The sequence below is a fragment of the Hippocampus zosterae genome, chromosome 1, assembly GCF_025434085.1.
Source record: "Hippocampus zosterae strain Florida chromosome 1, ASM2543408v3, whole genome shotgun sequence".
NCBI lineage: Eukaryota > Metazoa > Chordata > Actinopteri > Syngnathiformes > Syngnathidae > Hippocampus > Hippocampus zosterae.
Genome location: NC_067451.1, coordinates 11,542,527 through 11,613,766, shown reverse-complemented (window position 1 = coordinate 11,613,766; position 71,240 = coordinate 11,542,527). Strand labels below are relative to the sequence as shown.

The 71,240-nt window shown below is 43.1% G+C and overlaps 2 protein-coding genes and 1 long non-coding RNA gene across 4 annotated transcripts; 1 reads left to right on the top strand and 2 right to left on the bottom strand.

Annotated features, from left to right (window-relative positions):
* Nucleotides 1-2,958: 2,958 nt before the first annotated feature.
* On the bottom strand, nucleotides 2,959-7,848 carry hopx (HOP homeobox). The gene is made up of 2 exons (XM_052054154.1): nucleotides 7,572-7,848; nucleotides 2,959-3,251 (listed from the first exon to the last, which is right to left on the bottom strand). Exons 1-2 carry the CDS (start codon nucleotides 7,701-7,703, stop codon nucleotides 3,174-3,176), a joined length of 210 nt encoding a protein of 69 aa, XP_051910114.1. The 5' UTR covers nucleotides 7,704-7,848; the 3' UTR covers nucleotides 2,959-3,173.
* Nucleotides 7,849-7,918: 70 nt separating this feature from the next.
* On the top strand, nucleotides 7,919-13,821 carry LOC127593271 (uncharacterized). Its single transcript, XR_007960370.1, has 5 exons — nucleotides 7,919-8,107; nucleotides 9,666-11,076; nucleotides 11,185-11,267; nucleotides 11,650-13,251; nucleotides 13,391-13,821. It is a non-coding gene; the product is annotated as an uncharacterized LOC127593271 (long non-coding RNA).
* Nucleotides 13,822-21,675: 7,854 nt separating this feature from the next.
* On the bottom strand, nucleotides 21,676-38,895 carry sec24b (SEC24 homolog B, COPII coat complex component). Of its 2 annotated transcripts, none has more exons than XM_052086875.1 (25): nucleotides 38,749-38,895; nucleotides 38,504-38,621; nucleotides 36,334-36,918; nucleotides 35,361-35,501; nucleotides 31,689-31,817; nucleotides 31,076-31,159; nucleotides 30,058-30,212; nucleotides 29,780-29,964; nucleotides 29,586-29,688; nucleotides 28,821-28,947; nucleotides 28,623-28,732; nucleotides 28,236-28,348; nucleotides 28,028-28,146; nucleotides 27,343-27,398; nucleotides 27,027-27,233; nucleotides 26,781-26,904; nucleotides 26,537-26,695; nucleotides 26,290-26,463; nucleotides 25,869-25,979; nucleotides 25,608-25,783; nucleotides 25,397-25,534; nucleotides 25,212-25,316; nucleotides 23,582-23,674; nucleotides 22,950-23,053; nucleotides 21,676-22,263 (listed from the first exon to the last, which is right to left on the bottom strand). In XM_052086875.1, the coding sequence occupies exons 2-25, from the start codon at nucleotides 38,583-38,585 to the stop codon at nucleotides 22,152-22,154; spliced, it is 3,492 nt and encodes a 1,163-aa protein (XP_051942835.1). In that variant the 5' UTR covers nucleotides 38,586-38,621; nucleotides 38,749-38,895; the 3' UTR covers nucleotides 21,676-22,151. The 2 variants fall into 2 exon arrangements, with proteins under 2 accessions (XP_051942835.1, XP_051942918.1); XM_052086958.1 differs by lacking the exon at nucleotides 38,749-38,895 and adding an exon at nucleotides 38,721-38,739.
* Nucleotides 38,896-71,240: the final 32,345 nt, after the last annotated feature.

Below are 71,240 nucleotides of genomic sequence, written 5' to 3'. Positions count from 1 at the left end.
ACACACACACACAGAATGGACATGAACTAAATTTCTGTGCTTTTATTTTGGCCATCACTTCCCCTCCCCTGTCACCCTGTCACATTAAAAGCACACTCGAGCACGGTTGTAATCGGATCAAGAGCCCACACAGGAAGCGTGGCTCCTGGGAGGATCCTTCCCCACTGTAATTAAACACGACGTAATGTCATTTATTAGCAATGATAGCTGGCGGCTACGCTACGATAACACATTGTGGCTTCAAATCATGCACAGCAATAATCCAGTCACAGTGAAACACTGTTGTTCGCCTGGCGGTCGAACTGGTATTCATAGATGGATTGTGTTGTTCCTTTGAGCTGCTGTGGCAGATTCTAGTGTTTCTGATGTTGTATTTAGTCCTAGTTCGGTGAAATTCGGAGCCAAACAGCTGCAGCAGACATTGCCAAAGATTTCCTGTAACCTGTGCTTACTTTCGCAGGCTAATCCTGGCTCCTCCCCAACACATAGATCTTTGAACATTCAAGATGTCACTTCATACTTTTTTTTGACAATGATGTACTACTTTCCTACGTGATAGGGCTTTGGCGTTTGCGGGAGATGACTGTAATAAATTTAGATCAAATTGGATTTTGTATCTGTGTATAAACAAGACAAGAGTGCATGGAGAGTCCGTAGAAGAAGTCAATTAAAAAAAAACAAGTTGCTTCTAAGTGACAAATTCCTCACAGCTGCGCTCGCTCCTCTTAGCAACAAAAAAAAACAAAGCGCCATTTGTATTCGGGTTGCAAAGTACTCCGAAACATTACAAAATGCTCACTCAGACATTTGACATCGCTTTGCTTATTATGTGAAATTAGTCACCAATGTGACAAAAAATAAATAAATAAAATTTAAAAAAACAGAAAATCTTCCATTTATATTTCATTATAGGTGGAGAAACTTCTTTCATTATATTTTCTAAATAGCACATTTTACGGACAATAATCATACAAGATTTTTGGTCTTGTCGCCTATAGGACACAAATTTAAATATAGGCTACAAATTTAAATATTCAAGATGGCAATTTTTAAGACCTAAACAATTATTGTAATACATACAGTATATGACCAGATTTCGGTTGTTGTTCAAAAATATGTATTTATAAAATAATATATAGCTACATACAGGTATAATGATATTTAAAGCTTGAAAAATACAAGTATTAACCACAGTTTGGCATTTCTGAAGTAAAAGTGCATAATGAACATTGAAATGTACAACTACATAAAAAAAATGTAGGTCATTAAAAACAAGAACATTTCAAGCTGACTTTAGCATATTGCCAGTTGCTTTACAGCGTTTTGATTGATCTTTTCAAGTCCCAACCAATATTGTATTCTGTGATGATATAAGCACCAAACCTACCAAAAGAAAGAATTATCTTAAATTCTTTAGTCACAAGCAGTAAGTAATAGATTGGTTTCACCCAAAACAGGTTTCGGACCAAAAAGGAGAGCAAACATTTTTTGGGCGAAAAAACATGTCAAGCACAACAATGATTTTGCTACTAATATTGTTTTTCTTTTTTCGACACGTCAAACTTAAAACAACAAACGCAAGTCTGAGATCTCAAAGGGCTTCAAAATAGTCACAACTAAGAAATGCACTGTGAGCGACATTAACTCACTGCATGGGTCAAGTTGAACGTCCATAGCTTTTTTCCACAGCATTCGCCATTAACTCCATGAACGCGTCATCTGTTCTCACAATTATGACACACACTTTGTACCAACTGCCGCAACGCACAGTTTATGCCATAATTATGCACTCTGCTCAAGTGTTACTCCAAGTCAAAAGATTTCATTTTCAAATGAACTCGGCACAGGTTTGTGGCACTAACACAATACTGCAATATAACACACACTTGATGAGCAGCATACCAGAAGTACCTATTGGGTGGTTTCAGCCAAGCAGGTTGTGCAAGCACTTTCAGCAGGAAACCTCAACCTCCATATGACCCTGGCCCTCCTTCTTTTAAACTCACTTCACAAACTCTTTCACAATGCGCTATAGAGGAATGAACCGTAGTTACAAACATAAAGGATTGCCATTTTTCATAATTTCACGCAGTTGCTAGGTGTCTCTGTAAAATTCTGGTTGAAATCACTGTTTTGAGGGGGCGGTACTTTCTCATGCAGCTGTGTCAGGTGGTATCGGTCTCATGGTATCGTACCATTTTTATTCGTACAATTACATATGTACAATATGCCCCCTTTAGGCATTTTCAATAACCTCCAGTGTCCAAAGGAGTGCTCATTGTTGTACATTGTTTATCAACAGTACACCAAGAGAGAGTGCCAAAGCTAGCGCACGACTATGAGCTCACATCCTTTTTCCAGACAGGCGGACAATGGAATGACATCACCTGTCACATGTTTGTCCCGTGATGCCGAGCGTAGTGTCCGGCTAGTGTTTCTGTCTGTATCATGGGCCAGAGCCTTTGAGTCGGGCCCACCAGATGACAAATAATACATCAGAGGAAATGTAAAATACCAGAGGTGGAAAAAGTACTCGATACTGACGAAAAAGTAAAGATTCATGTGTAAAAGCAAGATTTTGGTAAAGTACTGATTCAACTCCTTTACCAAATTAAAAGGAAAAAGAAAAAGTTTACTCTTAAATGTACAATGCAAAAGAAATAATACTCTGTGGTACCTTATAGGATTTTTACTTAGTGGCTTCCCATCATGGGAAAAAAGTACAAGTAAAAAGTACGTATTTCAAATGAAGGGGGTTCAGGTAAAGAATGGTCAAATAAAGGACAGACACGTGAAAAATTGGCAATACAAAAAATCTTTCTTCGGTTCCTCCTGCCACTTAAAAAAAAAGCGTGTAAAGTACAGACACCCTAAAAGTACGGTAACAAAGTATTTGTACTTAGTTACTTCCCACAACTGTTGAAATGCCCCCTAAACACGACACAAAGACCAGGGTAGCCATGTTAACGCTTAATTTATTAACAATAATCTTGTCATTTCATGTAAACATATTGGTTATATAGTCAACAGCACACAAGAACCTTCACAATCCATAAATTCATAGATCAAATGAAAAGAGTCACGAGGAAGAGGAAGTTCCAGGAGAAAGGTCCAAATAGGAGTTGAGGGAGCAGGGGGGGTGGGGGGGTGGAATGATGGGTTGGGGGTGGCTCTCAATCCAACACAGAGCCCAGTTCAGCCGGAAGACCCTCGGCCTGGCGCCACTGAGACGTGCGCTGCTTGAACCATTTCTGGAGGGAACACAGAAGACGGAGGGAGGTGTTAAGACAATTGTGCTGGTTTTTCCCCCCTTTGACAACAAATTTCTCACAACCTGAAAGATGAGAAGTGATGATGTAACAGACATGAATAGTCCTGAGAACAGGTGCACTTGTGATTCCCCCAACAATGTTTTTAAACAAAACAGTGGCTCCTGTAAACATGCAGCAGGGTACTTGACAAAATAAAGACTGTGGACCTAAGCCCTTACCGGGACTAAGTGCCAAATCACTTGGTCGAGTTTTTCAGCGCTTCAATGTTGGTTTATAGCTAATTGTATGTTCCAAGACTAAAGTAGGATCTAAATCGGTTTGTCAAAATTGTCAATAACAGATTCTAAGGCATCTATGTCAGTGTCCAAACTAGAACCCAAGTCAGTTGGTCAAAAGTAATATATGTATTCTTGAAAAAGTAAAAAAAAAACAACAACAAAAAAAACCCAATATTTGTGCATAGGTTTTCTCACGAAGACTCTAAGAAAAGCCATGTTGGCATTCAGCTATTTTGGAAAACTACTCTGCTGTATACGTATGTATATAAATACCATGAGTGGAAGTACAGTAAATCTCTAGGCACTAATTCAGTAACAGTATATTCTGTGTATATTTTTCTCAGTAGTTTTTATTGTACACTTATATGTATTTTTTTTCTTGGCTCTTGGGCCTCTCGCCGTTTCATAACCGGGGCAAAGTTGACTGCTTTTACAGCTTCCACTCTTCCAACCAAACAAGAGGCTCGAAGTCGGCGTGCACAGAGGCCGCGGCACATTGTAAAAGCAGTTTATGTGAAATGGGGAGTGGCGCGCAGCCTCGTGTGTTACTTCTATATGTGTTCCTGTCTATATGTTACTCTGTGTTTGTGGAGTTAAACTTTCCCCAACGAGGGCTTTGTTAACCATCCAAAAACGCTTTGTGAGAGGAAATGAAGGCAATTCTTTTGATCAGGTGCCATATGTGAACCTTGCACACCGCCCAGACTGCACCAAGCCCTCTCACACACAATGAATAGAGGTACTTGTAAACACGTGATGTGTGTGTGCGCGCGCGTCTGTGCGCGTGTAAGCCATGTGTGACTTTTTACAATAATAACTCTCACACGTTCACCAAAACATGCAGACACATATGAAGGGAAGGTGCCATACCTTACTTTAGGGGGAGAGGGGGGGATTCACATTTTATTTATTCATTTTTTATCATCTGATATATTTGCAAGATGATTTGGTTTTGAAAAGTCCAACATTCCCCTTTTCAGATAGGACACTGGATTTCTCATGAATGTTTGGAAAAAAAGGCTTGACTCTAATTGTAGTGCTGTGGAACACCGCTTTGCTCTGATTGGTAGTAGGCATTTTGAGGTAGGCAAGCGTTCAACACCCCGTTATGTTTTGACCCTTCAAAGTAAACTTCAGGTGGAATTCACCTAGCGTTGGATTTTTCGGCACACAAATACCAAACGTGAGCTGGCTCTGGTCTCGACCATCGTGACCGTGTTGTTGCAAAAGTAATCATGGAAACCGCTGAGATACTGTATACCGTGTCATCCGGGCCATAAAACGCACTTATAACACTTTAGTTTTCTCAAAGATCCGCAACACACCTTGTAATCTGGTGAACCTTGCATATGGATGGTTGTCCACTTTTCAAATCATTCATCCATCCATCCATCCATCATCTACCGCTTATCCGGGGCCGGGTCGCGGGGGCAACAGCTTTAGCAGGGAAGCCCAGACTTCCCTCTCCCTAGCTACTTCTTCCAGCTCTCCCCGGGGGATCCCGAGTCGTTCCCAGACAAGCTGGGTGACATATTCTCTCCAGCGTGTCCTGGGTCTTCCTCGGGGTCTCCTCCCGGTGGGACCGTAACACCTCACCGGGGAGGCGCTCAGGGGGCATCCGAATCAGATGCCCAAGCCACCTCATCTGGCTCCTCTCGATGTGGAGGAGAAGCGGCTCGACTCTGAGCCCCTCCCGGATGACTGAGCTTCTCACCTTATCTCTAAGGGAGAGCCCGGACACCCTGCGGAGAAAACTCATTTCAGCCGCTTGTATCTGGGATCTCATTCTTTCGGTCACGACCCATAGCTCGTGACCATAGGTGAGGGTTGGGACGTAGATCGACCGGTAAATTGAGAGCTTCGCCCTTTGGCTCAGCTCCTTCTTCACCACGACAGACCGATACAACGTCCGCATCACAGCAGATGCTGCACCGATCCGCCTGTCGATCTCCCGTTCCCTCCTACCCCCACTCGTGAACAAGACCCCAAGATACTTGAACTCCTCCACTTGGGGTAAGATCTCCTCCCCGACCCGGAGGAATTTAATTCAATTCCTTCCAATTACGTTGGGGTCCTCATTGTAATCCGCAATTAATTGAGAGCCGGCTTCCATGTTCTCATCATAATGAAACGACAACTACTTCCTGCTTCTGTGCCTAAGAATTTTGGGAAATGTAGTTTTGCTAGCCAGATGTCTCGGGCAGATTGAACGTGAGCCAAGCTTTTCTTTTGGTCAAAGGTGCTAGTGATGCGTTGTAGTGCAATATAACTTTTCGAATGCAAAAACTTAACGGCTAGTGGGGAGAGGTGGGTAACCTACGAGACATTAAGAAGTCAGAATCTACAAAAATGTGCCTAAACACAGCAGCATCCTGGTTCTGATATACTGTACTTGGGAATTTCCCACCATATAAATTGAAGCCATTTATTTCTCGACTCATCTGAGGTTTGCAGCTGTTCCCAAATTTTAGTTTTGTACAAGATTGTTGTCATTTTTAAAGTGAATATGCAATCTTGAATTGACCTTTTTTCTGTTCCTGATATAAATCAGGGGTCGGTAAATTTGCAGGTAAATTTTCTTGGGCGAGCCTCAGTTTATTACAGTTTTTGCTAAGAATGCCAAGTGTCTGATCAATACAATACAATACATTCTGATTTATATAGCGCTTTCACAACAGCGGCAGCTGTAACAAAGCGCTTTACAAAACAGTTAACATAAAGTAAAATAATAAACACAACACACAACATAAAACACAAACAGTCGTGCAGTCCTAACCACTTTTCCGTCACACGCTTTGTTGTTTGAAGCGGTTTGAGCTAAGTTCAGGTTTATTTACGCTGCCGATTCGTGCTGGTAATGCTGTTAAGCCTGGCCTAACTGGTTTGTCGGCTTAGCATGGAAAAAAAAGATGCACAATTTGCAGAAAGATGAACCTGTTTTAAAAACATGACGTGAAAGTGAAAAACAGATATATGTTGTCTATCCAGAACAACTTTGCGAATATGTCTCTTGATTATTGATGTAGGCGGAATATGATGTTGATGATGGTGAGTGATACCGGACGTGTCCACATTACTGTGGTATCTTTACAAGGGAGGACAAATTTGTTAAAATTAAATGGTTTTAGACCTACTAGGGTGTTAAATGTTTGTTAAAACCTGTCAAAACCTTTTTTGTTTGTCCCCCCCCCCCCCCCCCCCCCGCCAGCCCGCACATATTTTTAGGCTTTGTGATACTGACAGTCCTTTTCAATGTGAAAATAGCTTTGAAATCCAAACAAATCTGTATCCCCAATTTATCAACACCCCTCTTTGGTTTTCTATTTCATACTTGCTGACTAGAATAATTCCATTCCAGTGCAATTTTTTTTTAATCCCAAACTCAATTCCAAAACTGACCACAAGAGAGCTCACAGGGGCCAAAATGGTTGCACAACATTACTTGAAATGCAGGGCACTTTTTACTTGGATAGTTGAAACAAATACTACATAGGATGCATAATTACGAAATAGAATACATGCAAATACGTTCAAAATCATATTTTCATCGTTACATTTAAGTGTGTAAAATGTGATACATATTTAATGTAAAACATATTTTTATGATTAAATTCTGTATACATCATGTTTGAACGGGATAATCATGTCTTCTCCTGAAATACAAATACAATTCACATAAAGCAACATAATAGTTGCATGAAAATCATGTATTTTAATATATATTGTCATCTACATGTATTGTGTTTTGTTATAATATTCACTGAACTAATTATAAACGATTTACTAAACTATTATCAACAAACTAAATTATAATAAAACGTGTGTTTTTATTAATCAATTTTACCTAAATTCAAGCACTAGACGATTTTTAAGAGTGCCACTTTTGCGAAAATAAAAATATATTGACAATATGAATATCATGATTAAATGAATCTAATATTTAAATTATTAAATGTTAGTATCGACATAGACATCGTCGAATTGTAATGTGCGATTCCACTCGCGCAACTGCACGACTCACCTGCGTCTCCTCCTCCGAAAGTCCACACTCGGCGGCCACCAGCGTGAGCGTCGTCGCGTCGGGAACCTTGCCAGGTTTAAAATTCTCCTCCAAAACTTTGGCCTGGTACTCGGACAACTTCATGCAATCCATGTCGTCGGTTTAGCGCAGACTGGAGGAGGGAGCAGGGGGGTTAGCTGCGGGCGGGCTGTACAATGCGGAGGCTCGGTTGTGTGTTCTTGGACGACTTGCCGTTCGCGTGTGATGGCTCCCCGCCGGCGGCCGCCGAGCGGGAGTCCCGAAAGTCGGAGCGCTCCTTTGGTGGAGGCGGAGCTCTGACGTCAGCAACGACATGACACCCGGATAGTGATGTCAACATTCCTGTGACAGCTTGGAGCGGTCGCAATGCAGAGATGTTACAAGTCATTTAACTGGAAATGAATAACACTCGATGATTCAGTTTTATTTTTAAAAGTAACTGCAACTCCCTCGTTTGAATTTCACCGGTGCTACATATACTGACTGTCATTTGGACTAACCAAGGAAGAATCTGTGACGTAAGTAGCCATTTAAGAGCACTGCATATAGACCCACAAATGACAAATTACTGAGTAGACTTAACCAATGACGATCTAGATTCGTTTTTAAGAAGCGTATGAGGTTGGTTTTGAGGAAGTTGTATGTTTGAGTATTCTACATGTTTTATGTAATTAGTTCTTGTCAACATCCTTGTCTGTTTGTGAATTGCATTGTTCAATTAAAAAAAACTACTAAAAAAGAATTCATAGCAAAGACAAAAAGGAAGTCGCCCTCTTCCCCATAAAGAACAAAACAAAAAAAAAACCATTTGCCTTTTAGTGCCCCCGCCCCCGCCTCAAAAAACAAAAACAAACCCAGGATCACGGTTTTTAGGAATAATACATGCAGATATACATTTTTAAGGTCCTTAAAAGAGTGCATCTCTAATCTTCTTCCGTACATCTCTGATTTGACAAAAAATAAATGCATTTAAAAAGTACGTATATGAACTACCAAAATAGAATACTGTCATTGTAAATTTACATAGCCTCATGTTACCATGACGACAATTTGCTTATTGACACGAGTGAAAACGTCAACTTCCTGATTTCACTCCAAGTAAAATGAGATTTTATTGTGGCGCACGTGCTAGTCTATCACACATATACTTTTGGTCACCGTGGTAACCCAGGATATAGGTGCTGATAAACTGTCAGTTTATGATGGCCAAACATTGTACAATAGCGAGGAAAGCATTAAAAAGTGTCACTGAGGTTGCAATATGAAAGGTGATCGGCTCTTACGATGTTTTTAGCACACGAAGAGCTTTACTGCGATGGCAAATATACGCTAGATAACATTTGTGATGTTAAACTGTCATAGAATAACAAACGTGCAAGGTTGTTGCCTTTTGCATTATCCTCTAGTCTAGCCTCTGAGCAGATATCAAATTAAACTCACACATTTTTCAACTACAGCTCATGAACATAGTTTGGATTAGTAGTTGACTAACAGTTTGAAAATAATGCTAAAATTTCAAAACGTTCAGTTTAAATGCATTGAAATATATTAAAAGTGAATAGATAAAATTGTAAGTCAATTAAATAGAAAAATAATATATAAAATTGAACTAAAATGAAATATTTCTAACGTATTTTTTCACTTTTTAAAATTGAAAATGTATGAAACTTCAAGTTAAACATTAAATAAAATCTGACAATAATTCAGATGAAGTGGAAAAAATAAAATACAATGAAATGTAAAAAATACATGAGAGTAAATACATTTATAAAAATAAAAGCAAAATCAAAATACTGTAAATGGGGAAAATGAAATGACAGCAATTCCAAAAGTGTATAAATGAATAAAAATGAAGATAAATGAGTGAAATCAAAGGTTACAAAAATATAATTTGTAAAAATTATAAATACTGAAATAAAAGGGAAAAATCAAGTAAAATATGCCAATTAAAATATAAGTGAAGAAATTAAAGAAAAAACTGAATCCATGAATAAAAGTAATTAAAATAAAATGCAATGACAAACGGCAAAATCTTAAAAGCCAATCCAATCACTTATTTTGAGCCTTTGTATCAAGCATACACATGGAGAGGCAGACGGCAACCAGTTGGTGTTGCTGAAGAACCTCGAAGTGGAACAAGCAAAACGTGATGATAAGAGCCCGAGTGCGAGTCCACAATGGAGAGTGCACATGACGGGCCTGCCTGAGTAAAAATAAAACAAGTCATGACCCTTCACTTCCTGTGCTGTGCGCTCACTTCATTTGGGAACAACAACAACCACCCCAGGAGATTTCTAGGTTGTTGTTGGGTTTTTTTTTTTGTGTTTTATTTATAAATTCCCTCCCAAGAATGTGGGAAACCAAAAAACATCCCAATTCATGTTCCACTGGGAATTAAAAAGTTGCTTGAGCCACGGATCTGCTTGGTGTGAAGGTTTAGTTTGTGACTAAACTTGGATGCCGCGGGAAGTTGATGAGCATGAGGATGGCATGCAGTTGGTTAAAGAGGTGTCGTTTTGTGGTAGGCAAGAGCGTGGGCGGTACAGAATCGGGATGAGGGAGATAAAGGGGGTCAAAATGCTAAAAGAAGTATGCAAAGAAATAGTTTGGATGGGAATGGAGTGGTAGTGAGAAGGAAGATGGGTAGGGAGGAAGTTAAGGTAGTACTTACATTTAAGAAGGAAGACAAAGGCATAAAATGTAGCCCTGTGGCATTGAGTAAGGAAATACAAAATGAAAATAGGAGAAGTGGATACAGTGAATTTACTAAAGAATGGAAATTTGTTGTAACGATTTTTATAAAGTGTTGACTTTGGTGTATATTGGGAGAAAAATGATAAGTGAAAAGAAGGTACTGGGGGAGAGAGGTACAAGGAGAGATTACGGGATTAGGGTGAAATAAATGGTACGGGAAATTCAAGAAATATGGCATAGAATACAAATGATGGGCTTGATAGTTGTTTTGCTTTGTGTCCCACCTCTTGTTGGTATCGAGGGAATTGGGGAAACCAGAAGATGGAGAGAATAGTGAAGTAGGCAACAGTGTAGTCTAACAAAACGTAAGTATTGGGGTAAGTACAATGGATAGTTAAACCGATATTGATGAAGAGATGTCAAACGCAGTGGAGTACTGAAATTAAAGGAAGATGGATTCACAGAATTAAGAGCAGTGTGGGAAGAAATAGGTGGAAGGAAGGTGAGAAAATGCAAGTCGTAACATACGGCATACTCCTTACCAATAGGTGGCGGTAATGCGCCTGAACGTTTCTTTCCAACTGCCATAAAATTCTTAAGAAGAGGAAGAAGAAAAGGAGTTTTGGTTGCTACCATTTCGGTTAGCAACAGATGCTGACCCAGAGCGCTGCGTAGAATATTGGCTCGCTGTTTTAGACTTTGTCAGGAATGAATTACTTTGTAAGTCGCTGACGCGATATTCGTCGTCGTGGGTTCCTGAGCCCATTAACGACCACCCCGGAACTCCACAAAGGTATATGGGTTTATTGGTCATTTAAATACTGTAGTTGTCCGTCTTCAAATTGTGACCCCGACGTGATGGGAAAGGAATACTAAACACGCCTCGTTTGTGATCACCCAGGTTGGTTGGGACACCACCTTCTGAGTCGCGAGAGACGCCTTGATTGTTCTACACTTTTCCACGTCGGCGGCCGCTAAAATAAGGTAAGCAAATAAGGCATTATAACGCTGTACGTTCAACACAATGAATGAAGGTGTGGATGGAAGTATTACGGCCCTCTAAAAACCGATTGCATTCCATTTTCGATCTAACTCACTGAATTGACTATGGCTACTGTTGAGCAGTTCGAAGAAATTTTGTTTCAAGTTTTAAGTAATCTGGAAGCCCTCCCTGTTGCATTCCTGCACATTTGACCAGCCACCAATCGCAGCACAGGGTAAACCCCATTAAAATTGCTGACGGGGAGACAAATGTTGATGCCACCACAATTACCACAAGTCTCATCTCCAGTGACACACACAAGGGGCTACAAACCACAGTGAGACCTGTTAGTAGCATGCTGAAGCTAACAGTTTGTCTCTCCAGGTGGCGGAAGGTGAACCAGAGTTGCCACAAACATCCGCCTACTTGAGAGTCCTCAGCAGAAAGTGGAAAACACCAAGATGGACGAGGTCAAGGAAGGTGGTCCACCTGGAGAAGTTAGGGTCACAATGGTATCACATGTAGATGGTCAGACCGGCACGCGACAGTACAAAAACATTCAATTAAGTATAATGGTGATTGCGTGCCTTATGTTGGCTATTTCAGTAATACAAACAGCGACAAAAGTGGACAGACACACAAGAGGAGTTGCTAGACACACTTCTGAATGTGGGTTACCCCACCAACTAACAATACATCATGTTAATGGGACAAACAAGGGGTACATATTTGATTTGTGTGACGTGATTGAGTGTGGAGGATATAACGGTTCTTATCGGGAAAAGGATGTTTACCTGTGTTTTGATCAGACTCTACAGAACCTGTGTTCAACTCATAAGAGTTACACTGGACCGTGGTGTCAGACGTGGGGACAAGTGACCCATTACACTGGGTTATGGGTCCCGAGCAAACAGGTAAACCGTGGTCTGCTAGCACAGAAAAATCAGAATGAGATTATGGATCGGATAAGTTTCGAGCGCATTTACAGCCGGTCTCAAAACCCGGTGATGTTAAGTATAATGGGAGAAGCTATAGGGGGGTCCAAGTCAACATTTGTCATCGTGGGGGTGGACATAGCAGGGAGGGATCCCCTGGGAGTTGTTCAAATTATCGTATAAACAAATATCCCCCACTTATCCACAGGGAAACAGTAATAAGGCCACCTTCAGCGAGAGAAGCTATTGGTGTATGCGAAATAATCCACCCTATAGAATTGTACCACCCTGGTGTTGGTGTTTTCTCCAGTGGACAATTAAACAAATCTAGCATTGCAGCGATTTGAAAAATGACTGCACTTGTTTCAGCTTAAGCAGGGATGTGGGATCGTGGGACGCATCCTGGTGTGCCTCCTTTTGGGAATGCCTCACAGATCGGGCCCTGTGCCGGATCTGGTTTGTTTTAGTTATTGCGGAGAGTGCTGTGTCTCGCAGCTCCTGTGTCCCTTGCTCGGTCATTAAAATAGTCGAATGCAACAAACCACACCCATCACATGAAATACTCGGCGACGCAGAAACATTTTGGCAAAAATATCTTCCGGAAGTATCGGCGGACGTATATTTGACCCCATGGTGAATTCACCCACATACATGGATAGATGCCATTGGTCTACACAGGAGGGTTCCAAATGAATTCAAATTGGTGGACCACGGTAGTGCATGTTTTGAAAACATGCCAATCATTTCAGCATTGTAGACCGCATCAATCCCGTTCGTTCCAAAGTGCAAAGGTTGGCTGATTTGACTACAAACGCCGTTGAGGGAACTAGGCCCGTCTTCCTTAATGGCGATCCAAAGGAAAAAGCTGCTAGATATGCTGCTGGCTAAGGAGAATGGAGTCTGCTCCATGTTTGGGGACTCGTGTTGTCCATACATTCCTAAGAACTCTGCCCCTGATGCCTACAAGGCCTGACATCCCTCTCGGTCGAATTCAAAGAAGCCTCTGGCATCAATAACCCTATTGATGATTGGTCTCCCAACATGTTTGGAAGTTGGAAGGGACTCAAAATGTCTTTCTCGGCTTCCTTTCTAGTTTTCTCGGCAATTTCAATCACTTTTGGATGTTGCTGCATTCCTACGTGCTGTTCTCTTTGCACCAAGTATATTCTAACTACCATAGAAGGGGCCAGCAAAGAGGGTCCCCCAACCCATCATGCCTTTGTTATTCACAATATACTTGCTTTAGTATTCAGTTTTGCCTCTTGTAATCCTAGTTATTTCAGGTCAAAGTTTCAAATGTATGACTGCAAATTTGTTTCTGAGAACAAAAGAGGGACTGTTTGTGGTGGGTGTGTATGAGAAGTGAGAGAGAGGGCAGATGCTGTGCCTGGAACAGACGACAGGGGGTGAAACCACAGGGCTGACTGAACACACACACACACACACCCTCTTTGGAGAATTGTATTAAAGCCTGGGTCAAAGGAATGATGTCTGCGTCACTCTGCTTCGCTACCTTCGCAGTTATTAACAGCTGCTGACCCAGAGCTCTGCCTAGAATATTGTCTTGCTGTATTCGATTATTTGTGAGGAATAAACACTTTGCTGTGTTGTTGATGCAATAGTTGTATGTGTTTTTGTGTGTTCATTCCTGAGCTCATCAACGACAACCCCGGAATTCCACCAATTTATATACCGTAGGTTTATTGGTCATTAAAATAGTGTGGCGTCAGCGTCAATTAAATAACATTCAACATCTACTTTGTAATTTGTTACACTGCAGTGACTGCATGACATCAACTGTTTATTTTGCATGAAACAAATCCACTACACTCCGACAAATTTTGATCATAAATCTTTTTTTTTATCTCTCAAATGTAATAAATGAATGCTTTAACAAACTAAATGTTTACTGTACAATATACAATATTAAAATAAGTCATAAAATGACAAAACTAAAGTGAAAAAATAAAAATAAATACCCCCCAAAAAGAAAAAAAATGCAAATGAAAAGTGTGGGGGGGGGGATGCCCCACTTTATTTTTTCTTTATTCAACTAACCCTCGGTGTCTAAAACAAATAAGAAAAGCCTATTATTTTTGTACAAAAAAAGTAATGCAAACTTGGTCGAAATTTGACTTTTTGGGGTCATTTTCTTGAAAAGGCTTTTAAAAAATATTTTTCCTCCTCCAAAGGTTAAAATCTAAACAAATATAAGTAGACCACTCCGGAAAAAAGACAAGAGTACTTGACAAATTACTGTCATTTGCTTTTTTCCCCTCTCTCTGTTTCAAACACAGCTAAAGGCAAATTGTTGTCGAAGATAAGACAAGCGCATTCATTTGCAACTGCGACATCCTCGCTCATCAGCGCGGCAAGCAGATAAGAAACCATGCGTGCAGTGAACTCGCTCTTATCTCCTCTGATTCACTCGCACATCTTGCGGGGGCGATCATTTTTACATGGAAATCAGACGTTTGTCGCACTTGGCTCCTCAAACGCTTCCGTTCATTCACGACGTACAGTAGCATTTCAGTTTAACTTCAGCACCACAGCGTTCACCCGCAATTCGTAGAGAAACTGCAATTCTCCGGTTTGATGGTTTGTTTCCCGCGAGGAAAAGTAAAACACCCCGCGTGAGGCAGTGACGAAGCCCGACTGAGTCCCAATGCTGCTGCAAGCCAGACATCCCCGCAAAGCACGGCTTGTTTGGCGGGACAAGGGTCAAGTTCCTCACAGCCATTGCAAGCGACCTGATGTAAGCCGTTATGCTTCTGCAAGAGTTTTCGAGTGTTGATTAAAAAAACAGACAGGCGATACAGCTTCAAGTCCACGACTGGCTTTGAAAAAATGTACTTGACTGCTTTTGATAGTTAAAAAAAAACACTACATTTCAGTGTCACATGCACATCCGGTCCACCAAAATGTATTTGAATTGAGAAAGCAAATGTATTGATTTAAATGCTTGTATTCAAAATGTTATTACTTAACAGTGGCCCTATTATAAATTCACCTCATGACTTTTTTTTAAAATCATGCTTGTCAACAGGCAAAATCTACTCCTAATTTGCATACAAGTGAACCTGGCAAACAGAAGCCAGTCGAACAAGGCTGGCGGATGTTAAGCAGCCGGCTGCTGAGCAGACAGAAACGACGACTCAATCCAGGACAAACAGTCGATGTGCTCATTGAAGATTTACTCATAAAGAATCCGATACAAGCGCAACAGTCCGTGGTTGCTGTGGGGAATAGGGGAAGCCGTTGGGAGACCACCCACCCCCACCCCACCTCCTTTTTGGTTCTCACCCCGGTGACACATGCTCCAAGAAGGAGTGCAGCACATGGTCATTACATAACGCGCAAATCCTGGTCCTCCCTTGTCTCCGTTCCACCTCGCCCACCCTCTCACGCACGTAAAAGAACATCTGGGAGTGAAAAAGCAGATTCCAGAGGCGGCAACTTCTGTGAGCTCAGAATTAGCAACAAACTTGGACTGATTTGGATCTATAGTACAGCGTTGCCATGACTTTGGAGATCTTAAATTACGCTGGTCAACAATTAATTTTAATAAGTCCCTTAACATATTTGTTGACACAGATTAAAAAAAAAGTCTTTATTCCATCGCTACTAGTTTTTAGTTTTTTTTATGCACCATATAACAAAGACAGAGCATTTCACCATTAATGAAGTAAAGATGTTAGACTTCCTATTTGCTAATTTTTCAGAGATCGTGTTCTTGGGCTGCAGGATGTTCACTTGGCCTCTGAGGAAGCTCTAAAAATGTATGGACCAGCCTGAGAAGGAAGCAAAGACTTCCTGAGCATATAGTCCAGATTCCAAAACAAAACAGAGGAAGCTATCACGAAGTCACTGTACAAAAAACAGACTGTAAAAACCTGGGTGGATTTCAAATGTTCCACATGAAAAAAGGTGGCGTGGTCCCCTCGCGAGGTCACTTGTACAAGCCAAGTTCCAATCCTTGCTTTGAGTGCCTGCAAATTGTGACCACATTGGGACTGCTGGAGCTCATTTTAATATTTATTTATTTTTACTCCTTATTTGGATCGATCTCACCCCCATGCTTCACATTATTACGTCCACTTTTTCTTTTTGAAAGCCCAACGTTAGCCCATCCAAAATTGCACCAACATTTCCGGGGAAACTATGGTTGCCCATAGTCATCATGTTAGCAAATCTTCTGAGATTTCAGCTTGGTGGTGTTGTCAAACTTTTTCCAACATGTACCACCTACAAATAATAATAAATAAGAGAAAAAAGAACTGAAATATGGATTCATTGAAGCTACATTGCACATAAGTTCAATTTTAAAAAAATGTGGCTCAACAAATGTTTGAAAAAACAAAACAAAACAGTTTCTAACGATTAAATCCCAATGTATTGTCCTTGAATTAAATTCACCGGAACTGTACTTGACCTGTTATTCTTTTGCCAACGACTGTGATTCGCAAATGTCCGAAAAGAGGCGGATCTTAGTGTTATCACAAATCTACAAGACTTTTGTAAACACTGAACAATGACCAAGAGTGTTTACAAAAGTTATCAGTGCTGACTGTCTTTTCGCTCAATCAACTTAGTGTGCCAGAGAAATTAAATCCGGATAATGTGCCCGACTTGTTTTGTGGGGAAACGGTAGTCGTATTAAAAAAAAAAAAAAAAAAGTAAAATGTTTCTACTTATTAGTAATGCAGTAAAAATGAGAGTAAATGACTACAGTGATCCCTCGCTATTTCGCGGTTCGTTTATCACGGCTTCGGTGCATCGCGGATTTTTTGAAACATATTCATAAAAGAAATAAAATAAAAATAAAAGTCAGTGAGAAGCAGTGAAAGTCAGCAAAACAACAGTGAGTCACATAGAGCAACATATACAGTCCATGCTGGGTGAGGGGGGCTGAGAAGATGTAAAGCCATGTTGATTGGCTGTGCATCTTCTTTGCGTCTTATCACGGTGGGTTACTCTTTGATCTTTAATCAGTGTCTAAGGATGCTGCGAGTGTGTGCGTGTGTGTGTGTGTGTGTGGCTGAGAGAGAGAGAGAGAGAGAAGAGTACAAGAACAAAAGCAGGTCTCATCTATCCTTAATTGTCTAATCATCCTTAATTTACTAATCATAAGCACGGCTGCTGCTCGCAGTGGGATCGCTGGCCTGTGTGTGTGTGTGTGTGTGTGTGTGTGTTAGTGCGCTCTGCTCAGGCGCAAAGGCCCACGTCGCTACTTCGCGGATTTTCGTTTATCGAGGGTGGTTTTGGTCCCCATTAAGCGCGATAAACGAGGGATTACTCTATTTATTTTAATAGACGTCCTCATTCCATTTTTTTGCACCCAAGTGAAAGTCACTTTTTTTGAGTACGTATTTGCCAGTACTGAGTTTTGAGCCCATGCCTGGGCAGTGCATTACAAAGAAGAAAACAAAAGAGCACATCAAATGATCGCACATCAAATTATTTTCAATTAGAATAAAAGTTTCCCAACAAAACATTTTAGATGGCTCTAAGTCAGTGGTTCAAATCCAGTAAGCATTTTTTTTTCTTGACTTGAGAAATAAAAACAATTCAAATAGGTGATCTTTTCCAGCCGATAGTAATCGGCTGAAAATATGGGATTGGCCTTGATTTCCGATTACGTGATCGAATCTAGACAAATATTTTTCCAGTAAATTTGCAGGGTGTGCCACTGATGTGCCACACTACCAGGCCCGCCTCTTAAAGGAACATGCATATACAGACACTGTAATATTTACTACATTTCCTATTAATTTTATGCTTTCAGATTATAAAGAGTATTTTAATAAGTTTAAAAGGGTTTCAAGCAGATGAATTGACCTAAGATTACTGCCTATGGGCCACTTTATCTTAAAATAAGAACAACTTGGAAGTCAACCGGCATGTTCTACAGTAACACACAACAATCTGTTTTTAGTTTGACATGCTTCTGAAGTGAGGACATGACTGGTGATTTAGTCGGCATGAACGCTCTGTGGTGGAAGCCCAAGCAGATGAGAGGAGAAAAGCGGCAATGAAAACCTCCGCTAGGGGTTCTGAGGTCTCCACTCACGGCGCCACATTCGTATTTTCTCTCTGTGAAGTGTTTCCTGCGTGCGGGCAGTTTTGAGAGGAAGGCTAAGCCAAATAAACCTCAGCCAAGGTTTCTTTGACAAGTTAAAAGTGTGTGTGTGTGTGGGGGGGGGGGGGTATGGGGAAGGGCGGGGTCGCTGTCAGGCTGCAGGGAAGCTGAACAAACAGCAGCGATAAGTAAGGAGTGATGAAAAAAACACAGGCATAATTATGTAACCAGGATGGGAGACAATGATGTGGTGGTATATCTCAAGACAAAACACTGTGGCACATTTTTAAAAAGCCAGGGCTAAAACTGCTTATCCTCCTTGAAAAATGATGTTTTTTCTCAATATATTTCGAGAGCTGTTTGGTTGCATCAAAGAAAATGCTTTGACACTCCCAAACAGACAGGGATGGCAAAATAGCTTACATTTAAGTCTGAGTACAGTTACTGCCCGGATTCCTTCGAAGAAACAAAACAAAAACTGTCAAGTGCAACGTTTACACAAGTCTCTGATGAAACCATCCCATCTGACTACCCGATTTCAACACAAATGTCCTCAGATTTAAAAAAAAAATGGATTTCACATGAACACAACAGTCACTGACTGAATTGAGCGTAAACCGGATGAACAATACGTGGGTTTAACACATCAGTTCCTGCTGGTCCCGATTTAGAATTTGTAGAAGCAACAGGCACTGTTACGCAAGTTAAATAAATCTTAAAGAAACAACTAGGTAGCCCCAAACTTAACACTGCTCTTGAATCACATTTTTCATCTGTTTTTGTACGTGTTCTGCCACAAATTACCCAGTCAAAGATATTGAATTAGGCACAAACAACAGTATATTAACAGTTCAAATAATGTTAACAGTTCTAAACACTTTGTATTGCTAGCATTAATCCTTCATGTTTGGTTTAATTGCATTTGTTAGCATGGTGTTTCAACAGTATTCCATTATTTTTCTTGCGTTGTGATAGCATCAATGCTAGCATTACCAAGGAGAATAGAATAAATTGTACCCAAACGGTACTCCAAATACTCTAACTACTGTATATTTGGACAGTTCTGAACACGTATTGTGCTATATTAGCACAAGTGTCAATGGTAACATTATTGTTTGGTTGACTTTGGTGTATTAGGGCAGTGCTCGAACGGTTTTATTTTGGGTATGTCATGAGTAAAAGGTTCCACAGTTGTATTGTGTTGCTCATGCTAGTTTCAAGGCAAATATTATAATTAGGTGCATTAGCACGATGCTTAAGTAATTGCCAATTATTTTAAGAACATCTTTTAAAAATAAACAGGGCCACGTTCAGCTTACCATTTTGCTTTAATGTCAGTTTGCTTCACACCTGTCTGGGGAGCAATTACAAAAAACTGATTGTTTCTCAGTTTCTAAAACCCAGCCATCTGTTTTTTGCATTTTCCACCACATCAGGAAAATATGTGAACAGGGGTTTTCTTTTTATGCAATTTGGAAACTCAGTTTCTGTTACTTTCAAAGGAAGTAAAAAAATGGTATCATGTACACCCAAACATGTCAAATAGGGTTTTGCAGGAATGCGTTGAAAGGGGATCTGAGGGCAAAACCTGGATGTCACAAAATTTCTTGAAATTCAACGAAAAGAAGACAGAGGTGATATTGTTTGGTCCCAGTGGCCCTTGTACATTCCATCCTGTAGACCTGGGCCCCCTGTCTCCTTATCTTAAGTCAACAGTCTCAAACTTGGGCCTTAAACTGGACAGTGATTTCAAACTCGATCGGCAAATTGGTGCAGTTGCTAAATCCAGCTTCTTTCACCTTGGACAGCTGGCCAAAATAAAACCTCTCCTCTCACATGAACACTTTGAGACAGTAATTCATGCCTTTGTCACATCCCGGCTCGATTACTGCAATGCCCTATACTTTAGAGTCAGCCAGTCCTCCATTAAGCTCCTTCAGCTGGTCCAGAATGCCGCTGCTCGCCTCTTGACTGGTACTCGTAAGAGGGAGCACATAACTCCTACTCTGGCATCCCTTCACTGGCTCCCCATTCATTTTAGAGTTATTTTCAAGATCCTCTTATTTGTTTTCATATCTCTGAATAATCTCGCGCCACCTTACCTCTCTGAGCTCATCCGCCCCTACACACCTACCCGGCGCCTCAGGTCTGTGGACCAGACATTATTAGAAGTACTAAGAACTAAGCTGAGGCTCAGAGGGGATCGAGCCTTTTCTGTTGCTGGTCCCTCTCTCTGGAATGACCTCCCATTGAACATTCGGCAAGCCTCCTCGCTGCCCATCTTCAAAACCCTCCTCAAAACTCACTTGTATTCTTTGGCATTCGGCTCAGCATGACTTAGATTTGTTCTTGGTTTTACTGTTTGGTGCTTTCTACCGCCTTTATTACCGATTTGTCTTACTGTTTATTGTGCATGTTAAATTGCTCCATGTACAGCACTTTGTATGCAGCGATGGCTGTTTGAAAGTGCTCTATAAATACTGTTGACTTGACTTGACTTTTGGGGTGTGTGTGATGATTTGAGGCGTGTAGAGGTGTTGGTCCAGTACAGTCTGATGTTAAATATAGCTGACAGCGCAGCAGGCTGGAACCAATGAGACAAACTGAGAGAACCTGAACAAATCAGATTTATGAGTAAAAAGCATGACAAGTAGGGGCCAGGTTTGAGATTTATACAATTTTCCGACACATTCCCAGATGGATTTGCACATCATCTCCAGTTTTCCATCATTTTTTTTTACCATTCTAAAAACAGTTGGAAGCTGTTCGAAACATGGTGATATATATTTGAAGCCAAAAAATACATTTTCCCTTTAGAACAGCATCAGTTAGGCCACGGTGGAGCCACATTTGTTAGCAAATGGAGCATGTTTGTGTGCTTAGCTTGATAACATTCCACAGTGATGATTTTGTTTTTGTACTACTGGAGAGAAATACAAGCTCTTTTTGTTTTGAGAATGAAGACAAAGCTCTCCAAAACAAATTTTAGTAAAATTACTGAACATTTTGACACTTTGAAGACATCTGAAACACAATGGTGATGTGCTTTCTTGATTATTATACTAGTAGTTAGCCATGCAAACATGGCGATTACTTATCCAGCAGCTGCAAGATTCAAATATTTTGTGTATGTTTTTGAGATTTGAGGAATTAATACTGCTATTGGCCACACCCTTTGTCAATTTTCTGTTTGGTCTATTTTCAAGATCCCTTTCAGAGGTGTTATCGACACAAACAGAGCTGTTTGTCATGAAGTCAAACGCTGTATGAAAATGGCAGCAGAAGTGACGAGGTAACGGTGGGTGTGGCCGATGATGCAGGCGGCGATGGTTCATGATGTAATGGGAGCTTTTCGTAAACGAAAATGAACGTGAATTAAGAAAGAGTCTGTTAGCCTTGGGTTTGTCATTTTTATTTAACAAGCTCGTTCATAAATTATCGCTCGTAAAAGATTCTTTTCAGTAGTTACAAAGAGGATAATAGACATAGTGGGAGGAAAAATAGTTTGGTGACAGGTGTTTTTTTTCTCTTCCCAATGATTGGTCAGTGAGGGGTATTCAACATCCCATCGCTATTAGTTCTTCCCGACAGGAACATAATTTTCCAGAGTGCGAGTCAGTGAAATGTTTCCCGTATTCAGTGTTTTCAGTTAAAATTCAGTAAAATCTTCAAAAATGAAAAACAAAAAAAAGAACAGCACTACAGCGCTACGACAAAGGTGGCATCTTCTTGGCTCCATTTTCCCTTCTTGTCCCATTTCGAGGGGAAGCAGCAAGGCAGCGGGAGAGGTTCCTTGGTGGTTGAGTGTCACCCCCCCCCCCCTACGTGGTCCAATCACACTAGTGTTCCGACTACGATCCCCGTACTTGTGACTAGGGTACCTGCTGCTGGATGTGCTGCAGGAACTCACAGTAGGACCATGCCGACTCGGAACGATCTTCCACCAGGTGCTGGAAGAAGGTCGCTTTCGCCGAGGCATCGTCCCTAAAGATGGAGAAACAGAGTCACAAATTTTAATAGCTAGTCAGAATAGAAGCGCATCTGGAATTGGGTTCATTTGGGTGAGTTTTAAATGTTTGTGAGAGTCAAATACCCTGGGTCCTTTCCAAACAATTTAACTTGTGTAGCGTATTTGTATAGGTCGTTACATAGGCTCTTACCACAGTACACATTATCTCTTTGGATTTAAAGGGGAAAAATATGATTTTTTTTCAAAATACTGTAGATCTGCACGCTACCGGTACTTGTTTATCAGTCCAAATGTTGGACGACAACACTGCTGAACTAGACGACAATGGTGCTCAGGAAGGAGAAGGGGGAGGCGGCCTAAACAATCGACTCCCTGAGGAAGCAGTCGCCCCCGTCATAGAAAAGAACTTCCTCTCAAGTAATCACTGCGATTGTGATAAAAAGATGATGATGATGACAACACGTGCGGTGTGTTTTATCGACCGCCTTTTTGGTTAAATGAAGTTACATGATATAGTAACTGTGTCATGATACAGGCAGGCGTAAATAAAAGTAGTGGGCCATCCCTGGCCTGCCAGATCACATGATGCCCTTTCCTCGTGTTTACGCAAAACAGCAACACATGGAAAAAATTGTGGCGAATACCTGCATTATCGGGCAATGTTGAAGGGACAACTGTGACACCATGTTTTAGAGCTTACTTGACGATGTGCACGATGGAGCTGAAAGCTCTGTTTTCCTGCAGCCAGTCGAGGAACGCTCGCACTCTCTCCGACAACAGTGTCTGCAGCTCAGGAATGCAATTCTGCCCGAAACAGCATCACCACAAACGGCAATAAAAATCAACAACAACAAAAACACGCGTTTCACGGCCACAAATCTGATCCAGCCACACAATGCGGCGCAGGGCAAAAAAAAAAAAAAACAACAACAAAAAAAAGACAGTTTGGAATGTTTGGCATGTAGGTGGTTCTGGGAGGCATCAACCCGCCTTGTGAAAAAGGGAGATAAACACGCTGACGGCTGCTGTCCACCCAGTCAGCCGGAACATTCTAGAGGTGAAAAAGCGGCAACAGCAAGTCTGATTTGCTGCACTTGCTCTTTTTTCTCTTCTGCATGCAAACATAGAGCACCTTTCAGTGAAACTCATGTACACTGCAGCCGCCAGCTATTTGCTATTCACCCACATACAGTAGCTTTTGCTATTCACTGCTGCAGGGCTTGTTCACAATTACTGTAGACAATCACTCATACACGGAGGGCTCATTTCCTGACACCAATTCAGCAGTCTTACACATTTTAATGTAGTGTGTAGAGAGGGCTCAACACTGACCATATTTGGGGGGATTGAAGCGTAGTTGGGGTAGTCCAGAACATCTCGGATGAACATTTCATTACAGCATTTGCCGATCCAAAGGTAAAACACCTGCACAGATGTGAGAAAAAAAAAGAATCTATATAAAGGAAGATGAAAAATAGCATCACCAGAGGTGGACAAACATGTTACACAATTGCTACACAAGTACTCTTTTTGCAGTATGAGGCATTTATAAAATATATCTTATCTTTATATATATATATTGCGCGTCGTCCCGCACGCGGTCTGTCCTTCCGTCTGTCCCTTTTCAAAACGTACCTACTTCACCGCGCCGCTGCGCGCCGCCCAGGCAGTGGCTCACTACGATCGCGCGGGCATCTTAGCGAAAAAATTTTGTCTACCCACAAGCATTGCAATGAAATTGTTAGTTATTTAGTAGAGCTAAACATCTCTTTATTTTCGTGATAAGCAATGAAGATGAACAAAAAGTTGAACCAAGCAACAACACTTTTGTGGGCCGAAGGCCCACCTTACCAGCCTTCCGCAGGAACTAGCTGATGAGCCGCCCGGAGGGCGGCGAACCAGCTAGTCCATTATAATCAGTTTTTTTTTCTTTCCACTTTTCAGGACTTATGAAAGGAGTCGGTCGCTGTGTATTACTCCTCTCGGTGACTTGGGTTTCCGTTTAATCCACTTGCACTGCGTCAATTGAAACTTCCAAGTCACTGTTGATTTAACATGGGATAAAATAGCTGTCAATCATTAATGGGGCACCGCTGATTGCCGAGTCTTCCTACTTGGAAACAAGTGTTAGCCACAGTTTCTTGTTTCTTTAGTTTAGACTGATAGCATTCATATGGGGCTAAAATACAGACTAAAACCAAATAGTTCATGTTCGATTTTACGGATGAAGACGATAGTTCAACGGGACTCAGGCAATGATCAATCATTTGTTGTTTTGGAATTGTTTCGTTAAAGGTCCTCTAGGTTTATACTGGGGAATCCTTTAGTTCAGGGGCGCCCCTTACGTCGAACGCGATCGACCAGTGGATCAAGAGCTGGTCCCAAGTCGATCCGAGGGGTGTAGTGGGAAAAAAACAAAAACATTTGTGTCTCTGTGCATGTTAGTTCTATATATTTTTTGTGTTAATGCACACTGAACCCTAACCATTCTATCACGTCAACAAAATGTATTTTAAAAATTAAATAAAATAAAGCAGGTCATGTTTAACCTATGGTGACGTGTAGTTGTGTCACCGGAAGTCAGTCTGCAGTTGCAGCTTGTGATCAGAGTTGTATCTCTATTCTATGTATCGCTATATCTATTAGTGTTATCATTATTCTCATTCAGTTTGTTTTGTACAATTCACAGAGGGGACGTGCAAAAAATGGGAATCTGGAGAGCCGAGAAAAGCGTTTTAAAACGATACGTGTGAGCTGCGATCAGTGCGTTGCATGCCGCAGCATCAGGCTATTGCTCATCATGGCATGCGTGTGTGAGAGAGTCACACTGCTGATGACAAAATTAAAGTAGGTTAAATAAATCTTGACAGACAGCAGAGGGATGCAAATAAAAGCTAAACGAGCGAGAGATATCTGTGAATGCATCACTGAGTAATAAGAGGCCTCAAAGATGAATACGTACGCTGCCGCAGTCCATGAGGAAAGCGCCATCTCGACTCAGCCTCTCCGCAGACAGGTGGAGGAGAGGAGGCTGCGGGACCAGCGTGTCGTTGAGGTGGAGCGCCCCCTGCAGGTCCAACAAAGCCATTACAATAACCATGTCGAGGGAGGATTTCTTTTTCAGTTTTCTTTTGTTGACTTCTTCACCTGGTCGGACATATTGTCCAGGCGGTACAAGTCGGGGTGGACCATCCGCATTAGCTGCTGTAGCGGTTGCGTCTTGAACTCACACATGGCGAAGACACGCTCGTCCAGGCGTGTGCTCGTTCCCGTACGAAATGCTTTCTGAGAAGCAAAACACATCAGCCTGCGTTGAGTCAAAGCGGGGGCCATGATAAGGCATAAAAGGCAGCCACACCTGTTTTAGGAGAGAGAGAATGTAAAGCGGGAAAAGGCGCATGGCGGCGGGCACCACGAGGCCAGACTGCTGCACGTTGGACACATTGTTCTTGTAGGCGCTCACAAAGTCCACCGCCGCGTTCGTGAGGGCGTCCCGAGCATCCAACAGGCTGGATGATACGGAGCGGTCGATCGCTTTGAAAAAACATATAAAGAATAACATCAAACATTATCCCACAAAGGGTACGCCAAAGTCCAAAAGCCAATATTGGTAACACACCCATATTTGCCAGCAGGCAAGTAATGGCCTGGACGTCAGCGGCGGCGTACACGTCGCTCAGTTGGTTGACCACAGGCAGGCAAAGAGTGTGGACCCGGATACGCCTCTTCCCTGCAATAATAAACAGATGCAGGGTTAGAGGCTAAAACGCTCAATGAAATCAACTCATGTTCTATGGCTGTTTACTAGATAACAGAAACATGGACGATATTTTTGTGGTGAAAGAAGAGAGCCTACACTTTCGTTTCGATATCATTTACTATACTTGGATTTTGGATTGGATAGGATACAACTTCATTGTCAAATGTGCTGTATACAGCACAGATGAAATTTCTTCCCTGTCCCCTGAAAATAATGTCCCAGAACACAGGGGAACACTTTTGAAAATGGCAGGCGGTGAACGAGTTAAAGACGCTTGTACCTTTACTGGAGGTGTAGAGCAGAGCCGCCTGGAAACATGCCAGAGAAGAGTCAACCAGAGAGTCATCGATCGACATCTGGACCGCAAAGGCCGAATCTGGGTTGACGTTAGCGAGGGACAGCAAGTCGGTGGAGCGCACAAAGAAGTTGCCGTGGAACGTGTGGATGGATAAACCTGAGGGGGGGAAAAAAAAGATCATCAGCTATTTCTAGCGGCAGAGTAGACAACATAGTTTGGGGAGAGCAACCTTTAGTGCATCGTATTCTCATGACTGCCTCAAAGCCCATCTTCCTACTGAGGTAGCGCTCGAGATCCTTCTGGAACTTCTCCAACTGGGCTGGGTTGTGGATGTGATGAAAGGAGGGATAGTAGAAGATGCTGCCAGCAGAGTACTTGGAGATGCACGCTATAAAGCAAAAGAGAACGGAGAAAAAAAATGAACAAAGGTCTTTGTCATGCTGGAAGCCATTGTGGAAAGTTGAGACCCTTACCCAGTGAGGCGAGGTCAGCATACTGGGAGCTCAGAAGAAAAAGATCAACCCCAATCTGTTGTCCTGAGCAATCCAGTGCAAATTTTTTGTAGAAGTCTGTGGCGGGGCCAAGATGCTTCACTCCCTGCAAACATGTCAGAAAAAAAATTCTCAACAAAAAAAGATGTTTTGAAATAAGCTCAAGTGCTGATTAGGACACCCGGGTGAGTCCCATGGAAGTGTCTTTCTCATGCCTCCTTGCTCTACCTTGGCACTGGCACGCTGACTGGGATCCTCCCTGGACTGCAGCGAGCCGGCGCCCAGCGTCGGCAGCTGCGTTTGGAACACGCTGACGCGTCCGCCGGTGGGGGACATGAGCTTGAAGGCGGCTTGCAGGGCGGGGCCCAGCGCGCTGTGTGTCTCCCTGCTCTGGCTGAACGAAGCGGGGAGGGAGGTCAGCAGGTCCTTGATCAGCTGCACAATGATGGAGGACCGGACAGACAAAAGGATATAATTCACCCTCAAAAACACACACACACAGTAGAATGAATGTTATGGAATCATTTAGTAAGTTGGAGTCTACCTCTTTACTCTCCTTCCAGTTCACCATTAGACTGTCATGAGATGGTATGAATACATCTGCAGTTAAAAACGTAAAATAAATACCATTACAAGTTGAGAACTTTTTAAAGGGAATATTTAGGGGAAAAATGAATGGTGATGCCACACTACAGCTAAATTATATAATTCCACTTTCACACAATCTTTCTCCAAATATCTGGCAAGTATGTCTTTTCCAAAGCCACGCTTAGAATATATGCTGCCTGAAACACTACATCCGAGCAGAGCTGCAATTAAATTTCCCGGACGCACTGATCAGTCTGAGCTAACGAGTGATAACATTGAGGGTGGGACTGCGCCACAAGGTTTGAAATAACTTTTTTTTCTTTCAGGAACAATTTTGCTCATCAATCACTTCAGTTGAGGAGCAATTTTTAGCAGGTTAATCTGAGGGGCCTGAAGCAGGGTTTTTTTTTCCAACAGTAAAACTATCAATATATCAATGCAAATGTTGAATGTGGAGCTACAGCTGCTGAATATTTTAGGATTTGAGTATCCTACTGAAAACTATGATAACTGTTTATTCAGATACATGATAATTTTACTTTATATATTTCCCCTAGTATGAACAATTGTGGAAAAGAACTGTTCTTATGTGGTCACAAAGGGAAAGAAATGCTGATTATGAGAGGTCAAACTCTCAGTACCGTCAATATCGGTCACCACCAGCATCTGTGGCTGGGACAGTCCCCCCTGGAGGTTGTAGAAGTGGACGCTGCTGTCAAACGTGAGGAATCCCACCTTGGTACGTGAGTCACCAGGCAACCTGAGGACCACACCTGTTTTTTTAACCCCCAAGATCTGCTTTTAAACAAAACAAGCGCACAGCTTTTTCGTAACGATCCCGACACTCACTTATCCAGGTTCTCCAGGAGCGACTCGCAGAAATATTTCAGGTACCCGCTTTCCACGGCACTGTGTGACACATCCAGCACAAACAGGTAGACGGCTGGCTGAGGGGGGCGCAGCTGTCGACACAAGGTTGTTATTAGAACTGTGGTGAAGTTAGCATAAAAACATATTTAGCGGCCTCACAATTAGATGGACCTGTGTATAATCTACATGCACATCGAATACAACAGCAGTTTTGAAAAAAATTAACAATTACTCATTGCTCAGAGAACCAGATATTTACCAGACATAATGTGTTTATTTGAGTGGATGTGGATTTTAAACACCTATGATTTTAATGATAGTTTCCTCACTAATACAGTTGCAACTGAAAATGTAGGAGGGCCTCACCATATAGTCTGATGACGCAATGAATTCTACAGTGGCGTTTTGGACTTCTGGTCTCTTGTGGGGTTCACCATAGGACCTCGTTACCGGGTTGTACATGAACTCATCCGGTACTGGGAGGAAAAAAAAGGATAGATAACTGATGTAGGGCTAAATGCAGCAGAGATACATCCAAACAAAGTGGCGTGAACATTTTCATACCATCGTTGACCCGATAGCAGAGGTTACACTTCCACCTTCGCTGGTCCAGGAAGGTAACAAAGGGGTTGATGTAGGTGCGGCAGTAGCGACAGCGGACTATGGTGTTGGACGTGATGACTGGCAATTGCTGCAGGGAAACATTTATTGAAACACTAAGTCATGTGACCCGCTTGCCTCATGACACCTGTCATTTGGTGAAACATTAGGTCATGTTTAAAGGGCAAACTGACTTTTTAAAGGCATAGTTGAGTCTGTGGAGCGTTTGTCTCTGTAGTTCTGCCCTACTGTTACATAATACGGCTAATTTTCTGTTGTATTCTATTTTGCATAAAATTGTAAAACGTAAAATAAAAACCTCACACGCAAAAACACAAAAGTCCCTTTCTAAAAGCACTCCAAGATGTGTTTTAGGAGTGTAGAGAAATTCATGCTGGAGGACAGATGTCCTTGTCGACTTCTATCAGCGACCCTCTTATCAAGTAGCACCTTTAAAAATAAACTCGCTTCCCTCACATCGTCCTGCTGTCTATACCGTTGCCAGTCAATGAAACCAAACCTTCTCCTTCTCTGTTCCTTTTTTTTTTTTTGCAGAATGTCAAAATTCTTTGAAAGAATACATTTCATGAGATTAAATCAAACTGGCTGTTTTACAATGGAACCTCTGAAGTCGAAAACTCCAAATTGTGCAACCTTGGAGGTTTGACAGTATTTTTTTTTTTTTTTGGAGGGGGGAGGGGGCCGTAGCCTTTCTACTTTATAGCCCACCTCCAGATCTCTGAAGGGGTGAAGGAGGAGGCCAAGAGGCAGTCTGGCCTTGTTGAGCAGAGCCTGCGTTTGAGGGATGCTGGTCAGGGTACATCGAAATGTCCTTTACATGGGAGAGAAACAGGAAGTTTATTTGCATCCTATGATAATTTTCCTCGACAGAATTTTGGAAGCGGTGAAAACTCTTTACATACTGTGGGCTGCAGTTGACCTTCTTCAGCTCCAAACTCAGGTTGGGTTCAGGGGCTTCCAGAGGTCTTGGGGGGAGCAAATTCCTTTCCTGGAGCAGGTTTAGAGGCCTGAGAGCCTCCACCTCCAGCTCCGGGACCCCGCTCAGGCCCCCCAGGGCCGCAGACAGTTGGGACAGGCTCGGAAAAGGCTTTCAGCAAACCAGGGAGTGAGTAGCAATTATTCTGCCGTATAACCGATGTACAGGTTTAACAATCCATTTGATGGAAGACAGAGGCCAAACCTGGGAGTACTGCTGACAGCCGGTCGGTCCAAGCAGGTCCTGAGAAGCCGGCAAGTTCGTGAGTGAGGTCGGTCCTTGCGGATAAGCGGGCTGCACAGCTGGAAAACCATAGCTACTGTAGGGTGGTGCTTGATTGGTCGGAGGGGGCATTGAATCTGCGTGAGAGTTTGTTTTGCCATCAAATGAAGACTGTTCACATTTTGATCCAGACGGAAAGTATGTATATACACTACTGTCCCGAAGTCTTTGGTCGCCATTCGATCTGTTCTTTTAGCAATGACATTAAGGCCAGAATAATTATTTATACATTTTACACTAATGAATATATAATTAATTAGTCCAACCAAGAAGTGGGAAAAAAAGCTGGAATGGACAAATTCTTGCACTCAAAAGTCACATTCCTTTTACAATGAACAAATGGGCTACATCAACTGCAAATCAAGTAATAAATAAATAAAAGTTCAATTATATGGATGTACAATAATGTAAAAAAAAATAATAATAAGACACCATCAACTATAATGATTCCAAAATGTTGCATGCAAATGTAAAGCAGTTCATTTTAATAATGGAGTAATGTCTCATTCTCATTTTAATTGAATTATTTCGAATCAAATTATAAATTATTTCAAATTATATTATTATAACAATTTATTCATTAAATGCCAATCGTTACATACATGCGTAAAATTGTTTATTACAGTCATTCTTTTCATGTATTATTTGCAAAAAAATGATTAAACTAATTTAAAATGGCAAAATGGATGGAATGAATGACAAGACTCTTTATGATGTAAAACTCTTATCAGGCCTGAATTTAAAGAAAAATGGAGAGAACTACATGTGCTTCCAGGCTGTAATTTCTGTTCAAGCACCACTGAGTGCCAAAGGAACACTGAGGTGATTGCTGTGAACAACAATGTCAAACAACCATGCCAGTAGTGGTCCAAAACTTTTGCACACTGCTGCATGACTGACTGCAAGGTAATAAAGACCATGTTTGTGACCCCGTGCATACCTGGAAAATTGCCTCCTTCCAGGGAATCGTAGCTGTTGGGCACCGGTGACGCACTGCCAGTGGTGGACGAAGACGTATCACCGCCTGAAAAAGCATCACTGTGACAAAAGAATCAAGGGGAAACTTCCATCCATCTACCCATCCATTTTCTGAACCACTTTATCCTCACAAGGGTCGCTGGAGCCTATCCCAGCTGCCTTCGGGCAGTAGGCGGAGGACACCCTGAACTTGACTGATGAAATTAAATAAGGACATGGACATGTAAGGTAGGAAGGATGTTTGCACTGCTTATCCGAGAGAAACAGGATAAATGAGAATATATGGTTTATTTCATTGCTTGGGTTATGGGCGTGACTCATTTGGAATCTATAATCTAAAAACTAAGAACGAATGCTTGAAAGAAAAGATGATTTTGTCCCACAGCAAACCCAAGCGGCAGGCAAGAGAAGCTCAACGGATGCAATTCGTGCCAACGAATTCGGATTTACGAACTCGTGGAAAATATGCTCTGGTTGGTACACATAAGACACCTGGATGGCTGAAGAATGTGGAGGTCAGTGGGCTGGAAAGAGACAGAATGATTAGTGTTAAAATGCTAAAATCGAAAGCAAACCTGCTTCCTCATCCTCCTCCTCATCATCATCCTCCTCATCATCATCCTCCGAGCTGGATGACGAGGGGGCTGCGGTTGCACCCGATGCCGATCTAGCGCCGCTATTAGCGACATATCCATATTGCGTCCCTGTCGGAAGCGGGAGCAGGGGGAAGAAAAGGAGCAAAACTAATCAGGTACGTCTTCTTGGCCAAAGTCTAGAAAAAAGCCACAGCACTGCAGACACAAATTACTAAAAGAAGTAAAAAAATTTTATTATAAGTGTAAATATGGGCCGAGAATTTGGGTACATTTTTATAACCGTGTAAATGATGGTAATAAACAACCACCAATCAACCAACCAATGCCTTGCCTAATCGCTAATTCAACCTCAACTATTTGTTGAAAAACTAAAATATTTGCAGTTTTGTGCTCATGCTACAATACTCTTAGATGCCATGAGAAGACACCAAAGCCCTGGATAATTATATTATTCGGTGTGAAGGCGTTACGATACTGTGACATTACCTAGTATCTTTTTATGTCTGGGAGGTTCTAAATTGTTGCAGGAAATTAAGGGTTGCAGTAACTTAAGGAGTTTCAACGAAGTACAAGTAATGCTTCACCACCATGTTCTAATATGTACAGGCAGTTATAAACGTTTTTAAAGGGGTTCGTCAGTTACTGGTACTCGCAGATTTTTGCTAATTGTGGGAGGGCTCGTGCTCCGATCCCTTGGAAATAATGGAGGCTTACAGTAAAACAACCATCCATCCATCCATCCATCATCTACCGCTTATCCGGGGCCGGGTCGCGGGGGCAACAGCTTTAGCAGGGAAGCCCAGACTTCCCTCTCCCTAGCTACTTCTTCCAGCTCTCCCCGGGGGATCCCGAGTCGTTCCCAGGCAAGCTGGGTGACATAGTCTCTCCAGCGTGTCCTGGGTCTTCCTCGGGGTCTCCTCCCGGTGGGACATGACCGGAACACCTCACCAGGGAGGCGTTCAGGAGGCATCCGAATCAGATGCCCAAGCCATCTCATCTGGCTCCTCTCGATGTGGAGGAGAAGCGGCTCGACTCTGAGCCCCTCCCGGATGACTGAGCTTCTCACCTTATCTCTAAGGGAGAGCCCGGACACCCTGCGGAGAAAACTCATTTCAGCCGCTTGTATCCGGGATCTCGTTCTTTCGGTCACGACCCATAGCTCGTGACCATAGGTGAGGGTTGGGACGTAGATCGACCGGTAAATTGAGAGCTTCGCCCTTTGGCTCAGCTCCTTCTTCACCACGACAGACCGATACAACGTCCGCATCACAGCAGACGCTGCACCGATCCGCCTGTCGATCTCCCGCTCCCTCCTACCCCCACTCGTGAACAAGACCCCAAGATACTTGAACTCCTCCACTTGGGGTAAGATCTCCTCCCCGACCCGGAGGGGGCACTCCACCCTTTTCCGACTGAGGACCATGGTTTCAGATTTGGAGGTGCTGATTTTCATCCCAACCGCTTCACACTCGGCTGCGAAACGCTCCAGTGAGAGTTGGAGAGCCCCGTTTGAAGGAGCCAACAGCACCACATCATCTGCAAAAAGCAGGGATGTAATACTGAGGCCCCCAAAACGGACCCCCTCAACGCTTCGGCTGCGCCTAGAAATTCTGTCCATAAAGGTTATGAACAGAATCGGCGACAAAGGGCAGCCTTGGCGGAGTCCTACCCCCACTGGAAACGATTCCGACTTACTGCCGGCAATGCGAACCAAACTCTGACATCGGTGGTATAGTGACCGAACAGCCCGTATCAGGGGGTTCGGTACCCCATACCCACGAAGCACCCCCCACAGAACTCCCCGAGGGACACGGTCAAACGCCTTCTCCAAGTCCACGAAACACATGTAGACTGGTTGGGCGAATTCCCACATACCCTCAAGGACCCTGGTAAGGGTGTAGAGCTGGTCCACTGTTCCACGGCCGGGACGAAAACCACACTGCTCCTCCTCAATCTGAGGCTCGACTTCCTGACGGACCCTCCTCTCCAGCACCCCTGAATAGACCTTACCAGGGAGGCTGAGGAGTGTGATCCCTCTGTAGTTGGAACACACCCTCCGGTCCCCCTTTTTAAAAAGAGGGACTACCACCCCGGTCTGCCAATCCAGAGGCACTCTCCCTGTTGACCACGCGATGTTGCAGAGGCGTGTCAACCAGGACAGCCCCACAACATCCAGAGCCTTGAGGAGCTCCGGGCGGATCTCATCCACCCCTGGGGCCTTGCCACCGAGGAGCTTTTTAACCACATCGGTGACTTCAACCACAGAGATAGGAGAGCCCACCTCAGAGTCCCCAGGCTCTGCTTCCTCCAACGAAGGCGTGTTGGTGGAGTTGAGGAGGTCTTCGAAGTACTCTGCCCACCGGTTCACAACGTCCCGAGTCGAAGTCAGCAGCGCCCCATCCCCACTGTACACAGTGTTAGTGGTGCACTGCTTCCCCCTCCTGAGACGTCGGATGGTGGACCAGAATTTCCTCGAAGCCGTCCGGAAGTCGGCTTCCATGGCCTCACCGAACTCTTCCCACGCTCGGGTTTTTGCCTCGGCGACCACCGAAGCCGCGGTCCGCTTGGCCAGTCGATACCCGTCAGCTGCCTCTGGGGTCCCACAGGCCATAAAGGCTCGATAGGACTCCTTCTTCAGCTTGACGGCATCCCTTACTGCTGGTGTCCACCAGCGAGTACGGGGATTGCCGCCACGACAGGCACCAACCACCTTACGGCCACAACTCAGATTGGCCGCCTCAACAATAGAGGCACGGAACATGGTCCACTCGGACTCAATGTCCCCCGTCTCCCCCGGAACATGGGAAAAGCTCTGTCGGAGGTGGGAGTTGAAACTCCTTCTGACAGGGGATTCCGCCAGACGCTCCCAACAAACCCTCACAATACGTTTGGGTCTGCCAGGACGGACCGGCATCTTCCCCCACCATCGGAGCCTACTCACCACCAGGTGGTGATCAGTTGACAGCTCCGCCCCTCTCTTCACCCGAGTGTCCAGAACATGCGGCCGCAAATCCGATGATACAACTACAAAGTCGATCATCGAACTGCGGCCTAGGGTGTCCTGGTGCCAAGTGCACATATGGACACCCTTATGTTTGAACAAGGTGTTCGTTATGGACAATCCGTGACGAGCACAGAAGTCCAATAACAAAACACCACTCGGGTTTTGATCAGGGGGGCCGTTCATCACTGTCATTGCCCACGTGAGCATTGAAGTCCCCCAGCAGAACAATGGAGTCCCCAGCAGGAGTACTCTCCAGCACACCCTCCAAGGACTCCAAAAAGGGTGGGTATGCTGAGCTGCTGTTTGGTGCATATGCACAAACAACAGTCAGGAGCCGTCCACCCACCCGAAGGCGGAGGGAGGCAACCCTCTCGTCTACTGGTGTGAACCCCAATGTACAGGCACTGAGCCGGGGGGCTTGGAAATAATGGAGGCTTACAGTAAAACAACCCACAAGCTGAAATAAAGTGGACCCCAGTTAACACTCTTATCAACACATTTGGACGTGAGGTAATAATCACAGTGCAGGATATACTGAATTTGTAAACCATTCACACAGTGAGCAGCTGAGCACAATATTGAAATCATACTGAGCTGTCACCTACCTATAAATCGTATCATGCGCAATATGGAGACAGTACGGTTACCTTGATGGTGGCCAGGTGAGGAATGTACTGATGTTGCGGGAGTTCCTGATGCCGGTTGCTCTCCGTTCGTCCCGCCTCCACCGTAGGAGTCATAGTTTAGAGAGGCCTGATGCTCATAGTGTTGGTGGGCTGTATTTGCGGCTGCGATGGGAAAACGGACAAGAGAAAATTAATTGAATGTGTCGCAAGTGAAGACCTGGTTTAGTGGAACCAAGTTCTTTGTTGAATGTTTGAAATCAAAACAGGACAAAACAAACAAAATAAGAGCAACGTTTGGTGAACTGATGAGCATGCTCATATTCTCAAGAAGATCAAAGAGGCTGCATATAATGAAGCACATTTATGGATGGCATTAAGCACTTCAGTGGTTCGCACAACTGTTTCACAGGTCTTAGCGTTTCCTGTGTTGTGGAATTCACACTCCTTCTCTGGGTACTCCTGCTTTCTCCCATATTCCAAAAACATATCAAGTTCACTGAAGATTATTTTGTCCATAGCTGTGGATGTGGCTGCCGCTGTTGTGAAAGCGCTATATAAATCAGCATGTATTCAATGTGAGTGTGAATGGTTCCTTGTTTATGTGCCCTGGAAATCTGGCCAAAGTCAGCTGGGATAAACTGAAATTCATCTGTGAGAAGCACGAAAGACAACGAATGGATTGATGAGCCATATATGGGACAGACCAATGAGTGTGCCACAAGGCTCTATCCTGAGACCACTGTTTTGACAAAAACTAGAACATAATCATTGTCCAGAGGTGTGAATGTATGAAATCACTCCCCTCGATCAAAAAAGGTACTGTCATTTTGAGAAGGCATCGTGCTTTTTAAATTTCACATTTGACAGAAAAATATTGAGAAATTATTTCATTACGACATACAAGTCACATTTGCGTTTATCTTTTTTCTACTGATATACTTTACAAAAAGTCACTTTACAAAGCAGATCCAAAGGTTTAAAAACAAGCTCATACCTATGCTTCTTTGACCATTGACAGCTGGAGCCACCTGAGAGGGAGGAGCCACATTATACCCCGGGTGCGTTGCTGCCGCTGCTGTTGGAGTAGAAGAACCTGGCTGGGGGTTGCTGTATTGCATCATTCCCGGCGCAGTGGCAGTCTGGCTAGAGACAAGAGTGCCATACTGGCTCGTCCCTGGCGCAGATGGGTAGGAAACGATGGGATAGACAGGTGCCCCAGGACCACTAGGTGGCGCTGGCAACAAAGTGGGTTGCTGTTGCTGACACTGAGCTTGTGGCATGTGGTATGACGTCTGTCCATAATAAGCTTCTTGAGTGGCATAGGGCGGAAACTGCTGTGGGAATTGGGCATAGTGGGCGCTTGACGGCGGTGCCGAAGGGGCGGTGTGTCGCTGGGGAAGGGGCGCTACATGATGGTGGTTTGGGTAGTAGTTGTTCACATGAGGGGGACTGTTCGTGACGGGGGCTTTGCTAGACACAACAGTACAGTGTGACGAGATGGTGGAGTAGTTTTGTTGTTGAGGTGGGGCTCCATAGTAACCCATGGCTGGATATGTGGCAGTGTATGTCTGAACTGGACCTGGGAAGTAAATAAGAAGAATTCTGTCAGCATTAAATGCAGAGGTATAAAATCTCATAGCTTTAGTTATCATTGTTTGTAGTAGTCATCTGAAAAGAGTCACCAAAATAATAGCAGTTCAGATACTAATGCAGTGTTTCCCAACCTTGATTGAGTCAAGGCACACATTTTATATTAGAAAGATCTCACTGTACACCATCAATTTCAGAAAAAGTATGGAATGTATTGTGAAACAATGATTTTGTCTCGGTTTATTCAAACATTTATTGTACCTGAACACTGGTCATGTTAATTGAACACAAAGATGGTATGTACCCATGACTTTCTGTGCAGTACACTAGTTTATGAATCTAAAATAGCTTAAACAGCACAGGTTAGCAGATAGACTTTACGGCAGCAACAGTAATCGAAAGAAGCTTTCATGTCATGCTTTGTTCCTGTTACAACCAACACTTGGGACTGTCTTATGCCTATTTAATATGTTGTAAAAGCAATGTTTAATTCAGTTACAGCGGAGCTGTTAGTTCTTGTCATTTCTTAAATTATTGCTACTTCTGGTATGAAATTATTGTGACTCTGTGACACCATTAGTAACTAGGATTCGCAGTCAATGCTACATATAAATGTAATGGCCTGCATTAAGCACCGTCAATACTTTTGTACGACAAGGTGATCAGTGGACTCGCGTGTCTTGAACGCACTATATTTGCTGATTTCAAAACGGAGCCGCTGGCCAGAAGAAACTAATGTGCAGACTGGAAGAAATTAATGGGTCGGTTGAGGTCGGGGGCCCAGCGTATGTTGGGCTCAATTGGAATTCAACCGAATGTCCAGATTACCGGCACTCATTCTGTCCTACTGTTTGCCATCAAGTGGAAAACCAATTAATTGTTATACCTGTCACTATAAGTCACTGGCATAGATAGATGAACAGAGACACATTATTTGTAGCAAATAAATAATTGTGTAATGTAAAACGTGTACAAACACTCAAAATAGGTTTGGAAATTTTGATGTAGGGTATCTTGAATGCATCATGTTGAAAGTCCTGCACCTGCTCTCTGTGAAAGCCTTTCATTTCTTCTTTTCTTTGGTCAGTATAAAACCATAACTGCAATGATAATGATTTCAATAAGATATCAAAGCAGTGGCTAAATGTCTGTGGAACTGCAAACAAGCTTTATCAGCAGCTGTTGCTTGAACTGTTCGGTGAACTGCTCATACAAATACGACAGCACTGACATTAAACACTTAACTACACACTGGTGACCATATCAGTGTCCAACTGGAGCAGATCATTCAGGCAAATTGTTAAACAATTCATCTTAATGCAGCGCAAAGTTGCCAGATCGCTCGCCCATCGACGCTAGGCTAACGTTATCATCCTCTTTGGATTTGTTAGCATCACGGTGCATATCGAAGTCTTATTTTGGCTTAAACTACAACATACTGCAAATGTAACACTGTTGTCGTTTAAGTTTATGAATGCATGAAGGTTGGAAGTGACGAGTGTTTATCCATTCGATTAGCATTAGCATGCTAAAAACAAGGGATCAGGCTAATCGCATCATCCGGCCTGCTTTACCATTCTGTCGGGGGGGAGCAGCTGCGCCGTTCGGCGTTGGGCTCTGGCCGTAGCCGAAGTAGCCGTTCACCGGCGCCGACATCCCTCCGGCAGTCCCCCAGTCCTCACAGTCACAGTGCTGGATCAAAAATAAATATATCACATGAGTGTCACCCGACGATGAGCAGCGTGTACCGTATGTCTGATGCAGGAGAGATCGCAGATTGAAAGAAGCGACCCAGGTTTGAGCTGGGTCAGCGGCCGACCTGAGTGAAGGTTCTGGGAGCAGGATGTAGACAAGCCTTAACCGTCTCCGCTGGTCCTTTCGGTGTGTTCCTAGGGGATTGGAATTGAAAGATTAAATTGGGGAACAAGCAACTCCGACGCAGTCTAAACTTGATAATCCGACTGCATATTATTTTTCAGGATAACAATCTGATCTGTTATGAGTGAATGGAAATCATATAGATTCAGACTATTGCTAGTTTTGACAAATCGGCTATATTATTTTATCTGAACACTTTTAAATTGTCTGAAATACGACTCGGAAACGTTTCGCGAATGCAGCACCACTGACCAAGATGGCACCTGTTAAAAGTAAGTGAAAATAGACGATTGAACACTTTAATTGTCTTAAATTTCGCCAAAGCAGTCAAATGTGTACAACTGGTTGACACATACTCCTACGAATGTAGTTGTGTCATTTTGTTTGTCGAGAAAAAAAAGACAAGGCTTCTAGTGTATTATAAACTTTCATGATAGCCTACACCGTGGCAATGACTTCATGCTACAATTATAGTATCAATGGCCTGTAAAAAGCAATAATTAATATTGTGTTAGGATCAGCGTCACGTTATATTACTTTGGTCTGCTTTTTGACAAATGTGTCTGAACAGAACTCATCAGAGATGTGGCATTTCGTTTGATCCATGCTGCAATACTGCCACCTTCCGCACAACGAATCGCATTACAACTCTACTGTTTGTAGAGCAAGCAAAAAATGCAACTCTGGGTAAACAATTAAACACAGAAAATCAAGGAATGTGTATTAATGACAAATGCGATGAATGATGCAATAATACAACTCAGCCAGATGCAACTCATACACCTTTTTGTATTGGAAGTTTTTTTATGTTTCAAGAAAACCAAGGTTTAACTTTTTGCCCATGATTTCAAAAGGGTATGTTCGCCGCAAACACAACACTTCTCATCTGCAAAAGAACGACACTGAAGCATGGTGGTGGTAAGTGTCATGCTTTGGTGCTGTTTTTCTTCATCTTGAACTGGGGCCTTAGTCATGTTTTAGGGAATGATGAACAATTCCAAATAAACTGGCAGTGTTAGCTTCTACTGGGGGGGGGGGGGGGGGGGGGGAACAGATCAGGAAAAGCCTACTCGAACATAATTTTATTTAGGGTTATAAGTAATACGTGGCAAATCAAAGGTGAGCATTTGTGTCTTGATTCCCATTCTGCATGGTGTTGAACATGACAGGTTATTTCTAAACATGGCCAAATCCCCAGTTATGATCACATGATTTACAGCAAAATGTGCCTACTGACTTTGAGCGATGAAAATCATGTTATAGCGAACGAGACCATTTAATTATTACTTAAGGCAGCTTTTCCTAACATGCCTCAGTTAAACGCTGCATAATTGACAAATAAAAACAAAGAGCTTTATTTCATTAAAAAAAAAAAAAAAACAGAACCCCACAACGCATGGCAGCTCAGGATCCTGCTGCAGTAGTAAAGGGCATCGCACTTAATGACCCTCTCCACGTGGGGCTTGTGTGTGACCTCATCTCCCATTCAAACACTTTCACATGTGCGTGAATTATTGCCAACTAAGAAAATGTGCTGAAATTCTTCTAGATCCTGCTGCGTACGTGGCCACGCGCCAAGGCCATTGTAAATGTTTGAGTCAATCAACAGTGCACACTGGTAGTGCATCATTGACCATGGGGTTGTGCTGCTTGAAACTATCATTAAAAAACTCACATATACATGTAGTGTGGGAGGAGTGAGAAACAAAGGCGACATGTGGGCCTTGTAAAATCTCTCTTTACTCTGCATTACCTCAGAACCAGGGGCCAATGAGAAATATGGTAAATAACAGAGCTGTTATTTTGAACGTTTTAATGAAAGAGTCCAGAGCAGGGTAACCTGAGACTCTCAGGGTGTTTCAGTATTCCTCGCAGAGAGGAACACTGAAACACCCCCACTCCCAATCAAACACGACCACTGATAAAATATTTGGAGCTCTGTCCAGAGATGCACCGCTGATTTGCAAATAATTTAATGTACAATGAACCCCTATTTGTCAGGGTTCAGAATTTTATTATTATTATTATTATTACGGTATTTATTTAATTTTTTCAACCGGTCCCCTGTTTGTGTAAAGATTTGCTGTTTTTGAGCTCAGGTCAAACCAATAACAATATTCTGGTAGCACCTAAGTACCAGGGAAACAGTTTGCCTTGAGGTTCTTTTAGACAACAATTTTCTGACATCTTGCAGTATCTATAGGAAATTGCAAACCCACATGCAAATTATAAGTTCAGGCTCCCTCTCGTGGGGAACCTTTGAATTGCTTGTCGATTATTCAAAATCACCTAATTATGAGTTGGCCTTCTGTTGTATTTCCACTTGCTCTGCTCTCTCCATAAATCGTTTTATGTATTTATTTATTTATTTATTTATTTTACGGAGTCTGGGGACGGAATACCTGTCGTTAATATTATGGGCCTCATTGATCACTTTAAAGGGGAAGTCAACCCCAAAATTTTCTTGACAATATGTTATAATTCCCTTTCACTAGTCAAAAGACAGCATGATCTGATTAATATTGCGTTTGTGGAATATGAGTAAAGCAGTAAAATCCGCAGTTTTTTTGTCCATCTCAGGAGGCAGCCATTTTGCCAGTTGTTGCTTTCGACTGAAAATTACATCACAGTTGCCCAAGGCTCAGGTAACAACCAATCGCCAGTCACCTATTTTCTGAATTCTTATTGTCTAACTCAATTTATCCCCTATCGTCTCCAAGTGAGCAACTGAATTCACCGCCCCATATACTGCTGGGCCAATAGTATGTCTGGTAGGGCTATCGACTAATATAATCAAATTTTCACCAATAGAGTGTGCTAATACACTGTGCAACGGCCATGAGTAATTTGAATCATATTCAGTGAGATTTTATGTACCGGTAGACTGGAAATGTCTGTCTCAACTCTGTAACTTGGTGCCGGCGAAGCCTCGTGCGAAAGGTTTGTGTTGAACTGTTTTTATGGTCAACTTAGTCTACTTATTTTCAAAGCCCTCATGTCTGTCTTTCGTTACCTTGACGACCAAGGCTGGAGCCCTGGTGTTCCAATTAGGATTTCTTCAGTTGTGTGTTTAAAAAAGATGAATGCCCGTAAATTAGAGCTGTGAGTTTAGCGCATTTTTATTGGCATTAATGAATTTTAACGGGATTAATTTTTTTCCCGCGAGATTAACGCGGCACACGTCACAGCGGATGTTACGTTGCTCTATAAATAAAACAGAAAGAAAAAAAACAAGCGTGCTGCACAGGTCCACGCACACGCGAGACACTGAAAACGGATACTTAAAGAGTTTATGAATAGAAAGTTTACTTTAAAAAAAATTCCAGATTGTTCTACTGACAAGACCAAAGTTAACTGTATGTTTTGCAGTCGTAAACTCAGCTATCATCATAGCATGTCGAGTCTGAAATACCACTTGATGGCCAAGTACTCAGCTGTACTTGGAGTACTCAGCTGTACGGAGTACTCAGCTGTCGTGAGTACTCCGCCCCCTCGTCTCAGACAGACAGCTATGGACCATTTCAAAGCAAAGAAAATGGATGACGTGACGAAGAACAAATTTGCTGAAGCCATAGCTAAATGTATGGCTACTGCATACAAGCCTGTCAACATTGTCCACAGTTCGACTCAAGCTGAAATCATTCACATTGCATCTAACGTCTCCACTACGGATTGCCAGCTAGAGCCTCCATTACAAGCTGTGTACAGAGATTGTACTTAGCAGAGAAGGCTAAGGTACACCAAGCGGGGGAAGACACTGTTTCGGGAGAGAAATAAGAGACTAGATTGATGAGCCGCTGGTGAATACAGAGAAGGTAGCCTGTCGAATACGACGTATGCCACTGACGTGATTATTTGTTTGGAACTATTTTGTGTGGAAGGTTACAGTTTTCCGCCCTTAAAATTTGGCCCTTAAAATTGATTGTGAGCGAGGAAGGTTGTTATGTACTAGTTATGGGTACACCCCACCAAAGTGCTCAAAGACAACTGCATGCCTGCGACGCTCGTGAGGATAAAGCTGTTCCGATAATTGATGTTTCTGTATCATAGCTCGAAAGTTGCTCCAGATCTTCCCTGAGCTGAGCTGATTATCATGGGCAGAGAAACTCATTGTTTGGGTGGTTATTAGGTACATTTTTGTATTTTTTGTTGTTTTTGATTTTACACTTAATGGGTGGACAGCAACGATAGAGCCCCAAATGTTTAAATACAGTAAAACCTCGGTTTTTCGAACGTCTCTGTTCTCGACCAAATTGGTTTCCAATCAAAAATTTCAAGTTTTTTTATGCCTTGGATTACGGCCGAAGATTGGTTCTCGACCAAACTGAGCCCACTTGAATGCGGCACTTGACTCCTCTCACCTTCCTTACACGAGGAAATGACACTTCCTCCGGTACACGAGGAAGTGACGCTTCCTCGTGTAGCGTTCCATTGTGAGCAAACGTGTTCAATAAAGTTTTTTTTTCTAAGAGTATGGTTTCGGTTTTCAAACAGCCTTCTGGAACGGATTATGGCCAAAAACCGAGGTATGACTGTAAATGCTATTGAAAAGTCCATCCATTCACCCGCTCGTCTGTCCTTCGACCGTCCATGTGGGCGTCCGTCTGTCCATCCATCCATCCATTACCATTGCATTGATAGAAAAACTGTGCAAGCTGATAAGCCCACCTCTCTCTCTATGTTTGCCTCATCTGCTTATAAAGGAACAACAAAATGAGGGGGAAAAAGCAGTTTAGGAAATAATCTCGGCTTCAATGGGAAAGCCATTAGTCATCCAGACATCAGCGAACATTAAATCTTTTCCTGGGAGAGGCGGGTGGAAGGACCATCACTCTTTAAAAACATTTTCCTCCACAAATGTTTTGACGGCTGTGTCATTTTTCAGTTTGTTTTTAATACCACAAAGTCTTAAATATTTTCTTCTTGACGGGGGAGGGAAGGAATCTTTTGGTACAGCTTTACCATTCCTCAACTTACGGTTTGTCTGTAATAGGTTTTTCCTCCCGGAAATACCTGCTTTTGTCTGAACCTTTGTCCATTTACACACACACACAAAATTAGCAACACCTTCAGACAGTTTTGATGAGGCATTTTGAAATATTAAACGATATTAATACCACATTGCAAATTATCTCAAATGAAGTACAAAACAAAATAAAAAAGACTGTTCTGGACTGAAGGGTGGTAGGGACAATTTGTTTAGCAACGTTGTGAAGTGATCAGTCTTGGCTGCTCCAAACTTTAATTCATCTGAGAGGCTGCTTATGTGCCGTGGAAAGTGCTGCTGTTTTTGTTAGCAACATAGTTGAAATGCCTATGTGTGCATGGAGCATTTATGACCTCAGGTTATTTCTGTTACTACCTATTTTTCCGTCTGATAATGACAATGTCTCAAAGAAAAAATACAAAGACTTAAAACATATATATTTTTTATTTGTTTATTACATGCACTGAACAAGGGCGGCGCTGTGGACAACCGGTTAGCACATCGACCTTACATTACAGATGTTCAAATTCAGGGTTTGAATTTGGGCTCTGGGCTCCCTGTGTGTGGGTTGCAAAATCGACCTCAGTACACACAGTAAAATCATGGATTGTGTTTTCATCATCAAGCTGAAAAATTGCACTTGTCTTTTAATGTGTTTTTTGGGGTTTATTATTTTAGTACAAAACTGTCCTGCATCATTCTGCTCATATTCTGGTTACCTGATGGAACCGAGGATTCAAATCCATCCTTTCCATTCTTGAAATGGCGTGTCCTACATTGGTGGGTTGCCGGTGACCTAGTTTTGACTAAATTGTAAAAACAGTGGTCTCAAGATTGAGCCTGGTGGCATACACTTTGTAATGTATATATCCATCAATCCGTTCTCCATGGCCCTTTTCACCGACGAATCAGAGTTTGTCACAGCTGACCATGTTTGCAACCCAGAATCTCAGAACTGTGAGGCAGACGTGCTTAACCACCGGACCCACAATGCTTCCCAGTACACAAATCACGAGGCGGAATAAGAGAGGGGTGAGATGAGTAATTCGGAAGCGTATGGAAGTCAATGAATGGATATGACACGCTGGCTGCACAGACGTGTAGCTCAATTAGAAAAACTTATACAGGCAGATAGATACAAATAATAAGTTTATGAAAGGGAAGAAAAGTGGAAACAAAGCGGTTCTTCCCCAGTGGCAGCTCTCCTGGGAATCCGAACACTTGACGAGCGCCCTGTGTGATTGGTGTAACGTTAGCCCCCTCAACCTTCCCGGGCACTTAACGGGGGAAATGACCACCACACTCTGGTTAATTTGCGCCAGTTAGCCGCTATGGCAACCACTGATGTCGTTGTATCAGGTGTCCTTTAATCAGGCTGCAGGCATGCTCTCAGGTAATACCGGGAAACATGAGGAGGTGTGCACATGCATGCAGTGTATTGGAAATTACCCTTTGCATTCCGATGGTTTACACCAACATGACCTCACTGAAGCAGACTGAAAAAAATGGGATTACATGTAAGAGTTGAGTCTCATGTGAATTTAGTTCGAAAAAGCAATGGAATAAGTAGTAAATAGATTTTTTTACCGCGAAAAGTTGCCCTAACTGCACTACTTACATTTATATGCCCATCATGTTTATCAATTTTGTTGCGACTTGATTCTTTTGTAGATAAGTTGACTGTCCAGTTAGAACTGTGAAATAGTTTTCCACCGTATGTAAAATTCTATTTTTTTTGGTGATTATTTTTACGCGAACAAAAAGGCAAAACAAAAGACAAACACCAAAACAAACAAAAACAAGGTCAAATGCAAGATAAAATACCACACACGAAATGTTTATAAATACTGTAGTCTCATTGGCTAAATAAGTGTGCCCATTTTTTCCCAAAGAATTCACCCAAATGGTTTTGTTGACACATGGACAAAGTAATGTACTCCAGCCCATGCAGATTTGTTTTACAATGTTGATAAAAATGTCTACTGTGGGGGCAGTGTTTCTGGAGTCAATGGTTTGTGATGACCGTCTAATTCGTAACCAGCAATATGTTTAAGATAAATGTTGTCCTTCTGGACAATTTCCAAGATAAAGGGTTGTGAATGCTAAACAAATAATAAAGCACAAAACCTTTGACATAATCTTTGCCACTTCACAATGTGTTCTTTCGTCGTGAGACCAGCTTTTGAGTTCTCTAATTTTAAGGTTCCACTCGAATTTGTTTTCATGGAACGTTACATCATAGTGATGGTTGCCCTCAGAGGGCATATTACAACGGTGACAGCACATAAATGTGTACTCGCGAGGGGTGTGTAACGGTACGACAAAAATAAACAAACAAAGCATATTCTATGTGTAACTTAATGTTAAATTATTTTTTGAGGTTATATTGGGTAGAGGAAGGAATTAAAACAATTAGCTTGTTTTGTGCAGGAAATATTTTAATGCCCTATTTTTTATTTAAACAAAAAAGCTTATTCCTATGACTAATTTAATCTGACTGAACATAAATGAAGGAGAAAAAATCTTTAAAGGGCCACATAAAATGAGAGGAGGATTGGATCCAGCCCACAAGCCTTGACTTTGACACCTGTGCACTATACGTCAGATCGTGTAAATCTTTCAGTGTTAATCACTTGGGGAAACGTGTCAGCTTTTACAAACGTTCTTAACTTTCCCTTTGAGCGCAATTGAAGTTGGATCGAGGCGCGGCGAAGGTTCTCCCTCGCCCAAAAAGTGTCCGACATAGATCATAAAAATGCTCTCACCACCGCTGCCATGGCTCCAAATGAAAATCTGTTGGTGTGGCTTTCTGCTTGTCAGGGGCCCACTGCTGGCTCTCGCGATCTGTCATGATTTTTCAAAAACACATTCGCATGCCACAGGAAGCAACCGCTTTATGGGGGAAACATGGTCTCAATTTTGAAAAACCCAAATGCTGCAAGTACCGCGGCAGCGCTACGGTTCAGTATGTGTGGCCAACTCGAAAACCATTGTTCTGACGCAGTAAACGCTACCCATGTGGTTTGTACCTGGATGTGTGCCGACGAAAAATCCCCATCCTTGCAATGGACGACTGGCGCGGGGAAAGAATGAGTAATGCTCTCACTTCTCTTAGCATTGTTACGATATTAAGATGTACATGTTTACCTCAGCAAAAGAACACTCAGTCGTTGCTAATTTGACAGCCAGGCTTAACGGGCGTACTCTGGCTTCTCCCCATGTTGGAGAGAGTGACAGCAAACGGTGGGGAAAGTGAAGCTGGAAAACGGCCTGTTTCCAAACCGTGGAACACTTACTTTGGACCTGAGTCGTCTGGACCAATGATATTTTTTCTGGGAAAGGCTATCCCGACACGACCAAACCGCACAGTTACAGGTCGATTAGTGCCTCACTTGCTGCTTGAAGTTTGGAAACGGACGTTGGAGTCAGGCAATGGCAAAAAGTAATAAATTTTCGGAAGTATGTAATCGAGAAAAGAAAGTTTTACATTTGGATTTGAGTTCCATTTCTTTTGCCATGCTAGAGCGAGTTAAACCGAACAATGCATACAAAGACCAAACCCCAGTGGAAAAGATCACACTTGGTACGTTTTTTGTCTATTTTTGTCTCTGGGCTGACTATTTGTCATTCGCTATTTAAATAAGTGGGTCCATTTCTGTTTTATATCAAGAGGAATCACACAAAAGGCAGATTTTCAACCCAGTTAACCCAGTCTGGTCTATACTCCGGTCACTTAATGGTGACTCACATAAGTATTCCTTGGCCGAATCCCAAATGTCTGGACTTAAGTGGGCCATCATGGACTCAGAACCACCCTTATACAAAAAGCTCGACCTTAAAATGATCCAGTCTCGTGTGACAGTGATGTTAGAATGCAAACGGTTTGGTTTGGTCAGGTCTGGTTCCAGAATCAGTACCTTGCTTGGATGATATAAAGACACGTTTCCATAAAGCGGTTTGATACAGTATCATTAAGATCCAACAACACAAACAATAAATTCATCTCATACACCCTATTCCCATCACACACTGAGCGATGCCAAATGTGACTAAAGTGGACCATCGCAAAAAATTCGAGCTGGCGACACCCACAAACCAAGTAACTGAGCAATGCAACATCTGCAACGGAAAAACTGTGGCTTTAGATTTTAAGGCCCCACATGCTGTTAACTCTACTATGTTTTTTTTTAACATAAAAAAAAGAACCACAAAAACATGTCATGTTTGTCAAGGAAGAAGTGAATTGTGAGAAAATGGGTAACAATAAACGAGTGTGAAGATTTGGAGAGGCTGTTGGCAATGATCGATTCCCTTATTTACTGGGTGCACCAAAGCTTTTCGGCAACAGAACCTACATGCATTGCTTTCCCACCACAGGTAAATAAAAAATTATAAATATTACGTTTTATTGGCGATTTAAATGTGAAATCACAGTAAAACCCGTGGCCAACAGTTGGCTCATCATGAACGCTGGTTGCTAAATGTAACGCATTGCGACAGCCCAGTCGATTTCAGCCGTGTCACACGGTGTGTAAGGCACCCCATGGCAATTGAACCGTACTGTACCATGGCAACCAGTAGACTAGTGAGTGGCATTGTTCCGCTTAGATATTTTAGGTCCAATTTACTGAATCCAACCGGACTCTAGGGTTGAAAATATGCACCAGAGTCTCAGTAGTCCAATATTGTATACCGGTACTTTTTCGTGGTTTAGCTTGTAGCATCTTCATCGGGGTTTCTCTCCTTAGTTCGCATTCCAAACTGAAAATCTTGAATGGAATGTCACTAATTGAATAGGCGTATCTGCTGCCATCTTGATTTAAGACTTGCAGGAAATGTCAAAATGGGAGGGGACAATTCTCTATTTTGAATCACTGACGTTGTAGCGGTTCCCTCGTGTAACTTTGTGCAGGCAGCGTGGTTCAAATCCATCCTAGTGACTGTGAGAATATGAATATGAGTATGAATTGTTCTCCCTCTCTGGATGTGCCTCGTGATTGATTAGCGACTCGTCCTGGGTGAAGTTTGCTTTTTGGCTGGGACAGACTTCAACTCAGTGCAACCCTGAACAGGATAAGGAGTGCAGTCTCGAAATTACAAATGTGGTACTCATATACTGTACTTAGACAGAAGTACAGGTACAGTACTTAAAAAAAGAGAATGCTAAACATACTTAGGCTTTAAGATCGTGAAAAATCAAGCATTTGTGTTTGTTTTCAAACATTGTGGTCATGGCCGCAGAATGCGCTGAAACCTCGCCCCACTGGACTGTCAACTGTGAACCAAATACTATGACTACAGCCTGGAAAAATGGATGCTGGCATCTTTTCTTATGCCAACACCAGGGTTCACCAATGTGGTGAACGCGGGCATCTCGTAGCCCCCAAGGAGCAAATGACTAGCCCGCATGCCGATTCCAAAAATAGTTAATCATTTCTATTTCCGTGGAGAAATGATCATTTGAAAATGTCGCACTGATCAGTAGCCAAGAGGAGGCTCTCAGTTTAAAAAAAAGAGGACCTCTGGCCTACACGTTACTGTGTTTGAAGCACAGAAGTATCTCAGCTGAAAGCCATCGGTGGATGAAATATTGTATTCTGTGTGGCTTTTCCACTCTGTGACAGCAAGGTTCTCTAAATCAGCCACACCTGCGTGAATCCTCTGTTCACATATTTTCTATCAAGTCTGACTTTTTTTTAGAACCCCCCCTCTGCCCCTCGTTCTTACTCTTTCTTCTTACTCTTCGGTATGTGCACACACAGGCATGGCTAGCTAGCTAACTGCAAGTCACAATTGTGCCAAATAATTTCTGGTGCAAACACAGGCACTCATGTTCTTATACAGCAGAGAAGGGGCTACTTATCGACATTTTTTTCCCCACATCCATCAAATCAAGAAAACTATATTTCCACAACTGAATGCGATCTGGTTCACAGTCTTTGCACATTTTCAGCAGTTATCTTCAAATATTTGTCATGCATTAAGAAACTAATCTCTGAATTCACTTTACAGGGTCATTAACTGCAATAACAAGAAACGTTTTGGATGGAATTCTCAATTTTAGTTTCCTGGCTATAAAAATGGTCATCACAGTTTGCCATGGGGAGTCCTGAGGCTTCAGCGCTCCTGTTCTGCCCCAACGATCGTTCATGAACTTTTGGGCTGTGGAGATCCCTTGCCATCCCAGATGTGTACTTTACATTAAGTATAGATCTGTCCCAGAAGGCAAAGAAAAATGTGGGCATTTCATCTCCACCCACAGGACTGTTGACATATCGCTGTTTTTAATATAGGCCAGAAATGGGAACCGCCAAATCTGTATTTCACTGGGTACGATCAAGTTGACACATCCCACTTACTGATGTATCACCAATGATGAATGAATGGTGCCTGACTTTATTTTTAAGAACAGAATTGTGGGAAATGTTCAACGTCCACCAATGACGCAAGCTCGTCCCCGGACCCACGCCGCATCTGGTGCCGTCACGTTTAGATTGATGACAATGCGACCACAGCCTTGATTACGCGCGCTACAAATTGGCATCCGAAAATTGCTCGGTGTAAGTAACCCCGGTCAGTTTACACCACAGTGGAGCTGAACGAGTAAAAGGACGTGGTTAATCTTGGCGGGGAACAAAGTCCAAAAGTTTCTCGGAGGGCATTGTACATGGATTTAAAATGAGGATTACATTGAGATAGTTTGTGGAAATTTTAAATTAAAAGGTATAAAGGCCAAGATTGGGCACTGGTTATAAATTGATTCAGTTACACAAGGGGATCGCAGCATGCAATGATCTCAGTAAACCAACAAGGCTTATCAGTATTAGTGCTCTGGATCATATTTTCATAGTTTGACTTTGTGACTCCTCAGTCCAGCTGGCATCTTCTTCCCTACTGACTACTTCATTATGTCTGCTGTTCGGCACAATGCGAACATGAGAGCTTTGATGTTGAGCGACATTGCCATCAACTTCTCAGCATCTGCCAAACATTTGAGCAGCCTCTCAAATTCGCTTTGGCATAAGTGCTCCTACTCCCAGAGAGTGGAGATGTAACTACTTATTGGGGATTTGGAACTTTTTTTGGTAAAAATCCCCTAAAAATCCACAGAAAACTGAAGCATGATTTTAAAAAGAATGTGGTTTTCTTCCATGCTGAGCTAATTGCCCCATTGTTATAAAAATCTCTAAAAAAGTATCTCTTAAAATTAAATGAACATTTACATCTTTAAAAATGGAATGAAAAGCAACTTAACCACAGTTAAGTTATTGGTGAGCTAAACTGTCAAGCTCACCTAGCTAGTTTAGGTTCACAGAGCAATCTTATGTGCGTCAGGCAAATGACTTGTAATGAGGAGGGGGGGATGGAGGGGGTTGCATGACCATGTGAAATGAAACGTACCCCTAGTTACATTAATTAGCTCTACTTACAATCACATATGTTTTTATTGGTCCCAAAAAAATTTCGGATCTCGAGCTAAACTGTGACATTAGCTTATTATTTATTTATGAATGAATATTCTAGCAATATAAATCATTTGTAGTTTATTGATTTATTCGTGTATTTTTTCTGTGAAGTTATCGACTCAATTAGCTTTTTTTGTCTCTCTCTTTCTGTAACACTTCATGATGCTACAATATAATTTTGGCTAATTGGAAAAGTAGTAGTGGTAGTGTCAAGGAAGTATACTGAAATGATACAACTCAACTGAGAGTTGAACTTTGTATGTTGGGAGGAGCTAAGATTAGCCTTGGTTGTTTATTAAGAAAACCTTTATTAGTCTCGCAATGGAGAAATTCCAGATTCACAGCAGCAAAGTTATGAAAGGAAGAAGTAGAACGACAAAAAAATAGGAGCTGCTGGAAAGGCAGCCACTCTCGCGGCGCCATTTTGAAGTCAAAAATAACAAAAATAACACAAGACAACACATAGGACAGAGACAGTCGTGCAATCTTCACCACTTTTCTGCATACACTTTGTTGTCTGAAGCAGTTATAGATGAAAGAGGAGAGGATCAAAGTGTCCTTTCACCAGTGGATCAGAGACATCGTGCTGAAAAATGTGCACACGTCTGCTACAAGAAAAGTTTGAAAGCAAACACGAAGCTGTAGCGTCCAATGACGAAAAGAGATTAGTTCACTTCTCCTGTCCCACATAATCCGCTTCAAACTCCAAGCCGCGACTCCCAGCTCCAAATCCGCATCGGCACTCCGCGCCAACGCTCCTTTCTTCTCATCGTCGGCTCCTCAAGACCTCCATCCATCCAGCCGCAGACCGTTCAACAGCACCGATCTCTCCGCTGAACAAAGCGGGGCTGTGAAAAATGCTGCCCATTACAGGCGCAAGACACAAGCGCCCCGGGACTGTCCAGCAACGACAGTCAAATGGCGCCGACATTCCTCCAGTCAAAAACAGTGCTAGTATACCCATGCTGCCGAGAAGACGCAACCACCAAGCAGAGTCTCCTCCTTGATGAATGTCGTGGCCAAAAAATGCTGAAAAAGGTCCACATCAAGTCCACACGACTTAACAACAAACACAAAGTGACAAAAGAAACACAAGAACAACAAAAAAAAGCAAGGCTCATGAGAGCACTTGCTGACGGCTGCCTACTCGGGCGCCATCTTGACTTCAAAGTGTGTCAATTGTGAACACGATGGGCCATTAAACCTCGCAATATATTAAGTCTATTAAATTCACTGCCAACTGCTATACATCTATCCATTTTGTGAAATGGTTTGCAGGGAATGCTGGGGCCTATCCCAGCTGTCTTCAGGCAGCAGGTGGGGGACACCTTGAACCGGTTGCCAGCCAATCACAGGGCACACAGAGACAAACAACCATCCACGCACACACTCACTCCTCGGGACAATTTGGAGTGTTCAATTAGCCTGCCATTCATGTTTTTGGAATGTGGGAGGAAACCCACACAGGCCCGGGGAGAACATGCAAACTCAACACAGGAAGGCCGAAGCCAGGATCGAACCCACAACCTCCGCAATGTGAGGTCGACGCGCTAACCACTGGACCACAGGGCCACCCGCCAACAGCTATATAAGGCAAATATTCGTTGTACAAAGTTGGCAGTGGATGAGTCAATTCCAATGCAAATTATGTTTCTCAAACAAACGAAGAAAAAGTTTGCTTGATGTTTTTTGTCACACTTGGGTTTTCCTCTAGATGTCACTAATTCCCTCTCAGAAGAACCCGTTGCTTTCAAACATCAAGCAATACGCCCCACTGGCTCAACAATTAGTTTTTCATCTGTCATCTTTATTAAAACTGACATTGGAAACAATAGACTTTGACTGCCGTACTATTATCAAAGGCCAATTATGACTGACACCTAGCCTCGGTTCAAGAACCCAAGTCATGGTTTGGACACTCTTTGCCTCGTTCATGTGATGTGGGGCACTGGCAGAGCGTATCTCTCGTATTTATCCGGCACTGATCCACTGTAGCTTCGCCTGGAAGCTGTAGCCTAGGCAGGAATTCAGAGTTGTGACAAGGTTTATGTTGGCTCAACTGCCTGAAACTGGAGCCGAGCCCTGCAATGTAGTCAAATAAATCACATAAAGAGCGGGACGGCACGTAGAAACACAAACAAATAGCTTTGTGCAAAACAGTGTTTCCAATAATGTGCTATTTTTTCCAAGAGAGAGGCGGGACACCAACTTAATGAGAGCTATATCAATGCAATGACACATTAAAGGAAGACTGTGTCACCCAATTCTAAATGCATGTCAGACACATTTAAAGTCAGTTTATAGTTTAAAAAAAACATATTTGAAGACTGTGTTGGTTGGTGTAATTATGCGGTCAAGATGTTTCATTTAAACATTGAAAGCATAGTCATCTGAGACAGCCAAGTCCTTCCCTCCAGTGTTTAAACAATAGTCACTTTTTGAGGACTTGTATGATAAAGGACAGCGATTTCCAAGACAGACGAGATGGTAAACAGCTGGAAATGTTGATGAAGCTGACAACTTTTTTAGCTCTTCTATCACAAGTGGCAAGATACAACATTGAGGAGGGAAGGTAACATACACTGACATAAAAAACATTTGATGCACTCACTTACACTTATGTCCCTTATACAAAAACACCATACACAATATTGAGTATTGGTTATAATTAGAGTGTAAACCAGGCAGCCCGGGGATCGAGTGGTTAGCACGTCGACCTCACAGTTTGATGTTCTGGGTTCAAATTTGTGCACAGTTTGCATGTTCTCCAAATGTTAGAGATTCCAAAACTAGATGCATGTTTGGTTCATTGGTGACTCTAAATTGACCTTCAGTGTGCATGAGAGTGATTGATTCTCAATACTGCAAAGTATATCTGCTCTGCAATTGTTTGGTGACCAGTCCATGATGTACCCAGTCTCTGGGCCAAAGCCAGCTGTAGTGGGCCCCATTTCAACTGTGAGAAGCGCTAAAGAAAATAGATGAGTGAATCATCTATATGCAGTACAACGGGAGTGCCACAAGGCTCAATCTTCAGACCATTGTTCTTATAGAATATAGTCAAAGCTACATAGATGTTGTTTGTTGTTTGTTCTGCTCAATCATTTACCATTTACAACACTCAATTTTATAATATGCCTTAAGTGTCCTTTTGTGTTTTTCAAATGTTTATAGAGTGCAATTTAATTTAAGATGAGCTTGACTAATGTTGTTTATTAGATGGGAATGTGGAGCACAAACCTTTACCCACCCCTCTACCTAAAATAAAACCAATAGTAATTTAGTCAGTCAATCTATAAAGCTTTCAAATAATTCACAAATTCAGTATCTATCATTTTCTGCTCACCATTTTCTTTTGAAGGCCCACTTCTTGTGAGTAACTGATATTTCTTATGCCTCAGCTTGACATACCTCAGAAGAAGCCCAATTTTTCCCAACTATTTCCTGCTCTAGAGTACCAACTCTGCCCTACATCTCCGTGCCAAATTGTCACTTGTACTTGCAGTTCCTTTTTTCCTGGAACCTGAACCTGTTTTTGGACCCGCCAGATCTTGGACCATGCCTGTTTTCCCCAACATCTGCCCCTATCTGCCGTTTGACATGCTTTCTACCTCCTAGCTGGCTTTGGAAATTTGACTCTGATTTTGGATTGCGGATTTCTACCTCTACCTCCTAGCCTCTCTCTGAGCCCCTAGATCAGGGGTCCCCAAACTACATTTGACCCGGCCCTCTTACCCTCCTGTTGTCCTCGGGTCAAAATGACCCATCACTGTGTTAAAAACGCCCCAAAAACCTCCTAAATGATAATTTTTTTAACTTGAAATTTTATGACTTTTCCTAGATTGTCCCCAACTGCAGAAAAATTTAAATGTTGTTTTTATTCACATTTCCATGGAAATAGCGTTGAAATCAAGGTCACAAAGTTATTTACACACCATAGAATGTTTCAGTGTTTTAGTTGTGTCTCAGATCAATTAGTAGAACACGTGAACAAGACGGTAGCAGACATAAACAAGACAATATAGGTGGCGTTCTCGTAGATGGCAGAACTCTTTTTTTTGTGGATGTCAAGGGGCTATAAAGAGAGAGAGTTGTTTAGCTATTATTTATTTCCTGTTTTTTCTGTGAAGAACTCAGAGAGGGTTATTTAGTTGTTATTTATTTCATTAATAGTGTTATTATTTGTTTCCTGACTTTTTTTTCTGTAAAGAACCTGGAAAGGGTTATTTGGTTATGTGTGGCTTTCTGGGAAACAATAAAATTTTTAAGCTCCCCTACTATCGTTGATGTTACAAACTGACACCGGCCCCCCATCAGAGAAGGGAAAAGTTATGTGGCCCTCACAGGAAAAAGTTTGGGGACCCCTGTCCTAGATATTTATATTCACCTATTTGTCTTTTGCGTCTCCTCCAGCCCACTTCCCTAACTCAACTAGTGCGTTCTTCACCTTGTGTAAGGCTGTTTTTTAAATTAATCTTCATCCAATACTCATCTGTGAGTAAACTTCTTCTGGAGATTTATTAACTTGTCATCATATCCGACAAATATTTGTCTCTAAAATGCCATGAATTTCAGAGGCATACAACACCAACTGAAAAATGGATGGATGATTTGACATAACACAGAAGTTAAATTAAGCTATTTTTTCCAGTTATAGCAACAAAAAAAAAAACAACAACCAAACCATCAAATGAAAATCAACCATGTTTATATTCTCCACTGGAGGCAGTCACAAATCAGTCAGTTGCTGTTGAAATATGCAAAGCAGTACAGAAAGTATATGAAAAAAATAAGTGCTTTTGTGGAATATTTTCGTCCCACAAGACAGTCGCTCCCCTCATAGTTGGAATGTTTGGGTTTGGGATGGGAATCAAACCATTTTTGCATCCTTACACACATTCTTCATGCCCCGACTGCTGTGTTACACCAGCCGGCTAGTCCTCATTTTTACCTTCCGGCGAATATTCCGCCCTCTGAACTTTCAGAGAGACGAATAGGCTGGCGAAGACAAACCAAGTTCACTCGTTTGACAGCGAAGGTAAGATACATTCAAGTGGGTGATACAACCCAGCTGTGATAAACAATGACACAGTTTCGACACAAAGCAAAAGGCTGGAACCAGTTATGAGGTCACAACACTGAAATGCATTCAGAGGAAACAGGTGGTCTGTGGCCACAAACACGTCCGCATTCATTTGTATGCACTGTGAAACCCTCCCAGGAAGAGTTGATTCACAATTTTAGCCAGAAAACGACACGGCCTCCTCCTTCTGTTTCTCCTCATTTATCTTGACTTTCATCATTAAATCGACCTCTGTTTTCCCATCTTTTTATTATTTGCTCCCTCTCCCCTTCTCTTCCGCCCACCCTCTCAACATAAGCATGATAAATAAAAAATAAAGCTCAAATTGAATTGTTGCTGTTCATGCTGTTCGTCGGGACACAAACAACAACCTTTTTTTTGTGGCTTTAATAAAAAAATGAATTAAAAAAATCACAGTCCTTCCAAGCAGCTTTAAGTTTGATGCTATTGTCTCATTTAAGTACCATAATTTCTGTGAAGCTAATAAAAGTTAATAGAGTTCAAATCTGTTTTCGCTCTTGTAAACTCAATTGTATTGATGATTTGTAGGCAGTGTTTGGTTCATTGGGATGTTAAAAGGGAGAACGAAGAATGGATGTGCATACTGGAAAAAAAAAAAAAGACTACCCCTGCGGCCCCCCAAAATCTGCAAGAAATTAGTTGTAAAGTTAAACAAATACTAAAGGACAAAATAATGTGAACCCGTCAAATTTTCTGCCTGTAATTCATATACTTATTGTTGTAAGCATTAAGGGACCAATTAATCAGTTAATATATTCATTTTAGGTTTTAATTCATCTGCCAATTAATCCCCTTGACAGTGTCTGCAATCGTGTTTAAATTGTTACACTGTTGTGTGCACATATGGAACAGAACATTCTAACTGTAGTTCTCACTGGAGTCATTAACGGTTTCTGGGCTTCTTCTGGAATAGCAAAGCAAAGTTCAAGTCGTTGAAAAAATGCCGTAAGCGTTGCATTAAATGCTGTTTGTAAGCAGGGGGGCAGGCAGGGGTGGAAATGATGCTTAAACAAGAGCACTGTGGCCTCTGCTGTCACAGACACTAACTCAGAGTTTTTGTTCTCTTGTAGCTCTCAGTTCACGCCTCTAACTCAAACCATTCCTGCACTCGTTGCCGGCTACCAGAGAACATAATGGCACCCCAGATTGTTGCAACTTCACTGTAAAAGTGCACACAAGGCACATCTGGATACACACACGCATGCAGAGTAGAGTAGAGTCAAAGTAATTGAACTTGTAACTGTTAAGAATCTGAGAGTGAGAACAGGAAGAAAGGCTGTAAATTCTTCTCTTGAGAGCATCTTCAGAGTCTTTTCCTAACTTTTGCAGTAGGCTCTGTGAACCGTTTGGTGTTGAAACAACTTATATGACTGAAAATTTGAGTGAAAATATGGTGTAACCAACACGAAAAACTAGACCCGATCAAAAACATGTTTTCACAGAGTGGTAGTGGTTGAAATGATTTTTCAACTAGTCATTGAGTCAATTTTACTATCGCTGTTTTATGTTTGAAATAATTGCTCATCACAAGTTTTTAGCATATTCCAATCTGCAAATTTACAGAAAAAGTTCAACGAGCCAACTTGCTATAATGCTTTGTGGAGTGGCAAAATGTCCAGCCAACGTGCTAACGTAGTCTATTTGTCTGTGTAGGGCAGGAATACGAAAATAAAATGATGGTGGCTGAGTATAATAGTTAGCTTATTCGCGTTTTGCTATCGCCGCCAGTCTTGAGAGCTTCAAATCAGCCGGAAAACAGGAGGAACGAGGGCAGTGGCACAAATTGAAACTCCATCTTCGTTGCCAGAGTGTTACGTCTAAAAAATACACAGGCAATGACTGTGTGCTAATAGGAACTTTATTTGTCAGAGAAATCATTTGATACAGCACATGCCACCAAGGCAACAGAGGTAACAAGTCTATCCCCAAATATGAAAGCACTGAAACGGCAACAGAGAAATGCTGAATCCAACTAAACTTACCGGTAGTTCATCTTGACATACAAAGCTGATCTTGGTCAAGACTTATCAACAGCGTACTTCCTTGACACCAATATAGATTTAGACAGGGGGTTGAGGACAAAACAAACACAACAACAACAGGAAAAATGAACACGTTCCATAAAATCCCCTGCTGCCGCTCCCACACTTACTTGTAAATCTGACTTATGCGCTACAACCTGTTTTTAACATTGCTTTCTAAAACCCATTAAAGGCAAGTAAGAGTATGGTACCTGTACACACACTAAAACCCATCTGATTAGCTAATAGTGCTGCTCCACCAATCACAGCAAAAGAAGCGTTTAGCTCTCACAAGGGAGTAAGGCCAATTAGAGAGACCGCTAATGCAGCCCGTGTGAAATGTGAGGCTTCTGCGTAAGCCCAGCGGGTGTTGCCTTGATTATGACTTAACACTAATGAGAAGCATACCAAATGTGAGATGAGATGCATTTTTCATGGTCTGGTAACAGTTGACTTAAAATATGTTGAACCTTGTGAAAACCTTTATTAATTAAGGTAGCCAAACCAACTGACACTTTTTCATGTCTTGTATACAAATAGTTGAATTTAGAGTTCCTGCCCACCCATCAAGTACGTATAAAATTAAATAACCAAGTAATTCTTTGTTATCTGCTTATTTCTGAAAAAGTGACAATCTGGCATTTTCCCACTGCTTTGCAATGTTGAGGCTAATTAACAAAATAACCACACGCATGCCGCTTTAATACAATACAATACAATACAATACATGCTGATTTATATAGTCTGTTCAAAGAGGTTGTTGTTTTTTCTTCGAAAATTTTGTGCGTAATCTCATTTGTAAAATGAGTCATTCCTGTATCGCAGTTCCATGTGTTATCTGTTTTCCTCTAATTTATGCAATGTATATGGGGACAATGCATGGAAATCTGCTCACAGAGTTACACGCAATCATTGTCACTTCAAATTAGTTTAGTGGTGAGCATGGGTTCACCATCTTATCCTGTATCTTTTTTTTGTGGGCCTTTTGTGATAACTATATTCGCCACAGAGGGATAAGTGAATTAGACTGACTGCACTCCAGGAAAGGACACGGTTTAGCTGTGGAGCTAGCCAGCAGCAGCTCATAGCATGTTGTTTTGAAGCAGATAGGGAAGCGAAACAGAGACAATAGGTTCCAATTTTTAATGGAGCTCAGAGCTGGTTAAAAAGACAAGATGTGCTTGAAGACATTTTCGTACAGAGCCAGATTTGGGTGACTAGATTTTCAAAATTTCAAATAGGGACACTGCAATTTCGCTGAAAATCAAATACAAAATAAACTCTCACCGGGAGCTATTTATATCAAATGTAATCGCTAGTTGTGTTATTACTTTTATGCTAAATTCTATCAGTTCAACAGTGCTAAACAAGTCACTGCACCAGGGATGGCGCTACACCGGAGCCAGTGGGGGCTTTAGCACCGTCGGGAATCTGTGTAGCCCCACTTAAGCCCCGCCAGCATTTTATTTGATATTGTAAAATATATTCATAAATGATTTTCTCAGTCCCCCTTTGTATTGGTCAAGCCCCTTTGAGCCCTGGGAGAGAGCTAAATCCCTGCATGCATTCACCATTATCCACCCTTTTTTGCTCAGTCACATAGGCTAGTTTACAGGACTAAAAAGAATAAACCAGGAAGCCAGGACTGGACCTCCGTAAAAGTCGGACAAAAAAATGAGGCTGTCGAAATTCACTGGGACTTGGCACACAAGTCTCAAAACGGAGACTCTCCCCGGTTAAACCAGTAAAGTGCTTGCCTTTTGTGCTATTTACTGCTAAGTTGTCACAGGAACAGATTTCCACATTTCTGCTGGTTGGAAAAGAATCTCAGCCCGGTCCGCACCCATCCCACAACGTTATCTGGAATGTATATCAAGCAATATGTTACACTCATAACACTTTTCCTTCCCGGTTCTCCTCTGATCTATGTTTGGAATGTGATCTGCAACGTACCATAGCAGATGATATCGCCCTCCCAAAAGGGCTCAGATAACAACCTGCTTCTATGATGCTCCAAGAAATACAAAAATCAAGCAGAATGTTGATGAGTGACTGTGAGTGCTTGCAGTACTTTGTCATGTGAGAAAGAGGTACCATGCCTTTTCGACTCCACCAAGTTTTCTTCTTCAACAGCAGGCTCTCGAACAGCTTTTAATTGACATCAAATGGTACTAACAAAGGCCATATGACGCAGCATTGACGCTGTACGAGGAGGTACGTCCCTGCCGTGCGCTGCTGAAAGAGGTTTGCGAAAGTCATCCATCCAGATTGTGAAATCAAACCCCCATATCTTATCTCCCCATTGGAGACCCCCTGCCTCTCTTCTGTTTGATCTGAAGACAAAGCAACACATCATCTTTGACCTAAAAAGACAGGACTCGTGGTTATTGATGGCATGTCTACTCATATACCTTGATGTTGGTTTATCTTGTTGAAAAACAGATTTATTGGATGATAATGACGTCACAAGTTATCACCGGCTTCTGGAGGTTTTGATCAAGGCCTTCTCTGTAGGGCTAAACAATATCAGAATTACTGAGCTACATTTACAACCTTAAAACTCCAATTCTAGTATTTGTTCAATTTTTGGAGGGTGGGGGGACAAATAACTCTACTCTAGTGAGAAAAAAATGGGAATTCTTGTTAAAATTGGAAGAACATTTGTGCGTTCATTTTCTATGGTTATTATTCCAGCTGAATTTTGGCAAGAGGCTTGCTACTTGACTTAAAGTCTGCAAAATTTAGTAGAATTTTACACAAATCAAATGACTGTATAAAAGGGAATACATGCTAAATCCTTAATTCTGATTGATTTAAAGTGAAAATTTACAATTATGTGTCATGTTTGTGAATTATCGGATTGTTTCTTGAGAGACGATGTAAAATACCTTATCACTAATAATAATGTTCACGAGACATCTCCTTAAACAGATCTGAATTACAGTGGAGCTTCAAGCTTATCATTTTAAACACTGGCTAAATTGAAACTATTCTTCAATTTTATTAGTTGGGGGCTTAGTTTGAGGAGCCTCGATGGGTCCCTTGGCTGCTTTTTGACATTTGCTCCATCTCGGGGATAAAACATGTCCAGCAGACATGGTGGGATAACTCTCCCCTGGCACTTGAAGCCATAAAAAGTCTGAATTGGCAGGCCGTCAACGGGCATGAGCACTTGTGTCAGGTTATCAACACATCGAGTGGGGGCGGGCGGAGCTTTGCTTCAGGGAGATCCTGGATTAGATGCTAAGTGGACACAGGTGGGGATCTTATAGGCAAACATCCATACCCTATTTCTTCAAATAAAGGCCCTACCATGTGCCTCAATTAATCTTTGTGTTCATCAACCACTTGAATAAAAAAATAAATGCCTCACCTAAACGACACCGTTTTTCATGCATACATAGACCATATCATTTCTCAAATAGTGTCATCAACATGAATAGAGAAACACCAAACTGAGAATACACTATCCTGATGCACATTTTTCTTCAAAAGTGGCCGCTGGCAACTGGTAACAGGAGAATTTGTGCCCTCATAAATTACCGGGTGTCTTGTCCACTTAAAAAATAATAATAAAAAAATCCCACCTAAAATACATACATATAGCGAAGTTCCTCAAATTGTGGCCTGCACTTGTATGAATATACGCAGAATTCAAAATGGACAACACATTTAGTCAAATAGTAGTCTCCACGCTAGTTTTCTAATATTCTGGTGCATTGTCTACTTGAATATATAAACATTTTTTTACATACAGCATATTTTTTTAACCAACACTCAAAAAGAAGCCCCACCTTGCTGTATTACTGTGTCCCTCATCAACTTGAATACATTAGACAAAAACACTTTTTACAATCTGGACGTATATGTGTAACATTGCTTTAAAATTGCTCTCTGCTCGAAGAGAAGCACTGCCTCAATTTTTCATCATGTGCCTGGCATACTTGACACAAACAGAACCACTCGGTCTAAAATATTGTAAACCTTTACTGCATGTACATGTCCTTGCTCCAATAGTCACCATTCCCTTATAAGTATCTATCATCATAATTGGCTGCATTGTCATTTGAATAAAGAAACAGCACACCTAAGTTGGATGAGGGGTGGCATGGCTCAGTGGTAGAACGGTCCTTTCCCAACCCAGAGGTTGGGAGTTCAATCCGTGGCCATTGTGACCTTGTTAAAGTGTCCTTGAGCAAGATACTAAACCCCCAGTTGCTCCTGATCCTGCGTCATCAGAAGGTAAATGATGATGCAGCACTTTGAGTCCCGAAAAGTAGAAAAGCGCCATATAAGTGACAGCCCATGATGATTACATAAATAATACCCCAATTAAACATCAGCTAAATTGTTCTTTTGAATAAAGAAACATTGCAATTTTGATGCACGCCATATTTCCTTCAGGAGTGGCCTTCGCTCTAATTCTCCCGAATTAATTGTTGGGTAGGTCCCCCACTTGAAAAAATATACACCTCAGTTAAAATAAACAATCACAATAATTGTGGCAATTCCTGTAATAGAAACTGTCCATTATGAATCAACAGTTGTACTTGAATTAATAAATAGCTCACCTCAAACAGACACCTCTTTTTTCCCCTCTTAGGATAAAACAAAAGAGCGTGTAATTGCCTTTACTATGACAGAAACAACCAGGTGCTGCAGTCGAAGTCATGGTGACAACACACAAATACTTTATAGTATTTAATATGATTCTCCCCCTGAAAAAAAAACACCTTCCCCTGAAACAACACTGCTACCATGTGTCTGAATGCAGGAATAAGGACAATGCATCTAAAGATTTAAAGGTGGTTTTAAGACCATGTAGACACCTATAGCATGCTCTTCACTCCACATCTGAAAGTAATTTTTCGTGTGTGTGTGTGTGTGTGTGTGTGCGCGTGTGTGTGTGTGTGCGCGCGTGTGTCTGTGTGTGTGTGCGTGTGTGTGTGTACGTGTGGCCTGCTGGATTCCATTAGAGCATCCCCCCCACCCCGGCTCACCACCACCAACAACAACAACCACGAAGGCGGGAGCATGAAGGTAGGTAAGCGATTTGGGAAACGTGGAAGGAGACGGGATCGGCAATTAAAACCTCCTTTCCCCCCCTCTCTCCTTTTGATGGAATTCCCAGTGGAGTCGACTCTTTGCAGGATTAATCACCGGCCCTCGTCCCCCTGAATCCTTCATCGCTCATTCCCTCTTCTCTTTTTGTGCGTCATTTCCTCATTAATATCCTGGGAGAGGAAAAGCCGACAAGGCCTTTGTAAACTCTTTTTTTTTTTCCCGTTCAGCTCTGCGAACATGTTTGGATTATTTGATTTAAATGTTGAGTTTGAGAAGTACATGTGACCTCGTAGTAGAAGAGTCGTTTCAAACTCTTGTGCATTGCGATTCATTGCCTTGGAGAATGGCATCACGTTACAGCCACAAATTGAGTTTACATTGTGTTCGTGCTTGATTACATGGGCTTGTGCACTAAATGACTAGCCTGCAGCGTCGCACTCTTTGTGCCTCAGCGGTGCTGGGTTTTTTGTTTTTTCTGAAAAAGAAAATTCACGTGATATGTAAAAAAACAGCTGTAAGTGGTTGAAACACTATCAGAATCACTAACCTACATTTCCTATCTGAATTCTGTTTGTTCCATGAAACTCTGGCCCATGTAACTGTAACTGTATTAGCAAAGCATCTGTTTCTTGAACAATCAGTTTTCAAATTTGTCCTCACGTTGATGACGTTTTTTAAATTTTTCAGCGAAACTCAACTCACTTTTATTAAGAGAACAAACTGTCTCCAAAATTATGGTCATAAAAAAACATAAAACATGACAAACAAACAGCACCTAATATTCAAACAGCGAAAGAGTGAAAATGTTTAAATCAATAATAAATGAGACACTAAAATAAGGGCTCAAGTATTGTGCTGTGTTGAACGCCAAGAACATAAGAATATGTTCCCTTTTACGTGTTCGAGTTAAGAGGCAAACAGCAGCATTCTGAACTGCTCCCGTTGATGTACCTGGCACAGTTGTATGGTGTTATGTTTTGTTTTTGTATCGTATTTGTGTTGTATTGTGATTGCGCCATGATTGCGGTGGTACAGGAGGCCCACACAATTCATGAAAGTTAACGCCTTGGCTTGAGTACAAGAAGTGCCTACAATTTCGAACACATTGCGTTCTGAGACACTCGTGCAGTGGAGGGGTGCTTCTTATCGTGGGTTGTGACTGAAAGTGGTACTACAGTTGGATGTGGAATTTGTGAACTTGCGAAGGCAATGCAGCATTTTACGACCATTTATGAGTCGGGGGTTGTTCGTACCTACGGATGTGCGTAGGTGGACTGTTTGTAACTCAAAGACTTATATTAGCTGCACCCGCCCAAAATGATTTGCAGTTGCCTCTAGATGCCACAAGATGGCGGCAAATCGCAACCTTTCCATTTGATAAGGGTATAAACTTTTTCCCCCACTTCAATAGGATTCATGAAACTCCAAAGATGACACCAGATGGAATCAAAGCAGTATATATATATACAGTATTCGACCTGGCTTTGGCCTGGGCACAAAACGGCAAAACCGAAGGACACTGCAGGTTCCCCCAAAAATCTGGAATTTCTCCATTGCGAGACTAATAAAGGTTTTCTTAATCTTAATCTTAATCTTAAAAATCCTGAATGCCAAACTGTGAATATGAAGGAGTTTACTGTATCAAAAGGCAAAGACAGTCAGGTACCAAAACGCCCAGCTCACTAACAGAAACACCTTTCAGCTGCCCCATTGACATGCTTGTTATTTAGCAATAATTAGGAGCATTTCCCTTTCCATTTGTCACTTTTTGCTCGAAAAAGCCAGCCAAGCAACGAGCCGATGGAGGAAAGCCTTTGGACGTATACGCGTTTGTTTCATCGGCTCTATCAGTTAAGACGCTGACTCATGGACTCGCATTGAAGTGCGACGCTATCAGTCATCCCCTCTTGGCTCCGTCAAGGACAAACTCTCCTGTTACACAGATGTAGTTGCCTAATAAGACCAATTGTGTGTGTGTGTGTGTGTGTGTGTGTGAGATTGTGTGTGTGTGTGTGTGTGTGTGTGTGTGTGAGAGAGAGAGAAAGAGGGGGTGGGGCTGTGGGGGGGGGGGGGTGGAATAAACAATTTTCATTCCGGGAACACAGTGGTGGGTTTCATATAATATTAATCCTCATCTTTTTCCACACCATGCTACTTTTTTTTCCTAAACGTGGACACTTTTGACACGCTAAAGAACTTTTGGGTGTCTTGACATGACTTATGGATGTCTTAATGTTTATAGTTAAATACCAAGCTGATTTCGATTTATTTCCCAGGTTTTCATGCCTTTAAATACATGTTTAGATGATATAGTGGCTGTATTAAAAAGAAATAGTGCCCCCGCTTGAATGGATGCCGTGCACCATAAATTATCATAGGCATCTTTCCATGAGAAAAAAAAGAAACACTTCACCTTAGAGAATCTTGATACACACATTCCATGTTTTTTTTGTTTTTTTTTCAAAAATTGCCTCCGCTTTAACAGATGCCGCGCCTCAGTTATTCGGCAGGTGTTTCCGCGACTTCAATAAAGGAACACTGCACCTAAAATACACAATTTTGATTTACATTATTTCCTCGACTCTTCATGTCAAAAGAAGTTGTTCCCCAATGAATCATTGGGCACATCGTGTACTCAAACAAAGAATCGCTGCTACTAAAAACATGGAGACAATTATAAATGTGGCCTCTGTTGTAATAAATACCATATGGCTAGCTAATTGTCAGATGTAAGGTCGACTTGAATCAAGCAACACTGCACCTAAAATTAACAACATTGATGCCCAGACATAATTATCCAGAATTTCCTCAAACAGTGTCCTCCACTCGAATAGTTGCCATTTCTCAATTAATCGTCAGGTGTGTCGGCCGTTTGAATAAAGACACACTGACCCTGAAATAGACAAATTTGATGCATGCAATACTGTTAGTTTTCGATAGTGTCCTCCAGACTAATAAATGCCCTACCCCAACATAATGCTGGGTGCAACAAAACTTTGCACCTATTTTCGACAGTCTTCTTATTCTCACTCACAGTATTTCCTCAAATAATGCCATCCAGTACACGCACGTTCTTTAGTTGGGATCTCCGTTCTAACATACGCTGTGCTCCAATTAATGAGTGGGGGCCTCCTCCACTTGAAAACTAAACACGGAAACGAAACTAGACAATCTTGATGCACACAAAACATATTTTCCAAAAGTGGCCTCTGCCCTAACAATTGCCATCCCCAAATTCATTTGCCGGTTAGTCCGCCACTTGAACAAAGAAACACAGCGCAGAAAAATTGCATCAGTAAATGCCTCACCTGAAACAGATTACTTTCATGCACAAAGTCAGACTGTTTCTTCTAATCGATGCCAAGCCCCAATTTATCGAGTGCATCATACTCGCCACTGGTTTCAAACAAAAAACACTGTAATTAAAATAGGTGACCTTGGTAGTCGAGTCCATTTTTTTCTTATTGTATTGTATTTTCTTTTTTTTTTTTTTTTTTTTAATGACGCCTCCACTAGAATAGATACAGTGCCCCTGTTTATCGTCAGGCGCGTTTGGGTGCCTCATCCACATGAATAATAGTGACAGATTTTTTTTTCTTTACAGGAATATTTCAACACCACACCGATGATGATCACTATGCATTATTTGAAATGAGAACAAAGCTTGAGCTGCTTCACATGCTTCCATTTAAAGGTATTGACATGATTTACAGCTTTTTCACTTTGGAGCCGAGTCTCCGATCATCGTTCCCTGAATTCGTGACGGCCTTTCGCCGGGTGTTCCACCATCCCGTGCAGGGCCGCGAGGCAGAGGGTCGGCTACTTGCCCTCCACCAGGGAAGACGATCGGTCGCCGACTACTCGATCGAGTTCCGGATTCTGGCAGCACAGAGCGGATACGACGATCGAGCATTGTGTGGACTGTTTCGGCGCGGCCTGAACTCTCAGCTCAAGGACGAGCTGGCGACCCGCAACCACAGCACCGACCTGGAGGAGCTGATCGACCTCGCTCTCCTCATGGACAATCGCTTGAGGGAGCGGGGCCGGGAGCGTGGGGGAGATCGTTTCCCGTATCGACGCACTCCATATCGTGAGGAACATCGGGGAGTATTCCGGGAGACAGCACCCGCGGAGGAACCTATGCAGCTGGGTGGCAAGGACGTTGGTGGAGAGGAAGGAAGTCGCCGTGTCAGCCGTCGAACGACTAGAGACAACACCCAAACATCTCCTCACGCCACAACCAGTCTTCCAGGATCATCTTTTCACGTCCATCCCGAGTACTGTGAGTCACGATCCCGCGCGTTAAACCCCGAGCCTAGACGAGCCGACGCGCGACCGGGACACCCCAACAGACTGGAACTTGAGGGGGAGATATTTGGTGATTCCCGGTCGAAGCGGGTTCGGGCCCTGGTAGACTCAGGAGCAGACGACTGTCTGATGGACACCGAGCTCGCATCCGAGTTGGGTTGTTTCTTGGAGGAGCTTATTGATAGAAAGCGGGTTCGTGATCTCGATGGGCGTCTCCTGGCGGTCGTAACGCATAGAACGGAGCCATTGAAGCTTCAACTTTCGGGTAACCATGTCGAGCATCGGCGTTTTCTTGTAATGCGGTCCCGCAACGCTCCTATTATTCTCGGGTTACCCTGGCTCAGGGTACACAACCCCGTAATTTCCTGGGCGCGCCCAGCAATAGATAGTTGGAGTCCGTACTGTTATCAGCCGGAGTGCCGGATTGCTATCGGGACCTCAAGGAGGTTTTTAGCGAGGACCGCGCGCGTTCCTTACCTCCACACCGCCCCTGTGATTGCGCAATAGACCTGCAGGCGGGCGCCCCGTTGCCGACCTCGAGGCTGTATCAGGTGTCTCGGCCTGAACGCGAGGCGTTGACGGAGTACATTAACAGCTCGCTCGCCGCAGGCCTCATTAGACCTTCGCGTTCACCGTTAGGGGCGGGGTTTTTTTTCGTGGGCAAGAAGGACAAGACCCTGCGACCCTGCGTCGACTATCGTGGGTTAAACGAGATTACCATAAAGAATAGATACCCACTACCTTTGTTAGATTCCGCCTTCGCCCCATTGCAATCCGCCACCGTTTTCTCCAAATTAGATTTACGCAGCGCTTACCACTTGGTCCGTATCAGAGAGGGAGATGAATGGAAGACCGCTTTCAAGACCCCTCTGGGCCATTTCGAGTATTTAGTGATGCCTTTCGGTCTTACTAACGCTCCTGCCGTCTTCCAAAACCTCATCAATGATGTGTTAAGGGACATGATTAACATCTTCTGTTTTGTCTACTTGGACGACATATTGATTTTCTCCCGGTCGTTACATGAGCACAAGCAACATGTTAGGCGGGTGCTACAGCGCCTATTAGAGAACCGGCTCTTCGTCAAGGCAGAGCAGTGTGAATTCCATGTTCCCGTCATCTCCTTTCTGGGGTTTATCATTGAGCAGGGTAGGTTACGAGCAGACCCCGTCAAGACACAGGCAGTCACGAACTGGCCGGTTCCTACTAATCGCAAAGAACTGCAGCGTTTCCTGGGGTTTGCCAATTTCTATAGACGGTTTATCCGGGCCTATAGTCAAAAGGCACTCCCCTTGACCCGCCTGACGTCTATTAAGACCCCGTTTAAGTGGGACTCCACCGCGGACGCTGCGTTCGCAGACTTAAAGGCGGCGTTTACCAGTCCCCCCGTACTTCAACATCCTGACCCTGATCTTTCCTTTATTGTAGAGGTGGACGCCTCGGATTCAGGGATGGGGGCGGTGCTGTCTCAACGCTCTCCGATCGACCAGAAGCTGCACCCCTGCGCCTTCTTCTCTCGTCGACTCACAGCGGCCGAATCCAACTACGACGTGGGCAACCGCGAACTGTTGGCTGTTGTCTCCGCCTTGCAGGAATGGAGACACTGGCTCGAGGGGGCAAGGGAACCGTTCACGGTCTACACGGACCATAAGAACCTTGCTTACCTCCGTACCGCCAAGAGACTAAACCCCCGTCAGGCCCGGTGGGCCTTGTTCCTCACCAGGTTCAACTTTATTCTCACCTACTCCCCCGGGTCGAAGAACACCAAGCCCGACGCCCTCTCCCGTCTCCACGACCCCACGGGAGGGGATCGGCCCCCGGAAACCATCCTCCCGGCTCAGTGCATCGTGGGGGTTGTCCAGTGGGAGGTTGAGCAGCGGATCCAGACTGCCCTGGAGGGGGTTCAGGTGCCGGCGGGGTGTCCGGCGGGGAGACTGTTCGTGCCTCCGTCCCTGCGCTCGGAAGTCCTGCAGTGGGGACATGGGTCCAAGGTGGCATGCCATCCGGGGGTGAACCGGACGGTGCAACTCGTCGCCCAGCGGTTCTGGTGGCCGGAGCTCCGGAGCGACGTGACGGATTTCGTCAGGGCCTGCACCTCCTGCGCATGCGGCAAGTCTTCCCGTCAACCTCCGGCGGGATTGCTCCAGCCGTTGCCCGTTCCGCCACGCCCCTGGTCCCACATCGCTCTGGACTTCGTTACGGGCCTTCCCTCCTCCCGGGGCCGTACGGTCGTGCTCACGATCGTGGACCGCTTCTCCAAGGCGGCTCATTTTGTGCCCTTGTCCAGGTTACCGTCGGCGCTGGAGACCGCCGACCTCCTGGTCAAACACGTTTTCCGTCTCCACGGCATTCCAACGGACATTGTGTCTGATCGGGGGCCCCAGTTCGTGTCTCGCGTCTGGAAGCGGTTCTGCCGGTCCCTCGGAGCTACTGCCAGCCTGACCTCCGGCTACCACCCCCAGTCTAACGGACAGGCGGAGCGCGCCAACCAGGATCTGGGGGCGGCCCTCCGCTGTGTGTGCCTCCACCGTCCCGCATCATGGGTCGACCACTTACCATGGGTGGAGTATGCGCACAACACCCTCGTCTCTTCCGCAACCGGCCGGTCACCGTTCATGACTGCTTACGGCTACCAGCCGCCGCTGTTCCCATCACAGGAGGGGCAGGTGGAGGTCCCTTCCGTCCAGCACCATCTTAAGCGGGCCCATCGCGTGTGGAGAGAGGCTCGGGCGGCGTTGTCCCGCACTGCGACCCGGAACCGGCAGATCGCGGATCGTCGTCGGCGTCCGGCCCCCTCATACGTGGTGGGACAAAGGGTGTGGCTGGCTACGAGGGATCTTCGCCTGGCCGGCTCGTCGGCGAAGCTGGGTCCCCGATTCACCGGACCGTTCGAGGTCGAGGCCATCGTCGGTCCAGCTGCAGTCAGGCTCCGGCTGCCACCCACCATGAAGGTCCACCCCGTCTTCCACGTATACCTACTCAAACCCGTGTCTTCCAGTGACTTGGCTCCTCCTCCCACGCCGCCGCCACCTCCGCGGGTGGTCGAGGGTGGTCCGGTGTACACGGTGCGTGCCATCCTGGACTCTCGGCGCAGGGGCAAGGGCTTCCAGTACCTGGTCGATTGGGAGGGCTACGGGCCGGAGGAGCGGCAATGGGTGCCTCGCTCCTGGATCCTTGACCCGTCCCTTCTGCGCGACTTCCACACCTCTCACCCTTCCAAACCGGGGGGTCCGCCGGGAGGCGTCCGTTGAGGGGGGGGTACTGTCACGTTCCGTGCCTGCCTGCAGGGGGCGGGCTTTCTCTCCGCCGACTGCACACCTGTTGTTCATTTCGGGATGATTATGCTTCCTTTATTAGGAGACTCCGGCAGTTTACTCACTGCCAGAGAATTCCACGCCGTGCCATATTGCTCTCGCGCTCGATCTCGCTATTTTGTCGTTTGACCAGTTGCCTTTTTGCCTTACGGCCGTTACTCTTGTTATTCGC

What these genes read in the sequence shown, in the direction of transcription:
- hopx (XM_052054154.1), bottom strand. Translation starts at nt 7,703, where the DNA reads ATGGATTGCATGAAGTTGTCCGAGTACCAGGCCAAAGTTTTGGAGGAG. An exon ending in TTTCGGAGGAGGAGACGCAG is followed by an intron (nt 3,252 to 7,571) that starts GTGAGTCGTGCA and finishes TGTTCCCTCCAG; the next exon opens with AAATGGTTCAAGCAGCGCAC.
- sec24b (XM_052086875.1), bottom strand. Translation starts at nt 38,585, where the DNA reads ATGTCGGCGCCGGTGAACGGCTACTTCGGCTACGGCCAGAGCCCAACG. An exon ending in CTCCTGGAGAACCTGGATAA is followed by an intron (nt 28,147 to 28,235) that starts GTGAGTGTCGGG and finishes TGTGGTCCTCAG; the next exon opens with GTTGCCTGGTGACTCACGTA. An exon ending in GAGAATACGATGCACTAAAG is followed by an intron (nt 26,464 to 26,536) that starts GTTGCTCTCCCC and finishes TCCCCCCCTCAG; the next exon opens with GTTTATCCATCCACACGTTC.